This window comes from Garra rufa, chromosome 22, assembly GCF_049309525.1.
Source record: "Garra rufa chromosome 22, GarRuf1.0, whole genome shotgun sequence".
NCBI classification, from domain to species: domain Eukaryota; kingdom Metazoa; phylum Chordata; class Actinopteri; order Cypriniformes; family Cyprinidae; genus Garra; species Garra rufa.
In genome coordinates this window covers 7,743,418-7,804,365 of record NC_133382.1, presented here as the reverse complement: position 1 = coordinate 7,804,365, position 60,948 = coordinate 7,743,418, and the positions used below count along the sequence as shown (strand labels likewise).

The 60,948-nt window shown below is 34.6% G+C and overlaps 3 protein-coding genes across 3 annotated transcripts; 1 reads left to right on the top strand and 2 right to left on the bottom strand.

Moving 5' to 3' along the window:
• Window positions 1-3,844: 3,844 nt before the first annotated feature.
• ptges3l (prostaglandin E synthase 3 like) lies at window positions 3,845-7,634 on the bottom strand. The gene is made up of 7 exons (XM_073828779.1): window positions 7,444-7,634; window positions 7,147-7,260; window positions 6,655-6,721; window positions 4,801-4,899; window positions 4,383-4,472; window positions 4,199-4,258; window positions 3,845-4,104 (listed from the first exon to the last, which is right to left on the bottom strand). The coding sequence occupies exons 1-7, from the start codon at window positions 7,470-7,472 to the stop codon at window positions 4,096-4,098; spliced, it is 468 nt and encodes a 155-aa protein (XP_073684880.1). The 5' UTR covers window positions 7,473-7,634; the 3' UTR covers window positions 3,845-4,095.
• A 2,902-nt stretch (window positions 7,635-10,536) lies between these two features.
• kat7b (K(lysine) acetyltransferase 7b) lies at window positions 10,537-22,462 on the top strand. The gene is made up of 14 exons (XM_073828331.1): window positions 10,537-10,709; window positions 11,111-11,258; window positions 13,511-13,756; window positions 13,945-14,027; window positions 14,609-14,692; window positions 14,996-15,094; window positions 16,677-16,787; window positions 17,000-17,191; window positions 17,309-17,398; window positions 17,551-17,691; window positions 18,222-18,315; window positions 20,501-20,647; window positions 20,749-20,855; window positions 21,621-22,462. Exons 1-14 carry the CDS (start codon window positions 10,695-10,697, stop codon window positions 21,720-21,722), a joined length of 1,659 nt encoding a protein of 552 aa, XP_073684432.1. The 5' UTR covers window positions 10,537-10,694; the 3' UTR covers window positions 21,723-22,462.
• LOC141297869 (uncharacterized) lies at window positions 22,243-25,774 on the bottom strand. Its single transcript, XM_073828332.1, has 6 exons — window positions 25,549-25,774; window positions 25,296-25,392; window positions 25,012-25,044; window positions 23,676-23,726; window positions 22,477-22,548; window positions 22,243-22,376 (listed from the first exon to the last, which is right to left on the bottom strand). Exons 1-6 carry the CDS (start codon window positions 25,660-25,662, stop codon window positions 22,336-22,338), a joined length of 408 nt encoding a protein of 135 aa, XP_073684433.1. The 5' UTR covers window positions 25,663-25,774; the 3' UTR covers window positions 22,243-22,335.
• Window positions 25,775-60,948: the final 35,174 nt, after the last annotated feature.

The following is a 60,948-nucleotide window of genomic DNA, read 5'->3' as shown; positions in this document are numbered from 1 at the left end:
ATGTGTTGATTTTTTTTAATTTTGCCTAAATATCATCTTTGTTTTTCATTTAGTTCTGCCCTTCAGAAGCTACAGAAGATACTTACATGTTTCCCAGAAGACAAAATCAGTTCAGTTTAACCCTGATCTTCAAATTCAAAAAAGTTTTCACCCCCTGGCTCTTAATGCATTGTGTTTCCTTCTGGAGAATTTGAACCTTCTGTAATAGTTGCGTATGAGTCCCTCAGTTGTCCTCAGTGTGAAAAGATGGGTTTCAAAATCATATTACACAAAAAATGCTGAAAAACCAAAGAATCCGTAGGACCTGAAGGACTATTCTGAAGAACAGCAGGCAGTTTAACTGTTCAGGACAAACAAGAGACTCATGAACAACTATCACTAAATAAAAAAACACAGCTGTAGATCATTCTGGTCCAGTATTACACAGTATTTATTAAGAATCAAGCATATGCAAACTTTTGATCGGGACAATTTTAAAATTCTGCTATTATTTTCTCTTGTGGACTATGGGTAAGCATCATCTATGTGAAATATTTTATTCAGGTCAGTACGATATAAAAAATAACATGCATTTTCTATAATCCCTCGTATTTTACTAAAATAATTAACATTTTGCAGATTCTGCAAGGTGTGTGTAAACTTTTGACTTCAATTGTATTTAGATTCTAAGTGTACGATAGGCTACGTAGGTTATCTTAGGATATTTTTATGACTTTAATTATGGAATATTGTTTCTAGGGTAGACTTTTTTGTTATCTGTTACAAATCTAAATGAATGCATGCCTATCTTTATATGCAATTCGATTTTAACTACTGACTCGTTTAACTGCATATGACAGTGCATAATGAAATCATAAATGTTGACAGTGTGGAGAACGTTATTGTTTCACTTATACATTTCAAAATTAACACCTCTGTTATTTTTTCCCAGTCCCAGTTCACACATTAGTGTTATGTAAAAATGATTTGCAAATAAAATATTATTAAAGGGGTCATCGGATGCAAAACTCACTTTTACATGTTGTTTGAACATGAATGTGTGTTGGCAGTTTGTGTACACAACCACCCTACAATGACAAAAATCAACCCAGTGGTATTTTTTAATCTTTAAGAGTAATATCCCCTTTTTAAAATCAGCTCATTCTCAGCTTCTGATATTGAAGTGTTCTGTTGTTGGATGTAACAGTGAACATAGCAGTCGTCATTTACTCCCAACATCTGAGCCGCTGAAGACGCAGAGGATTAATGTTACTTTCGTTTTTGAAAGAAAAGCGTCGATCCCGATCTACATATGCGTCTATGTTCGTGCGAATTGATCCTGATGCAGCTTCACCCGCAGCAGAAGTGAGTAAGGGTTTTTTATGCATCTTTGCAAATTTCTTTTTTTAATAATGTGCTAGTTAGCAAGTTTTCGCAGGAAAACGTGGCTAAAGTAAACATTACGTCTCGTCATCCCACAGCAGAGAGGGGCGGGGCGAGCAGAGCTCATTAGCATTTAAAAGAACATGCAACAGAATAGCTCGCTCTAAAAAGGGCTGATTTTGACAAGGTAAAAAAGTGTTTTCACTACCATTGAAAAATTTAACCAAAGGATGTTAAAGACTTCTCATTAAGACCCTAAAGAATCATATCAACTTGTGGAAGATGGCCATCTGATGACCCCATCAAAGTACATTTAACAAGAAAATACTACTTCACCTTTTAAAAATATCATGTTTAATTTAATGTGTAACCCTAAGTTTCTTTAATAGTAATTTCTGAGTAATAAAGTAAATCCTACACCGTTTTTTCAGTGTGTGAAAAAATGTATGCATTGCATTGCATTAAAAAGTGTGTTTTAAATATGTACTTAATTTATTTAAACACATAAGTGTTTCTTTGCATTGTTTGGTTTGCTTATAATGCAAAAGTGCTTAAAGAACAAACTTTTTGTCTGATAAACATCCATATTGATTAATTTTCCCTTCTAAGCACTGCTTTTAAATATTAACTTGCTTCCTACTTTTCTCTAACCTCTTTTATACATGTTTAAATTTTGGTCTTCTGTAAGGGTTTGTGACGGGTGTAGTAGGCCAAAGTTCAGAACATTTTGTTTATGCGGATTGTGGCCTGGAGAATCTGTCCGGCCCGTTACATCACAGACTGCACAAACATCCTTATCAATGTTTTTCACTCCTCACTGAAGGTTACATGTTGGATGTGTGCCACACAGCACTGTTCTGTCCCAAACAATGCAATGTTGCTATTCAGCCACTGGCTGTAAAAAAGGAATAAGTTAATGCAAAAATTCAGAAAACGAGACAGATGCTTTTTAAGCTTTAAAAAGTGTATGCAAAAGCACAGAATTTGATGAAAAAACTAGAATTAAAAAATAGCCTTTTACTCACTCAAAGCTATTGTTTGACTTCAGATGACTTGGAATATAGTGCACAAGTTTGATACTGGAAATGGAAAAGAATGACTTGCATATGCTTTTAAATATCATCTTTTGTATGCCACAGAAGAAGGAAAGCCAAGTTTGGAATGACATGAAGGTGAGTAAAAAATATAAAAATGCTGGTAGAAATCATGATACACTCGTATCGTAATCATACGATATGTTGCTTCCACCTAAGCAATTATTCCCTCCTTATCGTTTTTTATCACCGTAGTACAGCATATTGAGTGGGTCTCTTCCTCTTTGTACGCACTGATAAACAAGATTTGTCCAATGGACTTCTGCATGTACAATGATACCAAGAGCGAGTTAAAGAGAGGTAAGGTTAATGACTGCTTGACCTGTTTTCCGTTCCAGTGCATGAATTATCTGTAATAAAATGGCAAAGGCTTTTCCAGACACACACAGCCTTACAGGTGCACTTGGTCTAACTTGAAGGGGCCACCTTTGCCAGCTGACGTAGTTAAAGAAAGATGGCACAATCCTGCTGTACAAAAAGAGTTGAGCAAGAATTGTCCATGCGTAACAGTAGTGAACACTTGTGTGCACAGACCTGCTGTGCTTGCAGGAGCACAGGTTGTTCACTGGACAAAAGGTGAGCCTGTGATGCAGTCAGTGCCATTGAAATATAAAACAATGTTGATTAAAAGCAGCAAAGTGCATGTTTTGTGAGTGTATGATAATTTATTAGCATGAAAGCTCCGAAATAATCCCTCAGGCCATCTAAGATGTAAATTAGTTGGTTTCTTCATGGAAACAGAATTGGAGAAATGTAGCATTACATTATTTGCTCACTAATAGATCCTCTGTAGTGAATGGGTGCCATCAGAATGACAGTTCAAACATCTGATAAAAAAAATCACAATAATCCATGACTCCACTACAATGATGTCTTCCGGCTAAATTATAGGTCCTCTATCCACAATACTTTCTCCAGTAAAAAAGTTGTCTCATCTCATGGATTTAGCAAGAAGCGCTGGCTTAAAGTTACTGTAAAATGCCTTTAACGATGGTGTGGATTACTTGTGGATTATTGTTATGTTTTTATCAGCTATTTGGACTCTCATTCTGGCGGCACCCATTCACTTCAGAGGATCTATTGGTGAGCAAGTGCTGCAATGCCAAATTTCTCCAAATCTGTTCTGATGTTGGATAGCCTGAGGTTGAGAAAATGTTCAAAAATAAATAATATTATTATAATAATAATTTTGGGGTTCACTAATTATTTTTACATATTTTACAAGGTAATGATAATAACATTATAATCATTATAATTTGGTAAATATGAAATTGTATAATTTTGTATTTAAAACTATTTTAAAAGTTATTTGGATGAGTGTTGTGTGAACCTTAAATAAACACTAAAAATAAATACCAGTAAAAAAGAATAAGTAAAAAATACCAGTGTATCACAGATTTCAGACTCTTTAATTTAGAAAACATACATACATATACTGCATATGAAAATACATTCCATTTTAAAAACACAAATAGAAAATACACATCTAATTCTAGTTTCTGACAAAGCAAGAATAATTTGTTTCTTCGAGGATGTAAAGAAATTCAAAAGTAAAAAAAAAAATAGTTACATATTGCACACAGATACATACGCTGCCGTTCATTTTTAGAAAACTGTTATGGCTCATCTTGGAGCTCCATCAATCACTCTGTAAAGAAGAAAAGGTTTCATGTGATGAGCTCAAAACCGAAATGGAATGGCTAAAGGCTCCATAACCATGTGATACTGTTTCAGCAACTTACAAGATCATCCAGGTCATCCATGGCAGGAGGCTCTCCTTTGTTCTTCATGTCATTCAGCATCTGCAATTCAAAACAGAAAAATTATACATGTATCATGATGTCAACGTGCTACAATGTCTTGTGTCAGTGCATGAAATGATAACAGGTGTTGCATCACCCACTTCAAACAGATGAAGGCACTTACATCAACATAATCCTCATACTCTGCCATGCCTTCTTCTTCTTCATGTTCCCAGTCTCTCCAGTTATCAAAGTCTACTAACAGCCATGCTGGCTGAAAGAAGAAGGAAACAATGATCAGAGAAATTACATACATTGAATGACAGATAGATAGATAGATAGATAGATAGATAGATAGATAGATAGATAGATAGATAGATAGATAGATAGATAGATAGATAGATAGATAGATAGATAGGTAGGTAGGTAGGTAGGTAGGTAGGTAGGTAGGTAGGTAGGTAGGTAGGTAGGTAGGTAGGTAGGTAGGTAGGTAGGTAGGTAGATAGATAGATAGATAGATAGATAGATAGATAGATAGATAGATAGATAGATAGATAGATAGATAGATAGATAGATAGATAGATAGATAGATAGATAGATACCTTTGCGGTATCCTTCTGGAGTCGAGGCCATGCCACATTATCCTTTACTTTCCTAATCAAAACATTAATTGTTCGGTCAAAGACTTTCTCCCTTGAATCCTAAAAAAAAAACATCCACAAAATTGTTTCAGAAAGCCACAGAAAACTTTGTGACATTTATGTCATAGATGAAAAGTCTAGACATTTACAATTGAGGACAAAAGTTAACATCCCTCTTGTAGAACCTGCAAAATGTTCATTTTTTCTGACCTGAATAAGATATTTCACATAAAAGATGTTTACATATAGTCCACAGAAGAAAATATTTTACAAATTTTTTACATCCCCTTGATTCTTAACATTGTGTTGTTGCCTGAATGATCCACAGCTGTGTTTTGTTGTTGTTGTTGTTTAGTGATAGTTGTTCATGAGTCCCTTGTTTGTCCTGAACAGTTAAACTGCCTGCTGTTCTTCAGAAAAAAATCCTTCAGGTCCCACAAATTCTTTGGTTTTCCAGCATTTTTGTGTATTTGAACCCTTTCCGACAATGATTGTATGATTTTGAGATCCATCTTTTCACACTGAGGACAACTGAGCAATTCATATACAAATATTATAGAAGGTTCAAACACTCACTAATGCTCCAGAAGGAAACACAATGCATTAAGAGCCGGTGTGTGAAAACTTTTGAACAGAATGGAGATGTGTACATTTTTCTTATTTTGCCTAAATATTTAGCCCTTCAGAGGTTACAGAAGATAGTTACATGTTTCCCAGATAACAAAATAAATTAAATTTACCCTGATTTTCAAATTCAAAAAGTTTTCACTCCCTGTTTCTTAATGCATTGTTTTTCCTTCTGGAGCATCAGTGAGAAAAGTTGGATCTCAAAATCATACAGTCATTGTTGGAAAGGGTTCAAATACACAAAAAATTCACATAAACATAATTTGTGTGAAATATTTTATTCAGCTCAGTACTAAATAAACAGTAACATGCATTTTGTAAAATAATTAACATTTTGCAGATTCTGAAAGGGGGGGTGTAAACTTTTGACCTCAACTGTAGCATCATTTAAACATTTCTCTCAAATCATGAATCATGATGTATCACAACAAAATAAGACTTAATGGTCCGGTTTCACAGAGAGGGCTTAGACTAAGCCAGGATTAGGCCATAGATCAATTAGGACATTTAAGCAATTTTTATAAACATGCTTAGAAAACAACATTACTGGTGTGCATCTTAAAACAAAAAAAGGCAGTGATATATTTTTAAGATCAGTCAGTGCAAGTGTATTTCAGTTGAAACAGCTCAGACTTACATTTTAGTCTAGGACTATAGGCTTAAACCCTGTCTGTGAAACCAGGGGAATATTTCTTATGTTGGTTACCTCCAACACTGCAAAAATGCTTTTCTTACTTAGATTTTTTGTCTTGTTTCCAGCCAAAATATCTAATACTTCTTGAATCAGGAAGGATTTAAAAAGGAAGTAAAAGGAAGTAAAAATGATTGTCTTGTTTTTAGTAAAACAAGCAAAATAATCTGCCAGTAGGGTAAAAAAAAAAAACTTATTTCAAGCAGACAGCTAGATTATTTTTCTTACCCCATTATCAGATTACTTTGCTTGTTTTAAGCAAAAACACTTAATTTTCACTTGTTTTTACTTGTCTAGAAAATCCTTCCTGATTCAAGAATTTTTAGATATATTGGCTGGAAACAAGACAAGAAAAATCTAAGTAAGAAAAGCATTTTTTGCAGTGAATAAAACACAATAGTAGGTTTAAATATATGTAACATGGCATCTTAATTACATATGCACATGTACTACAAGCTTCAGGGATCAAATCACAAACAGAATGGTAAAATACTTACAGCTTTATATACTCTGTCATAAAATTCAATCTCATTGTAGATATTGTTGTCATCTACATCTTTGCAGCTGGAAAATAGGGAAATAGTATTATTTATATATTTTTACACATTTCTGTACTTGTATCAAAATACTTTGTTTAGCATGATAGTTTTGATTCCCAGCTTGAGCTTGTTTTTTATCTGAAATATCTTAGGAGATCTTAGAGTTTCAATTATAATATTTCATTTAAGTTTTGTCTCAGATGTTCCAGAATTCCTTAGTATAAATAAAACAATTGCTAATGGCCTAATGTTGATTTGAGCATAGAGATACAAAATGAATGTGAAAAGTATAATCTTATAATTTCATATTGTTTATATTGAGCAAATCTGAAGACAATTTAAGACACTGAGATCTGCTTTGCATTTAATCTCATGTATGAAATTCATTTGAAATTGATCATCATAAATCAGATTTTATAATAATGATTTGAAATGATATCATTTTCTTACCTTAAAATAATTTTTGTGTCCTGGACATCTACTTGAACATCTTTTGGGTTTTGAACCACGAAGTTGATAGTCACATACTTTTTCCGGTCGTACCACAGTGTTCTGGCTGGTTGACTAAAGAAATAAAAGAAAACTATTTAGTAAAAGAATGAAAGAATCAATATGACTCATCGGGTTATAAAGAAATCACATAGTCTACATTAAGTTCAGAATTCATTACAAAAGTGACATGCACCCTTCAAAGAGATAACCATGTGGCTTCTACCATTTCAAACAAGCCCTTATGATCACACCTACCAATTCTCTGGTCTCACAATCTTTGGCATTTTGACTTCCCGTAGAGTTGTTCTTGTAGTTTCCTGTGTAAATGTTTTAAATGATTAATAGATACTGTGGGTTTCTTTACTTTTAGAGAAGACAGAACTGATTGAAGTGAGCTCAGTGTATGTCTGTGGCTGCCTGAGTGACTGGCTCTATTTTTAGGATGGATGGTATCAGCTGCTGGAGAGGAACATACCACTTCACCCCCCGGGTCTTTCCATTTAAAGGAGGTGGTGGAACATTCAGGAAAATCGCTGTGTTTTCTACCCTCACCCAGACCTGATATTCCCTTTCACACCTTATGCCCGAGGAGGAGGGGTGAGAATCTGCCAGACAAACAGACGCAAACATCAACAAAAGGTTTACCTGAGCTCAAAAAAAAAAGAGTAAAAACACATTTCAGTTTAAAAAATACACAGTTTTTCGTCTTATAGATATAGATGTTTAAATATAGTCCACAGGGGATAATAGTGGTCAAATTTATACAATTTTTTTTACATCCCCTTGATTCTTAATACTGTGTTGTTGCCTGAATGATCCACAGCTGTGTTTTGTTGTTGTTGTTTAGTGATAGTTGTTCATGAGTCCCTTGTTTGTCCTGAACAGTTAAACTGCCTGCTGTTCTTCAGAAAAAATCCTTCAGGTCCCACAAATTCTTTGGTTTTCCAGCTTTTTTGTTTATTTGAACCCTTTCCAACAATGACTGTATAATTTTGAGATCCAACTTTTGGACAACTGAAGGACTCATATACCACTTTTAATACCCAAAAATAAGGGACGCATTCGGGGGTGGGGGGGGGGTCATCTCAAAAATGCTGCAGTAAAAAGGTTTCATATGAGTTGTGCATATAATATGGGACGTCCTGAATAAGAACTGATCATTTTTTTTTCTACTTTTTAGAAATGGGGTCTATATACCCCGTTAAAATGTAATAATGTCCCATATCTCAAAAATGCTGCAGTAAAAAGGTTTCATATGAGTTTTGCATATAATATGGGCCGTCCTGAATAAGAACTGATCATTCTTCATTTTCTACTTATTAGACTCTAAAGTCTAATAATGTCCCATTTCTCAGAAAAGAACCGTCAAGTACACCAATAAATAAAACGGATATTAAAGCAGAAATGCAAATAAATAAGTAAGTAAAAATTCACGAGCATTTTGTAGTATTATCTCTCAGTCCTGGGCGTCTAAATGAAAAGCGCTCTGCAAGCGCGTTCTCTCTGTGTTGTTTCTGAAACTACCGTAATCACTGTAATATGCGCGCACACTTAAAATCAATCGCGGCTGGCTTGACCGTGTTATTCTGAACCACGGCTGGCTTTACCGCAGTGATTATTTGCATGAGACGCTGCTTTAAAAGAAATTATAAAAAATACGGGACAAAACCCGTCCCGTATTGATTCAAAACGGGACGCGCAATTTCATTCTCAAATACGGGACGATTCCGTATTTTAAGGGACGGGTGGCAACCCTACTCATATGCAACTATTACTGAAGGTTTAAACGCTCACTGATGCTCAGAAAGAAACACAATACATTAAGAGCTGGGGGTGAAAACTTTTGAACAGAATAGAGATGTGCACTTTTCTTATTTTGCCTAAATATCTTTTTTTTTTTTTTTCATTTAGTACTGTCCTTCAGAGGCTACAAAAGATAAGCCTAATTACATGTTTCCCAGGAACAGATGCAAAGCTCAACAACAAGGTTTACCTGAGCTTAAAAAAAGTCAAAACACATTTCAGTTTAATAAATACACATTTTTTTGTCTTATAGATATGAAGCTGAAAACCTTAAATCATCACATGAAGTTATTTCTTTGCATTTAAATGTATTTTTCACAAAGGTTTAAGTTTTTTTTCCCTCCACATTGAGATTATATGTGACCCTGGACCACAAAACCAGTCATAAGGGTTCATTTTTTGAATGTATTGTTGTGCATTTTTAATGTATGGTTTGTTAGAACAGGACGATATTTGGCTAAGACACTACTATTTGAAAATCTGAAATCTGAGGGTGCAAAAAAATCTAAATACTGAGATAATCGCCTATAAAGTTGTCCAAATGAAGTTCTTAACAATGCATTTTACTAATCAAAAATGTATATATTTACAGTAGAAAATTTCCAAAATATCTTTATGGAACATGATCTTTACTTAATATCCTAATGATTTTTGGCATAAAAGAAAAATTTATAATTTTATCTTATATGTATTTTTGGTTACTGCTACAAATATACCTGTGCTACTTTTGTGGTTTTGTGGTCCAGGGTCACATATAATTTCTGGCGTTTACCATAGAGCTGATGTTACTGAAACCAGTTTCGTGTCATTAATATTGCAAATATTTAATGTGCCTGCAGCGCCATCTGTAGAATTTGTGTAGGCCTACGTTATGTCAGTATTTTTAATTGTACAACCAAATTCAAACTAACATTAAAAGATACGTCTGTTATAATGTTTAAACGTTTAAATACTTTTAAATAGAACTGATTTCTGATTTCATGAGAACAGAAAAGGACATGTATGTAAACATACACAATAATCTTCTAAAATACGTTAATTTAAAACAAATACCAGTCACTTTAACTTGTGCAAATAATATCGAGCTAGTATAACAAATTAATCACATACAACATTAGGCTACGTTTGCAATATTTAAAACAAATTCTCATTACATCGTTATTCAAAACGTTTTTGTACACACAACTTGGAAACAATAATATAGCCTATCTTTGCTTTAAAAGAACTGTATGATTTTTTAAATAATAACTTATTTGTAAATTATATTACTCTGCTATGGCAAGAAAATGTTAAAATGCATTTCATTTCACATTATCTTAAGCATTTTAGAAAGAAATAAACACAAAACGTAGGTTTCGCCCTAAAATACTTGTATTTGTGTATATGAAATGGCAAAATAAGGATGTTGTTAACCAGTAAGTCAAAAATTGTATTACTATAAGTATTGCTCAGAATAAACCAAAAAGCCCATGTCCTCGCCTTCCTCGGCGCTCTAGCGCTAGCCATGTTTTTCGTCGTCACGTCACTTCCGCTTTGGTTCGGTGTGGCGCGAGTCGCGAGAGAGTGAACAATCGGCGAGAAGAGAACAGAAACGCACAAACTTATGAACACACAGCTGCTGTATTATATCAGATAGCAGAAAACATACATATCCGTTTGACACATTTGCGAAAAGGACAGCTTTTTGATTCATCGAAGAGAACATGCCGCGAAGAAAGGTGAGAGAAATGGCTCAGTCGCCTCAGCGCGGGCTAACTGCTAGCTCAGTGTTTGTGTACATTTGTGAACAAATATAGTTACGTTTCTATGAAAGATTTAAATAGTTATTTATCAACAGGATTAGCAGTTAACATTTTAACACTTTAGAATCGAAAACCACCGTTGTGGCTCTGAAATTTTATGGTTTAAGCTTATGGTGAAGCTAGTTAGCGGTTTGGCTTTAGGTGGGGATGTATGAAAACACAAGCACATAATGTCCAAAAGTGAAATGTTTCAGTTAGCTTTAAGGCTATATGTATGTTTTTGACTGTATTTATGTTGTTTGCATCTTTAATTATTACATTTAGTCTGACTTGTTTACATGTGCATGGTGATACAAATGTTTACACACTGTTTGCAGAGAACAGCAGGCAGTAGTTCAGACGGGACTGCTGATTCTGATGACTCTGGAGATCATGAGAAGACCGACAGCTCACATAGTGAAGCAAATCAGCGTAATAAGACCCGTCTGACCCGAGCATCACTGCGCCTGAGTCAGAGCTCTCAAGGTAGAAACACACAGCTGATATATTGGCACCTCATGCAGTTGGTCAGTAGGTAGATTTGGGAATTGATGATTTTCTTCAAGTGCCAGTTGTCCAAAACACTTCAGAAACTGTTCACTGTAAAGGGTTCGTTTACCCAAAAATGAAAATTACCCTATTATTTACTCACCCTCCAATCATCCTGGGTGTATATGTCTTCCGTCTGTCAGACAAATCCAATCAGAGTTATACTTATAATTATCCTGGCGCTTCCAAGCTTTATAATTTCGTGAGCAGTGTTTCTCTTCATCAGCCCAAAACAAGTCCATAAGGCCTCCTGTAGTGAATCAATGCATTTTTTGTCAGAAAAATGTCCATGTTTAAAACTTACTTATCACTTTAATCTAGTTTGTGCAAACTAGTCGTACACAGAAGCCCTTCCAGGGAGATGCTGTAGGACAAAGGCGTTTCATATGCACAAACTAGTGTTTGTTTAGCAAAGCAAAGGGAGCAAAGTTTCTATACTTTATCAAAGGGTAACCAGTTTCCTCCAGGCTAATATCGAAATCCTCAGACATTTGTCAAATATGGGTATTCTTATAAAAATGCATTGATAGAGGAGGCCTATACTCACCCCCAGAGCCAAGTGAGGCACATTTTATTATGAATGGATGCACTTTATTGGACTTATTTTGGACTGATGAAGAGATACACCCACCTATGCAATTCTAAAGCTTGGGAATGCCAGGATAATTTTAAGGCTCAATCCGAATTCTACCCCTTACCCCTACACTTAGCCCTACCCCTCTGTTTGGCGCGTTCACGTGAAGGGATAGGGGTGTCTCATTTCTCTTTTGGTTGGAGGGGTAAGGAGAAGGGCCAGATAGCCCTCCAGACGAAGATTTTTCGGGACCTCACTTCAAACGAAGGGCTAAGAGAAATTTCCAACATGGCTGCTCACTCGAGCAAGCAGACCCATAAATGCAAGTAATTTTTGCCTTTAATAAGGATTTTTATGACAATGTTTCATATGTTTATTACCTTCAATCTTGTGTTTGTGTTTATGGTGTTTTGTAAATAAACGTTTGCAAAAAAATCGCTAAAGTTTGCAAGCAGATAGCACTGATTGCACGATATTACAAAATATATTTTTATGTCATATACACTTGACTGCATGTTAGAAACATGAAAGACCAGTGGCACGGCAATTTGCAACCGTGGTGTAGTGGAGGGTGTACGCAGGTATACGGTGTATACACACTTCCGCTTTTTAAATCCCCTCTGATGCGCATTATTCAGATAGTGTCCTGCATTCGCCAAAATCATGGCAGTCCACCACATCCAGTCACGTGAATAAATGTAAATATTTGCTAAAAACACCCAATAAAGGCAGTGATGATGCAGTCATGACCGTGGCGCCGGCTTGCTTTGAAATGTATTTGATGATTGCGCCTAATGCAGTGGTGTAGTGGAGGGTATACGCAGGTATACGGCGTATACCCACTTCTTTATCAGGCGGCTTTGTTTGTTTTGCTTACGGCCATATGTGTACATGTGAATGAATGGTGCGTACACCGTACATTTGTACTTTTTGCAACATGACAACATTTTTGACATCTTAGAATGAGTGATAAACATCGGCGCATGTCCTCTGACGTAACATTAGGAACTAGCGTCAACGTATGATGACGTTTAACAGTGTTGTAGTGGTGTCCCATTTCTTAGGGGAAATATTTTAGCCCTTCCCTTTTCCACTTTGTTTCAAGGGACAAGGGGTAGGCGAAGGGGTAGGAAATAGAATTGGGATTGGGCCTAAATATAACTCTGGATTCATCTGAAAGAACAAAGTCATATACACCTAGGATGCCTCGAGGTAAGCAAATAATGGGCTATTTTTAATTTTTGGGTGAACTAACCCTTTAATACGCTTTGGATAAACGTGTGTTAAAAGTAATACATGTGAAAGAAAACCTAGTAGAGAATAGAAATTTATGGTGGCAGAAAATCCTAGTTTATTTCCTGTAATAAATTCACAAAATTAGGGGCTGTGATAATAAACATGAGTGTGTCCTTTTATGCAGACAGAAAAAATCTATTTAAAAAAAAAACAAAAAAAAAAACAAGAAAACGTCTAATCAGAAAATAAATTTTAATCTTATTTCCTGTAATTAATTTACAGTTGGAAGCTATAAAAGTAAACGTGAATATATCCTGTACAGAAATAAATGTAATTTATTTATACATGTTTATAAATTTTATTTCTGTTCCTCGCCTAGATGCTCCACCAGATGTGAAACAAGCAGCAGAGAGAGATGAGTCTCCCCCTAGGACACCCACAGGAAACGCCCCCTCATCCGAATCCGACATCGACATATCCAGCCCCAACGCATCCCATGACGAGAGCGTGACTAAAGACCAAAAAGACTCTGGCAGCGATCCCTCTCATCGTCCAAAACGCCGCCGCTTTCACGAGAGCTACAACTTCAATATGAAGTGCCCCACACCTGGGTGCAATTCGCTAGGTAATTGCTCTTCAGATTAATTTCCTATTGCATCTGCTTAATAATAAAATTCAGTGCTAATGGTTTACAAGAGCTTAATTGGGAAAAAAACAATGTTCACAGTTTAAAACGTTTCAAATTGGAATGGATCATTTGTAGTCAGGTTTAAGGCTAAAATATGTATACTTATCTGTTTTTCTTTTGTACAGGACATTTAACAGGGAAACATGAGAGACATTTCTCCATATCAGGATGCCCTCTCTACCATAACCTCTCAGCAGATGAGTGCAAGGTGCTTGTTTGCTTCATTTGCTAGTAGTTTTGTTTTGTATTTGTGGCCCTGGACCACAAAACCAGTCTAAAACCAGTCCAAAAATACATTTTATGGGTCAAAATTATCTATTTTTTTCTTTTATGCCAAAACTCAAAAGGATATTAAGTAAAGATCGTGTTCCTAGAAGATAGGAAATTTCCTACTGTAAATATATCAAAATGTAATTTTTGATTAGTGATATGCATTGCTAAGAACTTAATTTGGACAACTTTAAAGGTGATTTTCTGAATATTTAGATTTTTTTGCACCCTCAGATTTCAGATTTTCAAATAATTGTATCTCAGCCAAATATTGCCCTGTCCTAACAAACCATACACCAATGGAAAGCCTATTCAATCAAAAATGACACTTATGACTGGTTTTGAGGTCCAGGAACACATATTTCTTGCATGATATGAGCTTCGACAGTTAAAAACATAATTTCGGTAAATCACTAAATTGCAATGATTGTTTAGCATGGGTGTGTGTGGTTTATCCTTTTCTGTATTGTTTAGCACTTTGTCTGTTGTTTATCTTCTTGTGCTTGTCATTCCACTCAGGTGAAAGCCATCGAGCGTGAGAAACAAGAGGAAGAGCGCAGTCAGGGGCAGAACGAGGAGAACAGACACGCTACTCGACATCAGGTGCTCGCCAAACAGATGTTCGCTCAACACTAAACAAACATCACACGAGTGTGTTAATGCCTCTTAAGTGCATGCATGCTTTTGTGCAAAAAGACACACTTGCGTGAAGGCCTAACGTCAGCAGTGTGTTGTGCCTTCTATTTTTAAGAGTTATATTTGTTTGTAAGCCATAAATTCTATGGTAACCAGCCACAATGGGGTTATGACTATTGAGCTATCCATGAAGAGCTTTATCTGGAAGCGACACATTGTACCTTGTAGTAAAAGTAGGATGTAATATTAATTTGCAATGCTCTTTCACAGGCACCAACTCCAAGACAAGTTCGTTATAAAGAGAAGGTCATGGAGATGAGGAAAAGAAGGGATTCTGGACTGACAAAAGACCAAAAAGAAAAATACATGGTAATGGTGTCTTCTAAGTGATATGTCAAAATGTGTTTTTATATTAGCTACATCAGCGGTTCCCAATTCCAGTCCTCGCGCCCCACCGCTCTGCACATTTTGCATGTCTCTCTTAGTTAACACACCTGATTCAGATAACCAGCTCATTAGAAGTGAGGTCCGTGCAGGCACTGCGATCCGATTGACATGGTCCCTGCAAAGTGTTCATTGCTCCCTGCTCCCTAAGCGGGGGAAATCTGTTTACTGTACTTCAAAACATTCATTCACATATTTGCGCTACGCCACCGCATGTAGCGTCTTCACACACAGATGAAACTTACTAGAGAAGTGTGACATAAGTGCATCTGTAAAAAAATGCATTTTAAATTTACGTCTTGCACGCTTTAATGACCTTCAAATGGAACACATACGCTCGCTTCGAACTAATGAATAATGGCGGAATATCCTGTGATGTCCACTTCGAAGGGCAGTAACATTGGAATAGAACAAACGTCGGAAGCGATGCGTGAAATACACAAAATGTGCAGAGCGGTGGGTCGCGAGGACTGGAATTGGGAACCGCTGAGCTACATTATCAATCAAAAGTTTTTAAATGTTTTTCAAATAAGTCTTCTGCTCACCAAGCCTGCATTTATTTGATCCAAATTACAGCAAAAAAGTAAAATTTTTAAATATTTTTACTATTTAAAATAACTAACTTCTATTCAAGTATATTTTAAAATGTAATTTATTCCTGTGATTTCAAAGCTGAATTTTAGTATCATAACTCCAGTTACAATATCCGTCAGAAATCATTCTAATAGTGTGATTGGCTGCTCAAAACATTTATTATTAGTATTACGTAGAAAACAGCTGAGTAGAATTTTTTTTTTTTCAGAAAGTTCAATAAAACAGCATTTACCTTAAATAGAAATCTTTTGTAACATTACATTATAAATCATCACTTTTGATCAATTTAAAGCATCCTTGATAAATAAAAGTATTAATTTCTGTCATTTCTTAACCAAAAAAATCTTTTGAATGGTGTAGTGTATAATGTTAATAAGTTTTTTATTTCAGACAAATGCTGATCTTTGGATCTTTCTATTCAGCAAAGAATCCTAGAAAAAAATGCACTTTTAAATATTGATGATGCATTTTTCTTGAACAGCAAATCCACATATTACAATGATTTCTGAAGGATCGCGTGAAAGAAGACTGGAGTAATGATGCTGAAAATTTAGCTTTGATCACAGGGAAAAAATTACATTTTAAAATATATTCAAATAGAAAACAGTTCTTTTAAATAGTAAAATGTATTCCAACATTTTTACTGTGTGTGCTGTACTTTGGATCAATAAATACAGGCTTGGTGAGCAGAAGAGACTTTTAAAAACTCTTACTGTTCAAAAACTTTTCACTGGTAGTGTATGTCCTGTAGTGATGTGTTTTTGTAGACCAATTTAGCTCTTGTTAAAAATGGTTATATGTCTTCTAATGAAAGTATACAATGCTAATATATTTTACTATTATATGCATGGGTGTTATTAATGATGTTCATTTTTGTGATCAGTATACATCTGTTCTTTTTTTGATGTATCAGGAGCACAGACAGACACATGGAACCACTCGTGAACCACTGCTGGAGAACATCACCAGTGATTATGATTTGGAGCTCTTTAGGAAAGCTCAGGCCCGGGCAGCAGAGGATCTGGTATGGACAGCCATACCCCACAGTTTGCCCACTTCTGACACATGCTGCACCTTTTACAATATTAAAGTGTGGTTATGTAATATATAAGAAAACTGTGATTAAATGACTTAAACTGAGATTTTGGTTTTTCTGCTAAATCCTAGATCTTATGTGTTATTTTAACTAAATTAGCTTTGTTGAAATTTGATGTCTAAGGTTTTTGTTGTTTGCAGGAGAAACTACGTCTGCAGGGTCAGATCACCGAGGGCAGTAACATGATCAAGACCATCCTGTTTGGCCGTTATGAGCTAGACACTTGGTACCATTCTCCCTACCCTGAGGAATATGCCCGTTTGGGGCGATTGTACATCTGTGAGTTCTGCCTCAAGTATATGAAGAGTCAGACCATCCTGCGCAGACACATGGTATGAAATCCAACTTTTTTAAATAATCCCTTCTTTATGTTTGCATGTCAAACAATAGTGCTGGATAAATGTATGTGGAGGTGAATTAAATTTGTCATGTTGTCATGATCTCTACAGGCCAAATGTGTATGGAAACACCCTCCTGGTGATGAAGTCTACAGAAAAGGTGCCATCTCTGTGTTTGAGGTTGATGGGAAAAAGAACAAGGTGGGCATTGGATGTTAACATACTCATTTTTGTGGCTGTATGAACACACAGAGTTCTGGATGTGTTTGTTGCTTTGTGGCATGGACTATTTGCCCTCTTATGTGAAATTGTAGGCTGATTGATAAACATGAATTTCATCTCTGCCCCAACAGATCTATTGCCAGAACCTTTGTTTGCTGGCCAAGTTGTTTCTGGACCATAAAACACTGTACTATGATGTGGAGCCATTCCTGTTTTATGTCATGACTGAAGCTGATAACACAGGCTGTCACCTCGTGGGATATTTCTCAAAGGTAATAGGTGCTCGAGGTTGAGGTTATCTTGTGAATTATACAATCTGGTCTGAAATGCACAAAAATATAAGCACTTACTGTCAACACATTTGCATTTCAAGCCAGCTTCTTTGTTTTCAGTCATAAACGTCACAAGCTTCAGTTTGTTTCCGCAGCATGTTATTTTGATGAGTGTAAAACTGAAGAAGTAATGACTGATTGAATTTAAAACATCAGTTTTGATCTTTGCTGTTTTCTGTACTGAATATGTGAATGAGTAATCAGCTGGCATGGAGTGCCAATCTAAGGGTCTAATTATGTGAATTAAAAAACAAAAATCTGAACCAAGCTTAAGTGTTTTGTGGAGGTACTATCCAGACTGAAGAGCACTTCACCTTATTGAGTACTGAAAGTCTCATGAACCAGCAACACATCCGAATATAATGCTACTTTTATGAACGATTTTTAAAAATGTTAGCCTATAGTGTCAAGACAGAAGAGCTGTCATATAACATGCACACTTTCTGAATTGCTTCTCTTTTTTTGTGCAGGAGAAGAACTCGTTCCTGAATTACAACGTGTCTTGTATCCTGACGATGCCACAGTACATGAGGCAGGGCTATGGCAAGATGCTAATTGATTTTAGTGAGTACCTGTGTTTTTCTATGCGAGTTTGTGATTCAGTGATTTGAAGATCTAGATGGTAACTTAAAGGCATATCTAATTCATTGAAATCATGAAACTTGATACATAGTAACAACAGTTTATTCAAAATTCAAAGGGATATTCACCGAAAAATGAAAATTCTGTCATTGACCACTATGTTGTTGCAAACCCCTTCAGTCATTTTCTGAACACAAATTTAGATATTTTTGATGAAATCCGAGAGCTTTCTTACATATCATAGCTGCATAGCTCTTCCATCAAAAGTATATTCATTTACAATTTGGGTGAACTATTCCTGTAACTTTCACATAGGGACCTATTAATCTTTTTTTTTTTTTTTTTTTTTTTTCCTTTCATTGGTTAATTATATTTCAGTAATCAAAAAGCATGTCTAATTAGTCCAAATAAAAAAACTTTACTCATTTACTTTATTGTATTACAAAATTGTTACAATAATATGGCCCTATGCAGTTTTTTTTGAAGTCTGTTTTATGATTTATATTTTTCTGTTTTAATTCAAAACAGTGCTAATCAAATTAAAGCATAAAACATTTTAAACTGTAATCAAATTTTTGTTGGTAAAAAGTGCTGCACAACATAGGTTTACTATAAAGATTAAAAATTCTGCAACGTTATTAAATTGTAAATTGTTTTTATAACTGCATTCTGCAACAACATCTGTGTTTTCAGCAACACAGAAATCATAGGCCTCATATATATATTAGGGCTGTCAAATGATTAAAATTTTTAATCAGATTAATCAGACTTTTCAGTGGATTAATCACTATTTGCAACTACACCTGAATCCTAACAGTTTTTTTTCTGAAATGCATACCAAAAAATAAATAACAGAACACAGATACATAATTTTCATACTTTCATATTATGTCAGGGCCGGCATCGGGCCTGTTTTAGGCTACTCCTTATTTTTTATATTTTAGACATCCATCAATTATGTTGAAGAAGAAAAAAATGCCGCGCTGGTGGAAACAACACGAGACTTTCGGTTTTACTTTCGAGACAGCGCAGCTGGAAGAGATCCGAGTTCATTTGCACGCAGTATGGCTGAAACTTGCCACAAAATGCCGGCAAAAATAAATAATGAATGTGTCGGGGAAGAGTAAGGACATATCTGAATTATTTATTAATAAAATGTATTCAGAGTCAATGTCGCAAAGATCCTGACAGCAATCTCCTTTTTGGAAGCGCCTTGAGAGAGAAATTTATCTTTACGGATTACATAATAAACAAGTTTTTGTTTTCGATTTGTTTTATTTCGTTAAGTAATAATTTAAAGCTCTCTATAGATATGTTTATCATGTCTGTGAGGCATGCATTTCGCTTTATTTTTGTTAAGCACGCCTGGTCAAGAACGAGACGACAGAAAGCGCATCATTTTTGTTCCGTCAATTGCTTTGATATCACTGTGTCAGTCACCGCTCTTTCGAGAATGAACCCAGCATAACTATGCAGATGTAATTCCCAAAACATAAAAAAAAACAAAAGTTTCATACAAATTCTGAATGGATTATGGCATGGAAAGTGCAAAGCGCGCTCCCTTTATTATCACTAAAAGCGTCACAAATCTTAGTTCATAGAGATCTCACAAAGTTCCATTATAATCAATAAAGCTTTCTAAACTACACAATGAATCTTTTATTCACATCGCGTCTACACTTAGTCATGAGATGAACAATGCTGGATTGTTTGCCAGATCTTCAATTGCTTTGCTTTCGTTTGAGGGTATATAGCACCGTCTACCCCAGTAGAACCGGGCTTAAGCTTGGCTATAACCACTCCAGTTGCAGAGGGGCTGTCGCCCAGGCTTGTACTTATTAACTGTACCATCATCATTCTTTTTATATTTGAATCCGTTCATAGGCTCACCTTGCTCCATCTCGCCTCTAGCTCCCCAACCGCTTTCCTCACAAATAATTCGTCACACTGCGCATGCGTGAAATGCGTTAAAAAAATTGACCTAATTAACAACCACAAAATAATTAACGCCGTTAACGCGTTATTTTTGACAGCCCTAATATATATATATATATATAATCTCATCAGTACTTGACATAGCAACTGTTCCCATTAATATTGAACCGTTTGTAGTTATATTGCTATTCCTCAACACTTGCATCACAGTCTTTGTTTGGCATGGTTCTAGGTTACCTGCTGTCAAAGGTTGAAGAGAAGGTGGGTTCTCCAGAGCGCCCTCTCTCAGATTTGGGCCTTATCAGTTATCGCAGCTATTGGAAGGAAGTGCTGCTGCGGTACATGTGCAACTTCAAGGGCAAAGAGATCTCCATTAAGGGTAAGAGCAATTGCCCCTACCACGTAAGTGAACATTTGTTCACTGTGACATCCCTGTAAAATCACTGGATTAACCTTGTTTTTTTGTTTCATCCTGTTCAGAAATCAGTCAAGAGACGGCAGTAAATCCTGTGGACATTGTCAGTACTCTGCAGTCGCTTCAGATGCTCAAGTACTGGAAAGGGAAGCATCTGGTCTTGAAGCGACAGGTATGAGGAAATTTTTACAATTTATTTTTGACTGCAGCCTATGATTTTTTTTTTTTTTCTTCTAATGTTTTATAATAGGGCTGTTATTTCCATAGACTGAGCTATGTTGATTAACTTATTTATCTCTTATTTCATTTCAATTTTTAAATTGTAAAAAATATTTATTTAATAGTAATTACATTGTTGTACTTGCACGAATACCATTGCATTTAAAAAGACAAAAGACAATAATTTGGTCTGAATATTCCTTTTGAAAAATTATTAATTAAATATTTTCTTTTTAAAAGAACTATTTTTGGCTAAATTATTGCTTGCATATATGTGCCTGCTTTATGGAATAATAATAATAGAGGCTCAATGGCATTGTCCTAGCTTTTAAGTATTAAGTGCTGGAGAAAAAAAACATTTCTCAGGCACCATCAAGCAGTCAGAAAACCTGACAATGCAATTTGACCAGTGAAACTAGATTATGGCTGCCTTGTCATGAAACATTAAATCGTAAATGTAAATGAACTGTAAATGGTTTACCATAATGGTGTGTAATTTTACTGTAAAACTGTTTTCATCACCATAGAAAAGACATTCCATGAAGGCTATGTGGGATATCACGTGATAATATTTTATAGAAAGTTTTTTCTAGTTATTTATTTTTTTTAGTATTAATGTACATTTGGGTCTTTTGTTGCTATGTAGCTGTTTATTGCATTGTTGTTGCATTGATTGTTGCTTTATATTAATATTCTCTTTTGTTTCTGAATGGCACAGGACCTGATTGACGAGTGGAAGGCCAAAGAGACCAAAAGGGGCAACAACAACAAGACTATAGACCCCAGTTCTCTGAAATGGACCCCTCCCAAAGGAACCTAACGGACTCACATTGTTACATTTCGTACTGACGTTCTATCTTTTTTATGACTCCATCGACAGTGTCTTGCAATGGCTTCAGCTGTTAGTGTCATTTTTGTCTCTTTTTATGTGCCCTTTGTAACTCTGGAATCTCTCAGTTTTGTTTTATACAGTGCTATTTATTTTTTTTGAAATCATGTTTCATTCATATTTTTCTCCGGCCGAAGTATTGTATGCCCCAGAGTATATTTTAAAAGTAGAACTATTTAGATGTTTTTTTAAAGCAAAAAATAGCCTATCATTCATCAATAGAATATAGTAAAAATGGGGCCTTACAAAAAAAAAAGTTTGGATTTACATTAATTACACATTCTTTGTTCTCTTCAAAGTTTGTTTTGATTTCGTTATATTGAAAGAAAGTGAAAATGCTTTCATTTAAATCAAAACTGAGAAAATAAGCTCATTTGATATACACTTTTATTACATCACATTTGATACCTGAAGCAAGACATTTTACTTGCTTAAAATACTCCCAAATGATGTTTTCATGAAATGTTGGTGCCAGTTAAGAGTGGAGATTAATTGTGTATTGATTCAAAGAGGCTAGTCAAGTCTGTAGAGCTGGATAATGTGATCAGTAGTACTGCAGTCTGTCCCATTCGTCTCGCACATCTGCTGTGTGAACAGAACATCATTTCACTTTATAAACCGCTGGTTCATTTCATCATTTTTGCAAAAATACAGTTATGATACAATTCTTCTCTCAGTGTTGTACCTGGTTGTTTGTTCAAATCTCCAGATTTGTCTGTTGCTGTGCTGATCTCTGGTACAGTTTTTCTGAAATCACCTGAAAATATGAAAATCATTTTTTCACCATACATATATACATATATACATATATATATATATATATATATATATATATATATATATATATATATATATATATATATATTAGTGGTGGGCCGTTATCGGCGTTAACGTGCTGCGTTAACGCGAAACTCTTATCGTGCGATAAAAAAAATATCGCCGTTAATCTATTCTCATATTTGGGTTGGGAGCTGGGTCTAAACTACGCAAGCTATGATGACTTTCACCTTGATAGTTTAACGCTAATGTATACCGAATATGGTCACGCGTTTAAGTCTCCTCCACCAAAACACAGACAGGATCGCGTCGTCCTCCATTCATGAAAACCGAATCTACTATAGCGCGAAATGCCACGTAAATTCGTCGTTTTTTGGATTCATAAATCAGATGTTGGTCAGTCACTTAATTCAAATCGCGATATGGACTAGTGTATGTGAAAACTGAAATGCAAAAAGACCGTTTTAATATGAATCCGATATGTTCCGTTTGCCTAGCTGTATGTATGCATGGCGGAGACGAGCTTTTACTACACGCATACTGAAACACACGTGACGCTCCCGGTAATTTTTGGCATTTTCATCTCACATGAACAGATAAACTCAATCTCCAAAACTGCTGTGAGTGTCACTTTTACCGTTTTATTTGAGAAAACTAGCATCATATCATACTGTATGACACAGAAACGTCACGGCAACCTGTCAAAATAAAAGTACGGTGTAACATGTAATGGGCTGGGTAGGTGTTGACGTTAAAAAAAACACAATCTAATAGGTAGAAAAAATAATTTCATTGTTAGTTAGTTAGTAAACACAAGTACATCTAATTGAACATAATTTATTTTCATCAACAAATTATCATAGAACAGCTTTATGAGCTTTATGATCCATTCTCAAAGACTTACTTTTAGTCATTATTTGGGTAGCACACATATTCTGAATGCCTTCAGCAGAACTCAAATTAGCCATTTTAATCTAGATTAATCTAGATTAATTCCAAGATTTAATCTAGATTAATCTAGATTAAAAAAATTAATCTATGCCCACCCCTAATATATATATATAAAATATTTACTGCTGTTGTAAGTAGAGCAGTGTAAAGCCATACCTCCTAAAGATCTCTTGCCCATGAGTCCAACAAATATGTCTCCCTTATGCCCTTGGAAGAAACAGAGCTTGTCTTTAATGCATGTCTTCAAATGCAGTGGCAAAAATCATGCATCTTTTGGGATGTACAGTATTTCTGCTGGTCTTAAAAAAAGTCTTATTTCGCCCTTCCACAAATTAAGGCTTTAGAAAGGGCTTAAATAGGAGCCGGAAGTCTTAAATTCATAGTCATGACATTAAATGTTAGATAAACTGCAAAAATATAAGATCTTGTATATTTTGGTCTTGTTTACAGTACCTGAACGTCCTTAAATCAAGACACATTTACCTGAGATGCAAAATGAAGATGAGTCATTTTCTGAGAATTGCTTGAGTTTATGCTTAAAACATAATGTCATATGTATAAAAACATATGTCATATGCCATTTTGTATGAATATTGATTTAAGAATCTTAAGACATTTGCACTGGAAAACAAGACAAAATAGTTATTAAAAAATACAATGCAAGTTATATTTTCAAATAGAGTGTTGCTAATACAAAATGTGTGTTCCCTTATGTTTGCAATTTATTCCTTAAATTTTCTTTAAAGGTCTCAAGTCTTAAATTTACCTTCATAAAACCTGCAGAAACCCTGGATGTCAATACGCATGTTATAAATATGACATATATGTATGACCCTGGACCACAAAACCAGTCTTAAGTAGCACGGGTATATTTGTAGCAATAGCCAAAAATGCATCGCATGGGTCAAAATTATCGATTTTTCTTTTATGCCAAAAGTCATTAGGATATTAAGTAAAGGCCATGTTCCATGAAGATATTTTGTCAATTTTATGTTTGGACAACTTTAAAGGCAATTTTCTCATGAAAAAATAAGCTTTCCATTGATGTATGGTATGTTAGGACAATATTTGGCCAAGATACAACTATTTGGAATCTGAGGATGCAAAAAAATCTAAATATTGAGGAAAATCTCTCTTTTTTTTCCCTTTCTTTCACAAATGAAAGAAAGGAAAATCTCTTTTAAATGTGTCCAAATGAAGTTCTTAGCAATGCATATTACAAATAAAAAAATAAGTTTTGATATATTTACAGTAGGACATTTACAGAATATCTTTACTTGATCTTGAGCATGATCTTTACTTAATATGATTTTTGGCATAAAAGAAAAATTAATAATTTTGACCCATACAATATATTGTTGGCTATTGCTACAAATATACTACTTACGACTGGTTTTGTGATATATATATATATATATATATATATATATATATATATATATATATATATATATATATAATTTAATTCAGATACTTAAGTGAATTTACTCACTTCTTCGTTCCATTTTCACAGGCTGGATGACCTCTAGAACAAGCAAGGGAAATAAAATCATATATATATGATACAAGAATTTTAAATATTTTGACAATGATTCTGCTTAATTTTAAAATCTTACTTTTTTTTTTAGGTTTAATTTAATTTTTAAAGACTCCACTGTTCATAATAGTCAAGTGTTTGTGACTTCAATACAACAAAAATAACAAACTAAACAGAATTTAAATTCTGAATTGGTGTGATGTACTCAAGAGCCAACAAAACCAAATCTTAAGTCTCACCGGAGCGTTTTCCCATTAGTCCATAGAACTGATGAGATTTCGATCGCTTTAGTAGACTGGCCACTTGACTGGCTAGTGTCTCCTCCACTGGTTCATCCTGTTCAAACAACCAAAGCATTTTAATAGACAGATGCAAAAACATTGTATATCATGGTTTTATAATGAAAAAACAAAAACAAACGTTAGATGAATAAAAACACAATTTGTTAATAATAAACAATCTTTGAAAAGAATAAAACAAAACATTTCTTACCTCCCAGTTATCTGAAATCCAGTGGTCTCTGTTTAGAGTGAAAGACAGTCCTTGAACACTACAGGCAAGAGCAATTATGGTGAGCATTGACGCTGAGAGTTTCCAAATCTCCATAAGGAACAAAAATGTGTCAATAAAACTATTAAAAATATTTCAAATGAACTTAAAATACGAAAGTAAAATCTTTTTACGAGATGCAGGGCAGTCTGTCCAGCCAGCAGGAGGGTCTTCTGAAATGGCAGGTCTTTCCTCTTCTTCCACATAGTGGTGGCTGCATTTATAGTCATACGGCTGCCAACCCCCCTCCCAGCTCTCAGATCCCAAAAGATCCTCATCACCACCATCTCTCTGCCATAATCAATTCATAATGCATTTATTGCAAAATAACCACCACTTGACTTGATTGATCAATTGACTCCATTTGTTTCCTTGGTTTTGATTAACCGACCCATCACGTCAATAAAAAACAATTAATAAAACGTGATTGTTTTTGTTATTTAATCCATTATTAAGCCCTTTTACAGATGTAATATAAGAATATAAACAAATGATAAATTCAGTGATTACTTCAATTATCAGACTTACACTAATATGTACAGCCATATGTTTGGAATGGCATTAGCAAATATTTGACCTTGTTTTCTTTGTTTGTAAAACATATATATCTATAGAGGATATTACCTGTTCAGAATTAAATTTCTGACATTTCAGTCTTTGTTTTTCAGAGCCGAACAGATTGACTAGGCGTCTGATACTGTCACAGGGCTTGGCAAACAATCCCTTGTGTTGCGCAAGTAGCAGTGACTAAATCGCTGCTACTTGCGCAACAGAAGGGATCGTTTGTCAGTCCATATGTATCATCATTTGGCTCTTGGTTTTGTTGTGTTCTGGAAATCACACTGGAATACAACTTACTGTCTGGCCTACAAAATGTCTTAATTAGCTTTATTGTTACCAAATATTGAATTCAGTCTTTTTATCTATCTGTTTCCTTTGAGTTGGCACATTTTTCTTTGTGTATAAGATAATATATATCTTTTGGAAGTGGAAGTAGCTACTCAGCTTTTGAATGAAGATATTCAAATATTATTGATAATTAATGACATTTTTTTTTTATTTCAAAAAAAAAAGTGAGGGCTACAAACAAGACCTGTACTTATCGAAGGAAAACAAGTTGATGATAATATAGGCTAGCATAATGAGAGATGTTGTTTTTGACAGGGAAAGCCAAATTAGGTAAATGATTTTCAGAATATAAGATATCGTCTGGCCATTGTCGGCAATGAAACTCAGTTTTTTTTTAGCTAGCAATATCTTATTAAATAGATTTGTGCTGAGGGTTGAAATGTGAGGTTTTCTTCTCTGAGGTCTGAGAAAGACATTCAACATCACCGGCGTGACCTGAAGATGGAGGTACAATTTTGTTTTATTGTTTTTAAACAAAATAATAAAACTGACTGAAAAAACAGAAGTGTAGCCTATTAATAAGCCAGCCCTTACTGGAAATAAATGTGGCATTATGAAATGACTGACGTCGAAACCTGAAAGCCTAATAATTCGCCATTCCTTCGAAATTTTCTTGCAGGTTTTATAATGTAGTATTTTTTGGTAACACTTTACAAGTTTCATTAGTTAACATTAGTTAACTACATTAGTTAACATGAACTAATATAGCTACAATAGGCTACTTCTACAGCATTTATTAATACTTTCAGCATTACTACATTACAATTACAAGTTTGTTAACATTTAACAGTTAATGAACTGTGAACTAACAGTTAATTACAATTTATTAACATTAACAAAGATTAACATATTCAAAACAAATCATTGTTCGTCCCTGTCAAGGTCTGTGGTAAATAGCCTAAATTATACTTGATACTTCGTCTCTACAACATAAATTGCACACATTCATAATGAAAATGCTATTTTTGAAGAAGTTATGTCTATTTTTAAAATTGTATGTTTTAAAAACTGTGTGTGCAGTACAACAAAATAGCCTTTCGGCGGATTATTTTTACAAAGACTTTGGTTTTTGTACATTCTCTAAAAAGGTACATCTTTGTATCTTTGAAGCAACTGTCTGCACTTTTATCCAAGACTTTGGAGCCCCCTATACGCTTAAATGAGTGTAATTCGCTGTGGTAAAACTACCACAGTCCTACTAACAAGAGCTCTACGCGTGCATTTATTGCTGCCGTAAAGCGATCATCCACCATTTTCGCGAAATTCCCTACCCGCTCACCAGACAGACTTCCAGGTTTGTTTCTCTGTTATAGTATAATTAATATGAATGTCTCAGTCTGTGAGGAAATGCAGTTGTACTTATGTTAGCTTATATTGTTCTGAAATGAAACTCAAAACAAAACAAAACAAAAAACGTAGAGACTTCCAGAACAGGCTTTTGGAAATAACAGAAGCAATTCTCCTTATTTACAAAAAGTTTAATTAGTTAACACTGGTTAACTACATGAGTTAACATGAACTAAGAATATACAATAAGCTACTTCTGCAGCATTTATTAATAATTGCAGCATTACTGATGCATTAAAATGACAAGTTTGTTAACATTTAACAGTTAATGAACTGTGAACTAACATGAACAATGACAACTGTATTTGTTAATAACATTAGCCTAACAAAGAGTAATTAATAGTTAAATAAATCATTGTTTGTCCATGTCGGTTAATACATTAATGTAAACAAGGGTCTGTGGTAAATATACTTGATACCTTATTAGAACTGAATAAACCATTAGGAATGATTTTAAAATTGATATTTCAAGGTAAAAATGCTTGCTTACAGTTGCATATTGTTTAAAGGTGTACATATCAGGACTTTTTCAAAAGTACTGGCCCAGTGACAGTTGTGCACCTTTCTTTCTGAGAGTGTATGAGTATAAACTGGTTTTAAAATGAAAAAATGAGTATTTGATTACGTCAACGTCTGAGAATCCTCTAGGGAAGCATTAATTGTGTTTCTTTGAAGCAATTACATTTACTTATTCAAAAGTACTTCAAAAGCTTGATGCGCTGTTTGCGTTTGGCCGACAATTAAATCAGAAAGTTTTTTTTTTAATTCCAAATGACTAACGTATCAGGCTTCACACAAACACCTCTCATTGAAACCTGGATGACACACAGGATTTGTGCTCTTTGATCTCACCACAGGTGCTTAACAAAGCAAGAAACCAATTTTCGATAATTTCACCTGAACGCCACTCATGCGCTTCCAAGCCCACAGAGGTCTAACATTGAGTGCTGAATCAAAAAGATTCAGAGGCTCTTCATTTGCATATGAAAACTGCTTCATTCAATGGGCTCTGACAATGCTGACACCATATTACCATGTTATACTCAACTGTTTGCCCATATTAGGCATTAGGAAAAATTTAGGCCTAAATTTTAGGTTTTTATGTATTTGAATTACACACGCACTTCCTATCTATTACGATTGCAGTGCTAACAAAAACATAAACATAAAGCATACACAAAGGAAACAGATAACAGGGCTCAATATTAACGCTTGTCCGGGACAAGTGGATTTTGTGAAAGGGCAAGTGAAAGAAAATTTTACTTGCCCCGACCGGACAAGTAACCTGATTAAAACACCAATTACAAACAATAACTAGCGCAGCAAACGAAACTTTGCTGAGAATAATTCTGATTGTATTGCTTACGATGACTGAAAACGGACAGTATCAAGTATCAAGCTTGCGCAGCCTATCTGACTCACGGAAAATCAAAACTATAGGCGCAACATTGACTAAGCAAAGCAACAGCAAAATAGTCGTGAATCTCCGAGAAACACAGCGGTATTTCATTACTGAATGATTCAGCATTGTTTAATGAATCGGGTGAGTCAGTGAACGAACTGGTTGAATCTGTGCTCGCTCATTAAGACAGTGACTTACTGCCACCTATTGGTGGTTTGGTTTTATATTTAAAGGTATTGCATTTTTCCAACATTTTAGATTTATATGTTTAAAAAAAGTAAAACATTAATCTTATAACATTATTTATGTATTTGCAATTTTACTGTGTAAGTGCATTTTTGTGCAACAGTCTAAGTAAATACAATTAAATGTCATTTTCGTTGCAGGCTCGGTTTTTCCTGTGCAGTGGAAAGACGGAGTTTGTTGATACTGATTTATTTTGTGTAACCATACAGAGTCTAATTATTCTAATTTAATGTATTGATCAAATTTAAGAATTTGATGTGAATGTTGACACATACAGTTAGTAAGGTTAGGAAAATAAAGTCAAAAAGTGTCCTAGAAATCAATTTAAGGCAAATATCACAAATATTCAGATTAAAGGAAGACCTTATAGAGTAGTGATGAGACTATTGCTTCAGAATAGATTAATTTACAGCAAAAAAAGGCATTTTTTTGCCCCGGACAAGTAAATATTTCACTCGGACAAGTGAATGTCTAATTTACTTGTCCGAAGGACAAGCACATGTCAAAGCTTAATGTCAAGCCCTGGATAAGTATTTTCATTGTTTACAACATATATTTACCATATATTAAAAATAAGCATTGCATTAGGGTTATTACTTTGTCAAACCTCTGTAATCCAAATGGATGGGAGTTAATGCAAAACATATTTATGTGCATTCGTATAGCCGTGTTAAAGCAAATCCAGGTATGCTAAGTCTTAAAGTAATGCTAATTACGCACACACACGAAGCTCAGCTCTTCCCGTTCTCGTGAGGAGTGTCGTGATCTTGATGGGAAATCATGACCGGGAAATCTGTATGTCTTGATTGCATCCAGCTTGACCTCGTGACATTTCCTAAAGCTCTGTCAGATTCCATTGTGCATCATCTGATTGCTGATATTGTTGCTTTTAATAGATGTGATGAGGCATTTCTTGCTTTTGTATCAGTATTTCAACTTGTCCTGATATTTCTGAAGCCTTTTTCAAACCAGGCAGTTGAATTTTATATTTGCCTGGTTTTCATTCTAAGGAGTGGAACAACGTGTGCTGGAACAGGTTTTGTCAGCCTTTAAAACGGTTCATGTTCAATTTCTGTGTGAGAAAATGAAAGCTATGGAAAGCTATAAATGTAGCAAGCACAGTTTGATCTTGATATCTTTTGGTAACTCAGTTTGAGTGCAAAAGTGGATCAGATATCTTTGAAATATGATGTTTGTTCATTACCCATTCATTGGGTTTTCAGGGAAGTAATTAGCCACAGTCAGTTAAACAATCCAATTAGGAGGAAAAAATCACATGAAATGTCTTTAACCATATACAGCCTTTGTATCATATTTGATTCACAAATTATAAGACTGTAAATGATCAAGATGATCAAAACTTTGCTGAAAAAGCCGCTGTACACAATCTACTACATACATCAGGCGATATACAGTTGAAGTCAAAAGTTTACATACGCCTTGCAGAATCTACAAAATGTTAATTATTTTAGCAAAACAAGAAGGATCATACAAAACGCATGTTCATTTTTATTTAGTACTGACCTGAATGAGATATTTCACATAAAAGACGTTTACATATAGTCCACAAGAGAAAATGATAGTTGAATTTATAAAAGTGAATGATCCACAGCTGTCCTGAACAGTTAAACTGCCTGCTTTTTTCAGAAAAAAAATCCACAAATTCTAGGGTTTTTGTGCATTTTTGTGTATTTGAACCCTTTCCATCAATGACTGTATGATTTTGAGATCCATCTTTTCACACTGAGGACAACTGAGGGACTCATATGCAACTATTACAGAAGGTTCAAGCCCTCACTGATGTTCCAGAAGGAAAAATTATGCATTAAGAGCCAGGGGTGTAAACTTTTGAACAGACTAAAGATGTGTAGATTGAATAAGGATTGTGTACATTTTTGTTATTTTGCCTAAATATCATATATATATATATATATATATGTTTTTTTTTTTTGTTTTTTTTTTTTCTTTTCCATTTTGTACTGCCCTTTAGAAGCTATAGAAGATACTTACATATTTCCTAGGAGGCAAAATAAGTGAAATTTACCCTGATCTTCAAATTCCAAAAGTTTTCACCCCCGGCTCTTAATGCATTAATGTTTCCTTCTAGAGCATCAGTGAGTGTTTGAACCTTCTGTAATAGTTGCATATGATGGATCTTATAATCATACAGTCATTGTGGGGTTCAAAATACACAAAAAGTCTAAAAAAAAACACAGGATTTATAGGAACTAAAGGATTTTTCTGAAGTACTTTCGACTTCAACTGTATGTCTTCTTGCTTAGAAATTTTTACAGATCTTTTTAGCAATATTTCAAGGTGAATAATTACTAAATTTAATTAACAGAGGTTTACTTGATTAATAAAATAAATCATGTTAAAATTTGAGTATCAAATATCATGTTTTATTGAGCAACATTTATTTGTTCATTTCTCAATCATTATTATATTTAAAGAATAAAGCCTACAGAGCTTTGATTAAGCATTTAAATAGCATCTCGCTAAGACATACAGCAAAATTAGGAGATATAGAGTGATAACTGATATTTTTAGCCATTTTTCTGTAGGTAATCTTATATAGTGTTTTAAAAATCTCATCGATTTACATTACAAGCTGCCAGAATCGTACTTTTTCATCATATATATATATATATTTTAATCAGCATCTGCATCAAAATGTATATTTTTGCTCAGTTTTCCTTTCTCTCAAAAGTTAATGCATGAAATATAGTTTTTAAAAATGCATTTTTTTAGATAGCTTTAATTTAAAAAAAAAAAAGACAAATTCTGTTAAACCAATTAGAATGGTTTGTGCTATCATTTTTAATAAGTACTTTACAAGGAGAGAGAGAGAGAAAGAGGGGTGGGGGAGAGAGAGAGACTATTAGCTATATATGCACAAGATAAACTGCATGTGACGGCATATATATATATATAAAAAAAATTAGATGTTTACAGACTGTTTCTATGTAGAACCTTGTGGACAAGCCCTGGGCTCTCCAAATGCCTCTTTTGTTAAAGGAGTCTCTGTTAAATGATTGTGCTCTAATCCTGTGATGACAAATTCTCCGTCAGGTTGGCCAAATGCCAGTTTGTACATGTGTATTTGAACAATCATCGAGTCCGACAGACTCCATTTAACGTCCTTGTTGATTGGAAGTGTAATTACTGTTAGTTTAATTGTAGTAACGCATTTATAGGTTTACTAGCTCTTGGAGTGTAGCAGCACATAAATCAGCATGGCTGATCTTCTTGATATTTGACAGGCTCTTAAAAATGATCACTTTTATCCCATAAAGCCAATTCAATCCATATGAATACTTAATTTTAATCCCGCAGTCATTAAAATGAGAAGGATTCACATGGCTGAGATACAAAATTATGCGTCTGATTAACTGTTGCTCCTGAAATAGAAAAATACCTTCGAGTCAAATTAATTTAATAGTAAATTATTTCAATTTAACACTAAAACAGTTGCTTCAGGATAGTCTCTGAAAACACAAACAACCCCAACAAAACTCCCACTCATTTTTAGAACAGACAACATGTACAATAAACACATCATTTGCATACAGTCGTTATTACATCTGCTAAACCGGTTGGTAAATCACTTTATTTTATTTTTTCGTTCCTGAAAAGCCAAGTTATTCAGCTTGGGTGTTTGTTTTGTGGTGGTAGGTTCAGTTTTATTTGTTCGATTTGACCAGGTAGCATTGTTCACCCGATTTTCTGTGGCTTTCATGGAAATCAGACACCAGTCAGATGCAGCTGTTGTGTATGAAGGCAGGATTGTAAACCTTTGCTTGGGGACAATTCCTGTCTGACAAGTTTACTTGGTCCTTGACCTTCCAAGATTCCTGAGGTCTCCTCCCATGGAGTCATCACATAACCAGGCTGAATGGCCTGAGTAGCTTCAACCAATACCTTTTATCTCAGGTGTGATCTTACAAGGGTGAGGCCAGTATCTCTTTAGAGATGAAACTTTGTTTTAGTCACGCAATTTGTTATTGTCTTGACTTGCACTTCAATAATAGCAACAGATTTTAACACTTTCGGACACAAACTATTGATGTCTCAATTGATGGCCGTCTTTGGCATGGGATATTCTTGAATAATGTCATACATGGATTATATATAGTCATATATTTAATATTTAACAGCATTGCTATTCCGGAGTTCCACAGGGTTCAGTACTAGGACCTTTTTTATTTTCTGTTTGCGCCAGATTGTATTGTTTCACCTTTAACTTAATTATTAAATGTCTGAGTTTGCAAAACATGTGAGACCCTCGACCACAAAACCAGTCTCAAAAAAACAGGTCAAATTGATCAACTTTTCTTTTATGCCAAAATCATTAGGATATTAAGTAAAGATTATGTTCCATGAAGATATTTTGTAAATTTCCTACTTAGTAATATGCATTGGTAAGAACTTCATTTAGACAACTTTAAAGGCGATTTTCTCAATCTTTTGATTTTTTTTTTCCCACCCGAAGATTACAGGTTTTCAAAAAGTTGTATCTCGGCCACTTTATTCAGCTTTTAGATGATGTATAAATCTCAATTTCAAAAATTGACCCTTATGGCTGGTTTTGTGTTCCAGGGTTACATATATGGTTATGAATATATGTAAGGTGAAAATTCTGTCAGGTATTAATAGTCCCATGCTTTTCTTACTTAGATTTTTTTGTCTTGTTTCCAACCAAAATATCTATAAAGTCTTAAATCAAGAAGGATTTTCCAGACAAGTAAAAATTATTTTTTTGTTTTCAGAAAAAACAAGTCAAAATAAGTTTGTTTTTGCTTAAAACAAGCAAAATAATCTGCCAATGGGGTAAGCAAAAAATAAATAAAAATAAATGATAATAATAATAATAATTTGTTTTATTTCAAACGGAAAACATGATTATTTTTCTTACCCCATTGGCAGATTATTTTGCTTGTTTCAAGCAAAAATGCACTTAATTTGAACTTTTTTGCAAAAACAAGACAATTTTTAGTTGTCTAGAAAATCCTTCTTGATTTAATTTTTTTTATATATTTTGGCTGGAAACAAGAGAACAGATCTAAGTAAGAAAAGCGTTTTGCAGTGTTCTGGTACTTTTGGTTATGATACTTTTGTTTGAAAAATATTGGGTCACCACTTGATCTATAAACTGTAAACAACACCAGTTTTGAATCACTGTATGAAATTTGAACTAACCAAAATCATAACTGCGGTAGACTTTCATATGGCAGTGCATTTCAGGTCACCACATGCAAATAAACCCCTCCATGCTGAAATTCTTAGTTTTATGCAAAACCCCCTTGCATGCGTCATTGAAAAACTATAAAAAATGAAAACTCTGAAAACATCATACATTTTTACCCCTTAAACCCTTTGAAAATTGAGTTGCTCTTAGACAGATTCTTATTTTGCCATTAGAGGGCAGTCTTGTTTCATTTGTGAAACGTTAAAAGTCTCCTGACAGGGCAGTTCCCATCTACTTTCTAGACAAGTCATGTTTTGTTTACCAACATTAACATGACTTTACTCTCATATTTAATATTTCTTTCTATCTGCAGCTACGCAGTAATACCCCATCATTATCTTGCATAAATGTTAAGGAAACACTTAAAATGGATTTTGCGTTTTAAAAGAAACACGGATTGCGTGTGATTACCTGCGGCTAAAGTATGAATGCTCATGTAATTCCCAGTCAAACTTCTTCTGTGACAAGAGTGGCACCATCCCAACATTTTGATATATTGGACGTTCATGTTTGGACCATCTCCATGATACCTGTACCTGTTAAAGGCTGTGTGGAAGTATCCAACAATCCTTTCATAAGAAGATGACTTGATTGTACAGTTGTGGCTTATTTACGATTGTCGTAGTTGTTTGTGATTTTACTGGCTTCAGCATATTTTTGTCCTTTGGCATTCACAGGCCTTTGACGCAAACACTATGGGCATAAATGTAGCACATCCACACTTGTATGTAAAAAACATATGTATGTATTCTTTTTATTTTTAAAAGACCCATGTAATTTCACACCAAGAACTGCTTTTAGTGTTTCACCCCCATGGATGAAAATGACATGATGTTTTGTCAGATATTAGTGCCAAAATCCTCTCAGCACCATGTTATATAACATTCTGGGTTGCTAGCATGGCGCAGACAGAACTCTTGAAATAAAGTCTTAGTAAGTCACAATAGCGGGCGTAACATCCAGACTTGCACAGAGCTATAAATTGTCAGCAAGAGAGAGTGTTCTATTGCATATTTGATCCCAAAGGCCTGATTCTCATGTTCCTTGAGTCATTTTTCTGTGATTTTTGAGGCCCATGGCACATTATGTGGCCGAAGAGAGCAGAAGGAGACTTTGAGGCAGTAACTTTGGTTTTTTATGTCTTTTCACCAAGACAACCCAGAAAACCTCCAGATCCTATGAGACAGCTGTCATTTTTTATTTGAATTATTGTCGTCACATGAGAATACAACTTTTTGATTTTGCAAAGTACAAAAATACATTGTGCCTGAGAAACATTTGACTTATAGTACATGAAGCAGATCCAAGACAAGCAAGCCCTGTCTTTTGATAACAAATGGTATGTTTTAGTATATATTTAGTATAGAGTATAGTATGTACTGTATATAATTCTTAGTGTAGTATACTACAAAAAGAGGATATGTATATTGCAGGAACTATATACAGAGGTTTTCAGAGGTTCTTGGAAAGATTTAGATTTTGCTTTGCTAACATTTAAGACATATTATTAAATGAAATATAATGTAACATAAAAATATGTAAAACTAAAAGTACATTTATATTATATTTGTATACAATTCCCACAAATTCTTTCGTTTTTCAGCATTTTAATGTATTTCAACCCTTTCCAGCAACGACTGTATGTTTTGAGATCCATCTTTTCACACTGAGGACAACTGAGGGACTCATATGCAACTATTACAGAAGGTTCCAACTCTCACTGATGCTCCAGAAAGAAAAACGATGCATTAAGAGCCGGGGTGTGAAAACTTTTGAGCAGAATGAAAAATTGCCTAAATATTTTTTTTTATTTAGCAATGCCCTTCAGAAGCTACAGAAGATACTTAAATATTTCCCATAAGACCAAATAAGTGATCTTTAAACTCCAAAGGTTTTCACCCACTGGCTCTTAATGCATTGCGTTTCCTTCTGAAGCATTAGTGAGTGTTTGAACTTTCTGTAATAGTTGCAAATGAGTCCCTCAGTTGTCCTCAGTGTGAAATGATGGATCTCAAAATCATACAGTCATTTTTGGAAAGGGGTTCAAATAAACACACACACACAAAAAAAGCTGTGGATCATTCAGGTAACAACACAGTATTAAGATCTTTTAAACAGGGTTATTTTTATAAATTAAAGTAATTTTTTTTTTCTTTTGTGGACTATGTAAATGGATTTTATGTGAAATATCTTATTTAGGTCAGTGCTAAATAACACGCATTTGGTATGATTCCTCTTACTTTGTTCAAATAATTAACATTTTGCAGAATCTGCAAGGTGTATGTAAACTTTTGCCCTCAACTACACACACATATATATATATATATATATATATATATATGTGTGTGTGTGTGTGTGTGTGTGTGTGTGTGTGTGTGTGTGTGTGTGACCCTGGACCACAAAACCAGTCATAAGGTTAAATTTGACAAAACTGAGATTTATACATCTTATGAAAGCTCAATAAATAAGCTTTCTATTGATGTATGGTTTGTTAGGATAGGACAATATTTGGCTGAGATACATTTATTTGAAATCAGAAATCTGAGGATGCAAAAAAATAAAAAAGACTGAGAAAATCACCTTTAAAGTTGTCCAAATTAGGTTCTTAACAATGCATATTACAAATCAAAAATTACATTTTGATATGTTTACAGTAGGAATTTTACAAAAAATCTTCATGGAACATGAACTTTACTTAATTTCTTAATGATTTTTGGCATAAAAGAAAAATCTAAAATTTTGACCCATGCAATGTATTTTTGGCTATTGCTACAAATATACCCCAGCGACTTAAGACTGGTTTTGTGGTCCAGGGTCACATATATAATTTAATAAATGTTTAAATAAATACATTATAAATGAAGTATTAATAAATGTAAACCATAAAATTCTTAAATTATATTCAGTACAAAATGAGTTAAAAAAAATGTTGTTTTTTTGTCAATGGAAAACACTGAGAATGTTAAGTCATGAGACAGACCTGGTGAACATATTAACCTGTTTAGTTTATTTTTACATTAGTATTTATATGCCCACCACCATTTTATTAGGTGGCAACCAGCATTTTGTGCAGCGAACGGTTGCTAATCAAGCAAACATCAGTCTTAAACACAGTGACATTTTCTCACAGACCTTGTGTGTTGATGTGGGTCCCTTATAAACCATAACCCACATCCACTGATATACACACTCGTACAATCTGTAATCAACAGCGAGCTCTTTTGCCAACAACATAACGGTCATCCCAAGCAGTTATTTACCATTACCAACAGTCACTGACTTAAGTTTGTCAGGAAAGCTCAACTTAGCTGTGCATTGTGTTCGCCCGTTAAACAGCTGATCACATGGCTGCACACAGAAACCAAACCTGCAAGCTTGTTATCATGGTTATGTCCTAACATTTTTCCTTTCAGCAGTTTAAAATTACAAAGGGATACATAATGAACACAGTAAAACGTTTTTTTAGTCCAATCTTGTGGCATTGCTCTTCAGAACACCCTGCAGTGTTCTGTTTTGCATGGTCAAATTTGCTTACTTTGTCTTCCAGCCAATATCTAGCTCCTCTGGTGAACCACAGAGGTGCAAAAGCCAAGAGCATAATGGGTAGACTAGGATGCGTCGTACAACCGGACAAATGTCTGCGAGGAAAATGGCAGACTGTTTATAATATGGCATTGTGTCAGTCATGTCAGAATAGATTAGATTTTGACATATCCCTCATGTCTATTTGACCTCCTCTGTAATTATCAGATCTAGTTTGCTTTAATGCGTTCCTACAGTTACTACCGCACAGCAGTAGTTCAAATGAGCCTGCATGGATGCCACTAAATTATACTTTAGGATACATTTCGTCTTCTGACTAACTATATTATGTTTACAGTGCATTAGTTTGTGAGCTAGCTATCAACCACAGTTGACTCTGGTTGTATAAAATGTGTGCTAAACTGTATATTTGAACAGTCCCAGGCAACTATACTGTCCTTGTGAAAAAGACTTTTAAAAAGAGGTTTGAAAATGACAATAGTATACTTTAAAATAATATACTTACTTGTGAACTTGTGAAAGTTTTCAGACACTTGATTGCATATTTGCAATTAAAAAAAATTATTTGAGTTTAAGTTTTTATGGAATGGAATTAGTTGAACTTCGTAGTACTTTTGACCCATGTAAGTAGTTTACATGTGCTTTAGTGTGTTAGTCAGCACATCAAAATTAAAAGATTATGTAAACATAAGGATTTAAAATGTCAAGTAAAACGTTTAATTTGAAATTCTTACAGAGCACTTTTTCAAGTGTATTTGAGTGTACTCCCTTTAATTACACTTAAGTGGCTTTTTATGTCATTAATATTATATGTGACCCTGGACCACAAATCCAGTCTTAAGTAGCACGGGTAGCAGTAGCTAAAAATACATTGTATAGGTCAGAAGTATAGATCATGTTCCATGAAAATATTTTGTAAATTACGAACCGTAAATATATCAACAAACTTAAGTTTTGATTAGTAAAATGCATTGCTAAGAACTTCATTTGGACAACTTTAAAGGTGACTTTCTCAGTATTTAGATTTTATTACACCCTCTGATTCCAGATTTTCAAATAGGTGTATCTCGGCCAAATATTGTCCTATCCTCACAAACCATACATCAATGGAAAGCTATTTATGTGTACAAATCTCAATTTCAAAAGGGTTATTTTTTAAATGATTATCTGCAAGAACTGTTTTTAATATGTTCTTAAGATTTCAGGTACACGTTTAATACAATTAAACACACTTTCTCACCAGATTTGTCACTTTGTTAGCAGTTAGTGTCGCTATAGCTTTACTAAGTAATGTTAAATTGTGACTGACGACAGTTAGCTATACTGACTTGCATATTAATAATAACTAGTGTCAACATAATATGGTTGCAGTGTTTGTCATGCTTCTAGGTGGATGTTGCTATGGACTATTTAGCCTATTATAATAAGCCTGGATGTATGTCACGGATTAATATTTGATTTATATGCTGTCCTTTTACTTATATATGTCAGTTGCACAATGAAATTGCAGTTTCTATAAATACCTGAAACTTTTTTTTTTTGCCAGCAAATGGTCAGTGACAGGGTTTGTAATGTGCAGCCCCATTATGTGCTAAATTTTATGACCTGTCGGGTAGTTTTTAAAACCTTGATTAGTGTGCTTATGTAATTAGCATTAAAGAATAAATAAATGTCAGGTTTAATTATACAAAATGATAATATAATCTTATAAATATTTAAAAAAATATATAATTTTCTTTTACAACAGTGTTGAATAGTTGAGCTTGATGGATGGAACAATATTTGTAGTATTTTGATATTTTAAAAAAATATCCTTCAGAAATCATTCTATTATGCTGATTTGCTGCTCAAGAAATGTTTCTTATTATAATCAATGTTGAAAACATTTTTTCTGATTAATATTTTCTTTAATTAGAAAGTATTTCTTTTCAACAGCACTGACTTTTGAACGGTAGTGTATCAAGGTTTCCACAAAATATTAAACAGAAAAACCGTTTTCAACATTGATTATAATCAGAAATGTTTCTTGAGCAGCAAATCAGCAAGTGATTTCTGAAGGATAATGTGAAACTGAAGACTGGAGTATTGATGCTAAAAATTCATCTTTGCATCAGATTTTTAAATTATATTTGTAAATATTTTCAAATAGAAAATAGTTCTTTTGAATTGAATAATATTTCTAAATATAACTATTTTTACTGTGTTTTTAATCATGTGTGACCCTGGACCACAAAACCAGTCATAAGGGTCAGTTTTTTGAAATTGCACCATATGAAAGCTGAATAAATATGCTTTGCTTTGTTTTATGGTTTGTTCGGATAGGGCAATATTTGTCAGAGATACCACTATTTAAAAATCTGGACTCTGAGTGTGCAAAAAAATCTAAATATTGAGAAAATTGCCTTTAAAGTTGCATATTACTAATCAAAAATTAAGTTTTGATATATTTACGGTTGGAAATTTACAAAATATCTTCATGGAACATTTACTTAACTTAATAACTTAATATTGTATTGATTTTAGGCACAAAAGAAAAATGTATAATTTTGACCCATACAATGTATTTTGGCTATTGGTACTGCTTTTGTGGTCCAGGGTCACAAATAAATGCAGCCTTGGTGAGCATAAGAAACTTGTTTTAAAAATGATAAAAAAAGTAGTGTAGTGTAGAATGACATTGTTGACTCATCTTCCCAACGTTACGTAGAAAGAGTCTAAATTATGGTCTTACACAGACTTTTATGTGTTTAAAACAAGCTACTTTTCATGCTGTGGTAATGGTTGGATAATAGATTATCTAACATATCTAATAGTTCTGGCTAATAAAAACAGCCAGGACACAAAGTGTACCGTAGTCTAGAACACTACCTGATAGCTAGCTATTGCTCACAAGCACGCACTTCGAATTCACACAGAGTTTGATGCCGTTGACTTTACGAGGCTTGTTTAATACATACGGTACATTTCTTCCCCTCCTCCGCTGCCTGCTGTATTTGCAGGCGGCTTTAGCGCCAGACACCCTGAGGCAGCGGTAGCGCCAGTGAGTCTTCCCACCTCTGTTTTTGTGGTGGGAGATGACATGTCGAAGCTTTGAAGAGCAGCGGAGGGAGGGAGGGAAGGACTGAACACATCACTCTGCGAGAGCACAGAAATGTCATGTGGCCAGCAGTCCGCCCAGATTCCCTCACTGTCTAAGTGGGCCGGAGAAATGTAGACAGGAAGTACAGCTCTCTCTCTCCTTCTCTCTCTCTCTCACACACACACATACATACACGCACAATTAAAAACTCCTAAAGGCTGCAGTGCCATATTTCCGTCATACCTACCCCGTCTGAGTGGTGCTGTTCGTCAGCAATGCTGTGCCATGCTACAGTCAGCTCAAAGCTGTGCCAAAACCCACACCTAACGTTCAGAACTGCTGCAACACATCACAGCTCCTTTAAGAGAGAAAGAGAGAGAGAGAAAAAGAGAGAGAAAAGAAACACTTGGAATGTTGAGTCTCTTTAAATACACCAAACAAAAAAGAGACACAGCACAAACAGACCCAGACGATCCACCCACCCGCAGCACCTACACCAAAATAAATAAAGACACCAGGACAAACACAAATTCTTCTTAAGTATAGCACAATGCTTTCTCTGTGTGTGTGTGTATTTGAGCGTGTCTTTTTGTCGCACTTGTGAAGCCATTGTTTCAGTTTGTTTTTTTCTGGCGTTTTCTGGTGTTTTCTGGCATTTTTGTGGTTATAAACTGCACAGATGCTCAGAAAAATTATATAAAGTATGGCCTATGTATAAATGCATGTGTGTATATACAGTGCTGTGAGTATTTAAGACTGCTGCTGCACAAATAGCATATAAAATAACTATACAGGTGGAGCTGGGGAAGTGGAGGGTTTCAACTCTGCTAACCAGCTATTTAAATGTAAAGCAGCTAGCTGATTGGTTGCATATGCAACATGAACTAATCAGCTTGTGCCAAGTACTCTTAGTAGCTCTGAATATCATCAGTTTGTGTGAATATATGTATATAACTGCTTACTATATAGTGTGTAATGCAACAGATTGGACGCATAATGTAACCTTTCACCTGATAAACTATTAATTCATTTAAAACACTTGAGGTCAAGTTTACACCTTGCAGAATCTGCAAAACGTTAATTACTTAAGCAAAATAAGAGGGATCATACAAAATGCATGTTATTTTTTATTTAGTACTGACCTGAATAAGATATTTTACATAAAAGATGTTTACATATAGTCCACAAAAGAAAACAATAGTTGAATTTATAAAAATGACACTGTTCAAAAGTTCAAACACTCTCTGATGCTCCAGAAGGAAACATGATGCATTAAGAGGCAGGGGATGAACACTTTTTGAATTTGAAGATCAGGGTAAATTGAATCTATTTTGTCTTCCCGGAAACGTGTAAGTATCTACTGTAACTTCTGAAGGGCAGTACTTAATGAGAAATATGTGATATTAAGGCGAAATAAGAAAAATGTACACATCTTCATTCTGTCCAGAAGTTTACACCCCTGGCTTTTAGAGCATAATTTTTCCTCCTGAAGCATCAGTGAGCGTTTTAACCTTCTATAATAGTTGCATATAAGTCCCTCAGTTGCCCTCAGTTTGAAAAGATGGATCTCAAAATCATACATTTGGAAAGGGTTCAAATACACAAAAATTATGTTCTGAGGAATAGTGGGCAGTTATAACTATTATTTTCTATTGTGGACTGTATATTATGTAAACATCTTTTATGTAAATATCTTATTCAGGTCGGTACTAAATAAAAATAACATGCATTTTGTATAATCCCTCTTATTTTGGTAAAAGAATTCACATTTTGCAAAGTGTATGTAAACTTTTGACCTCAACTGTAACACTTAATTTTATGTTACTTCAGGCTAATCAGTATCTGTATGGTATGATAGTACATAAGCTACCTAAAACAGACATTCCTAGTCATTATAATGTAGTTCAAACAACATTTCTATCATGACAACTCTCGGAACATGTTAGCATGGTAATTGATGCAGTAGATACACTACTGAATTGCTGCTGCTGTTGGTTGTTGCTGTTGTTGCAAACTATTGCTGCTGCTGCAAAGCAAGTACAGGAACTTGGTACTGCAAATACATATGCGGATATGCTGCTGTGAGTATTTACGACACACTGCTGCTGCACAAATAGCACGTATAATAACCCGTAGCAGATCTATAAAGGTGGAGCTGGGGAGGTGGAGGGTTTCAGAGTAACTCTGAAAGCGTGCGGTGAAATTCTCTAGTGAATACTAACCAGCCATTTAAATGTATGCAGCAAGCTCATTGGCTGCATATACAACATGAACCAATCAGCTTGTGCCAAGTAGTTTCATTACAGAACTTGGCATTTATCATAATGTGGTTTTGCCACAATTCTAATTAGTCACTAAGGGAGTGCCCTTTGAGCCAATGAAATTGCTTGAGGTCCTTGAGGGCAATGGCTCACTGGAATACTTAGGTTCTGATTGGCTAAATAGAATTATGCAGTCAAATATTTTAATGTAATGGCACTACTATGACTATTGTCTCATGGCACCTGAACATTATCATATGTCGGCTATTGTCCTTGGTGTGAATGGCGCGTTATACTGACACCTACTGGTGTGGATGCAGCATTATGCGAAAGTTTTCCGTTATCAGTACCATTTTATAATGCTTTATTCAAATGGTTCTCAAACAAGGGTTCGTTCTTCATACCTTGTTTATTACATCTGAGATGGTATCTTGACACATACCATATTTTGTAATCCTGCTAACTGATATCAGGCTAATTTGGTTCTTTAAACAAATTAAGTTTATTTGATTAAAATACCTGGATTAAGTTGTCTGAGATTACTCTGTTTTTTCATGTTCATTGGAAAGGGCAGATATATTAATACTCAAAACCATGGTGCAATAATAATGATTCTTAATTCTAAATTTAGTTAAACGTTTAGTATATTTGTTTTGTGTTTTTGTCATTTGTATTATTTATTTTTTATATTTCAAAATATTTGTGTTATGGTTTTTTTTTTTTTTACAAAAGAGTGAGCAAAAAGACTAAAAACGAGCAAAAAGTTCTAACAAATAAAATATGTAACCATTTGTAAATAATTCCCAGTTATTTTTTTCACCATTTCTAATATTTGCACAGGCTTTCTTGAAGCAGATTTGTTATACGTGACAGCATTAAAGTTTCTTAATCCCTAAGATCCATTTTAAGAACTAACAGACTGCGTTTAGATTAATTGTGCATCATAAAAGCATTTTGAGATTTGAGAACTGGCTGCATCTCCTGCTATGCATCAGAGCCACACGCATCAAAGCTCACCGGTCACTTTAATGCATGGCTCAGACAAACTGTACGTAATGTGTGTATGACTGCAATTAAAATTATGAGACAATTAGTCCTTTACGACTAAATCGCTCAGTGAGTAAAACCGGTTGAGTCTATTATTATAGATTGCGCAACATTTCAAATATTTAATTTTATTTTAAATTATATTTCCTGGTTTAATAAGGTACAGGTGTAAGAAAGTAGCAGTTGTTTACGTGAAATAAGAATATGCGTATGCATAAGAAATATGCATGTTTGGTTGTGGCGAGTTGGATGTGGGTACACCTGTACACTGAGACACTAGACAGAGAAGCGCACCTCCCTCGGCCGTGCCACCAGTGCACCTCCTGCAGGGTTTATGTCCGCTTGGATCTCCTGTCTGAAGTACCGACCTTCATTTAGAAACAGAGATTAGAGAGGAAGCCCTCTGCATCCCTCCTATAGAGATCAAACAGCGCCAAACCCACGTCTCCCAGGCAGCGCTGCAGTCTAGGCTACAAGAAGTTAGTGCGGAGTTTAAACCACACAGTCCTAGACAAATAAGCCACCAGACGTTTATAGACAGAGCAGCAAAAACGCAGAAGGCAGTGCTAGCATGTTCTGCATTCACTTCTGCTGTAGTTTCTGCTTTAGCTTGATTGATACGATAAGTTGCTTGTGATGTTCCTCATTTGTAAGTTGCTTTGGTTAAACAGGTGAAACCGTACACATTATGCAAAGATAGGTTTTAAAACGTAATATGCTAAACTGTTGTCACATGACCATGTTTTTCATTAATGCAAAGTGAGTATGTATCTTAAAACAGAAAACCTTTATTATTTTGGCTCCCCCCCCCCCCCAGTTCATTATGGTTTTCACAATGCACATTGTTTTAAACACGCTTAACAATCATGATGTTAATGTTTTTAATATCTTAATATCTTCATGTTGCGTTTTATCTATTAGACCTAAATGATAATATAGCATTCAGTTGAGGTCAAACGTTAACATACACCTTGCAGAATCTGCAAAATGATAATTATTTTACAAAAGTAAGAGAGATGCATGTTATTTTTTATTTAGTACTGTCCTGAATAATATATTACACATTAAAGACGTTTACATGTAGTCCACTAGAGAAAATAATAGTTGAATTTATATCCCTGTTCAAAAGTGTACATACGCTTGATTCTTAATACTGTGTTCTTACTTGAATGATCTACAGCTTTTTTTTTTTTTTTTTTTTTTTTAGGGATAGTTGTTTACTAGTCCCTTGTTTGTCCTAAACTGCCCCTGTTCTTCAGAAAAATCCTTCAGGTCCCACAAATTCTTTGGTTTTTCAGCACTTTTGTGTATTTAAACCCCTACCAACAATGACTGTATGATTTTGAGATTCATTTTTTCACACTGAGGACAACTGAGGGACTAATATGCAACTATTACAGCAGGTTCAAACGCTCACTGATGCTCCAGAAGGAAAAACTATGCATTAAAGTATTAGTTCTCTTCCAGAACAAAAATGTACAGATAATGTACTCACCCCATTGTCATCCAAGATGTTCATGTCTTTCTTTCTTCAGTCGTAAAGAAATTATGTTTCTTGAGGAAAACATTTCAGGAATTATCTCCATATAATGGGCATCAATGGTGCCCTCCAGTTTGAACTTCCAAAATGCAGTTTAAATGCAGCTTCAAAGGGCTTTAAAGGAAGAAGGGTCTTATCTAACAAAGCAATCAGTCATTTTTTAAACAAACTGACAAGTTATATACTTTTTATCCTCAAACGCTTGTCTTGTCTATGTCTTCAATGGTGCCCCCGAGTTTGAACTTCCGAAATTCAGTTTAAATGCAGCTTCAAATGGCTCTAAATGATCCCAGCCGAGAAAGAAGGGTCTTATTTAGCAAAACGATTAGTCATTTTCAAAACAAATGGACAGTTTTTTTTATACTTTTTAACCCCAAATGCTCGTCTTGTCTCGTCTCTGCAATGCAAATGCGTAGTCTGTGTAATCTGGGTCAGTACAGTTAGTGTATGTCGAAAAACGTTTTCTTTTTCAACTTCAAAATCTTACATCGCAGTTTTACTTTTTTTGTAATGGGTTTTTGATCTTCTTTGCATGGCCATTTTGTAAACACTGGGTCAGTACTATTGCAGTGATGTAGGGTGATTTTGAAGTTGGGGAAGAAAACAAGATGCAAGTTTTTTCAACATACCCTAACTGTTTTGAACCTGAGAAAAGTTCAAGCAGACATAGACAAGACAAGTGTTTGAGGTTAAAAAGTATATAACTTGTCAGTTTGTTTTAAAAATGACCGATTGTTTTGTTAGATAAGACCCTTCTTCCTTTAGAGCCCTTTGAAGTTGCATATAAACTGCATTTTGGAAGTTCAAACTGGAGGGCACCATTGAAGCCCATTATATGGAGAGAAATCCTGAAATGTTTTCCTCAAGAAACAATTTTGTCATTGACTGAAGAAAGAAAGACATGAACCTCTTGGATGACAAGGGGTGAATAAATTATCTGTAATTTTTTGCTCTGGAAGTGAACTGCTCCTTTAAGAGCTGGGGTGTGAAAACTTTTGAACAGAATGAAAATGTGTAAATTTTTCTTACTTTGCCTAAATATCATATTTTTTTTCATTTTGTACTGCCCTTCAGAAGCTACAGATGATATTTAGATTTCCCAGAAGACAAAATAAGGTAAATTTACCTGTATTTTCACCCCCCGGCTCTTAATGCATTGTTTCCTTCTAAAGAATCATTGAGCATTTGAACCTTCTGTTTAAAGGAGTAGTTCACTTTCAGAACAATAATGTACTCACCCTCTTGTCATCCAAGATGTTCATGTCTTTCTTTCTTCAGTCGTAAAGAAATTATGCTTTTTGAGGAAAACATTTCAGGATTTCTCTCCATATAATGGACTTCTATGGTGCCCCCGAGTTTGAACTTCCAAAATGCAGTTTAAATGCAGCTTCAAAGGGCTCTAAATGATCCCAGCCAAGGAAGAAGCGAAATGGTCAGTCATTTTCTAAAAACATTTTCAATTTATATACTTTTTAATCTCTACACAGAGTACACACATAGCTAGACAAAATGAGCATTTGAGGTTAAAAAGTATATAAATTGTAATTTTATAAAAGAAAATAATCGTTTTGCTAGACAAGACCCTTCTTTCCTCGGCTCTGATCATTTAGAGCCGTTTGAAGCTGCATTTTGGAAGTTCAAACTCGGGGGCACCATAGAAGTTCATTATATGGAGAGAAATACTGAAATGTTTTCTTAAAAAAACGACTGAAGTGAGTACATTATCTTAAATTTTTGTTCTGAAAGTGAACTACTCCTTTGAGGAATGTTTTTCTAACCAAGAAAATGTGACTGGGACATGAATTTACATTTGATTTAAAAAACTTTGAGGACTTTGCCACCTCATTTCCCAACACCACCACACACCACTGACACAAATTCATATGAATTTGCCACCTCGTAAAATATTCCAAACACTCAATGTCTGTGTTAACAAACACCAGAGAAAGCTTACAGTATTATAAAATGCGTGTGGAAATGTGTCACAGTTGGTTTCTGATTGACTTCATATACCTGTTTGATTAGCTGTGGTTTAGTGCAGCTTTCATTTTGATTTGGCAGTGAGTGATTAAGGAGCTCTGTTGGATGACCTCCAAACTGTGTTGATTAGATTTTGATTGCCATCACCATCAAACATTTTGATAAGCTGCCAAGGAGAGCAGGCCGGGAGACTTGTGATCTCAGCTCACCGTTGAATGGCTGCATTACAATTTTGCGTGATGGCTCCGTCAGTTTCTTATCTGACTGAATCACTCTTTGACTGGCCACGGAATCCCAGACTGGTCCGTCTGCACCTGCAATTACTGTGAGTCTGAAGGTTCTTTAATCAGGATCCGGAGTGACCTCAACTCTAAACACCGTCATAAACAAGCCTTGTATTTAAATGGCTTCTTCATAACAGTTTACTTTTCTTACAACATATTGTTTTAAACCTATGCCTGCGCAAAAAGCTCAGACAGTTCACACAGATGTAAAATCATTAACTGCTATGAAACCTTCAACAGTTTGGCCATGTTGAAACAAGTATGTGTTACACAAGCAACCCGAATGGTTCTTATAAAATATTTTTTACTTTATACTTTCTTACATTAGCATTCTTTCTTCTTTTTTATTTTCTTTTTAGATGTATTTATTTATCATTCATTCAAGTTGTTATTGGTATTTATTGGTTTGTTTGCTTATTATAAATGATTACCTTTATTTATTTATTCAGAGTTGAGATCAGTATTTATATGTATTTATTTATTTATGTGTACATTTTTGTTTTTGTTTGTTTATTTTTTTATTGTTGTGATCATTATTTTTATTATAAATTGCCCTTTTCTTTCTTTCGTTCTTTCTTTCTTTCTTTCTTTCTTACTTTTTTATTTTCTCCTTTCAAATTTATAAGTACTTGTTTTTTGTTATTATTATTAAAGTTATTATCAGTGTTTATTTGGTTGTGTATTTATTACACAATATACACTTTTCTTTCTTTTTTTCTTATTTATTAATTTATTTAGTCGTTTTAGCATTTATTTTTTGTTCTTTATTATAAATTACTATCTGTTCTGTTCTTTCTTTCAATTTATAAGTGTTTGTTTTTGTTTATCAGCTATCAGTATTTGTTTTTTTGTTGTTGTATCTATTTATTTATTTAGCTGGTTAGTTATTTTAAACCATTAGCATTTGATCTTTCGTTTTGTTTTTGACGTTTTTTATTATCAAAGTTATTATCAGTGTTTGTTTGGTTGTGTATTTATTATACAGTATACACTTTTCTTTTTTTCTTATTTATTTAGTATTTTTATTTTATTTATTTATATATTTATTTTATTTTATTTTACTTTATTATAAATTACTATATGTTCTGTCTGTCTTTCTTTCTTTCAATTTGTAAGTTTTTGTTTTTGATTACTAGTATTTTATTTTTTGCTGTATTTATTTATGTATTTAGCTGATTAGTTATTTTAAACCATTAGCAGTCTTTCTTTTTTATTATTTATTATCAACAGTTTTTATTAGTTATTATCAGTGTTTATTTGGTTGTCCATTTATTACACATTATATTACACATTTCTTTCTTTTTTCTTATTTAGTTATTTTTTTCGTCATTTTAGTATTTAATTGTTCTTTATTATAAATTACTGTTATCTGTTCTTTTTCAGTTTATAAGTGTTTGTGTTTTGTTTGTTTATTTATTTAGTTATTGTGATTAGTATTTTTTTGATGTGTTATCAATTATTGCCTCTATTTCTCTCTATCTTTTTTTCTTAGTTATCAGTATTTGTTTTTTGGTTGTATTTATTTATTTAGCTGGTTAGTTATTTTAAACAATTAACGTTCTGTCTTTTTTGTTTTCTAACATTATTTATTATCAAAGTTATTATCAGTTTTTATTTGGTTGTCTATATATTATACAGTATACACTTCTTTCCCTTATTTATTCATACATTTATTTATTTATGTATTTATTTAATTAGTTTTAGTCGTTTTAGCATTTAATCGTTTGTTCTTTATATATATAAATTATAAACTATAAATTACTATCTGTTATGTCATTATTGTGATCAATGTTTTTTTTTATGTATTACAAATTACTGCCTCTTTCTTTTTTCTTTTTTGCAGAATTTATTTATTTATTTAGCTAGTTATTTTAAACCAATAGTATTCTGTCTTTTTTGTTTTCTAACAATATTTATTATCAGGGTAACAGGGTTATTATCAGTGTTTATTTGGTTGTCTATTTATTACACATACGCTTTTCTTTCTTTTTTCTTATTTAATTAGTAATTTCAGCATTTATTTGTTTGTTGTTTCTTTCTTTTAATTTATAAGTGTTTGTTTTCTGTTTATTTATTTATTGTTGTGATCAGTATTGTCTGATGTATTATAAATTACTGCCTCTTTCTTTCTTTCTTAGTTATCAGTATTTTTTTGGGGTTGTATTTATTTATTTGGCTGGTTAGTTATTTCAAACCATTAGCATTCTGTCTTTCTTTTTGTTTTCTAACATTTATTTATTATCACAGTTATTATCAGTGTTTATTTGGTTGTCTGTTTATTATACATTGTAAGTTTTTCTTTTTTCTTATTTATTTATTTAGTCGTTTCAGCATTTAATTGTTTGCTCTTTATTATGAATGACACCTTTCTTTCTTTCTTTCTTTCTTTCTTTCTTTCTTTCTTTCTTTCTTTCTTTCTTTCTTTCTTTCTTTCTTTCTTTCTTTCTTTTCTTTCCCTCTTTTGACTTAGGCTATTAAGCAACCAAGCAAACAATAACCTAACATAATGATGAAGAGTTTTACATTTCTGGCAAACAGCACTGACAAATGCCCAATTATACTTTTACGTCGTCATTGTATACGCCACATTTAATCCTGGAGTGTGTATTGTCGTAGTATTGCTGAAGTGCCGTGTTATGTCATTAAAGTGAAAGGGCCGTAGTAAATAAACATATTACACACATCATTAGAGTGAAAGGCTGTCATTATACGACTGAAAGTCAGGTGGGGTGTCAAAATCTAACTCACCCACTCTGCCAGATCAGCAGTATGTAATTTCATTAGATAATTATAGCACTCAACAGCTTAACTATGACATACTACAGTACATCAGTTACACTGAACGAGGCTCTCAAGCAGGCTATTTTACATCTCCTCTAACGTGACGCCGCGCTGCGTTCGGGTACGGTTTGGATCGGTCGGCCAAATTTGCCCATGAATGGAGCACCTGGACAAATGACTCAGCTTGAACGGCAAAATGTGGCCACGGCAAACGAAGAAAGCAAATAAGCAGAAACGACAGTTATAGATTCCTCAAGGGACGTCAGGCTTTAACGACGTGTTAAAACCTTCAAGAAAATCACGAGCTGTCAGAAATGCTTTTGAGCGCATGAAAATAAGCCCTCGCGAGAGGGGGGTTTAAAAAAACCTCTGAAAACAAAATAACACCTCCACACCTCCCTCTTCCTGGTCTTTCTAGTTGCGTCTACATTTTCCATGGCTGATGGCCCAGCTGCTGAGAGAGCTGTTCCTTGAAGCCGCAGTGTATTTAGAAACAAGGTTGAGGGAGAGCGCTCAGGCTCCGTGCGGCAAACACAGGCCTCTCAGTTCTGGGCTGAGGCTTGGCAACGGACCTGACCAGAGAGGCCAGGCAGCCAACACTCCCCACAGCATGTGAGAGCAGGCCAAAGAATGAGCCGTGTGTGTGTGCGTGTGTGTGTGAGGGAATCTACCTCGGGGCAAAGAGCTTCATCTAAGGTGTGCCGAACAGCAGAACCTGTCTGTCCTTGATTTACGTTTGCGTGCATTACTTGTCCGGCCGATCTGCATTCGGAAAGAGTGACTGCCACAACTGATTAAGTCTTTGACCTTTACACTTTACTGTAAAAGAATCATAATTGTCCGAAAGCGCGATGTGACGTGCACGTGAACGCATGCCTGGCATTTTTGTCCAGTTGCGAGGCGTTCCTGCCCATGTTTTGTCTCATATTTGCTGCCTGCGTCAGGCTGTTGTGGCTTCTCAGTTTTTGTTGTTTCATCTTGATGCGCAGGGGTCTGGTTGTTGTAAAGCTGGAGGAGGGCCCAGATGTGCGCAGATTTGACCCATCCGCACAGGAAGAGGAGAGGGGAGCGCGTTAAATTGGTTCCATACGGTTCGCTGACAGTGAGGTCATTACGCTGCGTTACACGTGCGACAGTGTGTCGTAGTCGGGGTGGTGGGGGGATGAATATTCATCTTCAGAGACAGTGTGGTGGCTTCAATACTAGAGTTTTTTTGTGCTTGCCAGGGAATTGCTATGCTTGCTTGCTGGGCCATTTAAAACTCATCCACTATTCGGGTTCTTCATTATGACTGTTTCAGAGTTAGTGATGCATAAGAGTGCCTGACTATTTTAAAATGCAAGAAATGTACAAAGCCAGTCTTAAGTAGCACGGTATATTTGTAGCAATATCCAAAAATACATTGTATGGGTCAAAATGATCAATTTTTCTTTTATGCCAAAAATCATTAGAAGATCATGTTTTTTGAAGATATTTGGTAAATTTCCTACCGTAAATTGGTTAAAACTTAATTTTTGATTAGTAATATGCATTGCTGAGAATTTCATTTGGACATCTTTATAGGCAATTTTCCCAATATTTCGATTTTTTTGCACCCTCAAATTTCAGATTTTCAAATAGTTGTGAAATCAGTGGAAAGCTTATTTATTCAGCTTTCAGATGATGTATTAATCTCAATTTTTTTTTTTAAATGTACCCTTATGACTGGTTTTGTGGACCAGGGTCACATATGACCATCAAGCAAAAAATACTAATTAAAAAAAAAAAAAAAATATTATAATTTTAGGTTTTAAGATGTAAGTTTTTATTATTTGCAAAGTTTTACTTATTTATTGATTTACTATTATAATGAATGATAAGTTCATAAATGTTTTGTTTTATGCCACCACACAACAATAAAAATATTAAAATATATAATATATAAAAATATTGGGACTTCTATATTACTAAAGGAATAGTTCACCCGAAAATGAAAACTCTGTTATTAATTACTCACCCTCATGTTGTTCCAAACCTGTAAATCTGAGAGTTTTCTGATCCTGCATACACAGCAACGCAACTGACACATTCAAGGCCCAGTAAGGACATCGATTAAATAGTCCATGTGACATCAGGGGTTCAACCATAATTTTATGCTAGAAGAACCATCTGAGTATCACGACAAATGCTGCTTGATAGACACGGAATGAAGAAGAAATTGTTGAATAAAGATATTATTTTACTTTTTTAACATGACATTTCTACCTTTCTTGCCCTTGAACATATCAGTTTCGTTGCTGTCTATCATTCAAAAGTGCTCAGAAGATGAACGTAGGTCTTATGGGTTCGGAATAACATATGGGTGAGTAATTGAAGACAGAATTTTCATTTTTGTTTGAGCTATTCCTTTAAGTAAGAAACAGTAAGTACACTGTAAAAAAAATAATTTGTTACCCCGCTGACTTAATTTTTTTAGTTTAGTCTAATAATAATTTAAATGAGGAGTTCACTTCCAGAGCAAAAATGTACAGATAATGTACTCACCCCATAGTCATCCAAAATGTTCATTTCTTTCTTTCTTCTGTTGTAAAGAAATTATGTTTTTTTAAGAAAAACATTTCAGGAAGTATCCCATATAGTGGACTTATATGTGCACGCGAGTTTGAACTTCCAAAATGAAGTTTCAGTGCAGCTTCAAAGGGCTCTAAACGATCCCAGCCAAGGAAGAAGGGTCTTATCTAGTAAAACGATTGGCCATTTTCTAAAAAAAAAAAACTCACAAATTTATATACTTTTAAACCTCAAATGCTCATGTTGTCTAGCTCTGCCATGCACATGCGTACTCTGTGCAGTCCTGTTAAAAAAAAACTCCCATCTCATTTTCTCCTCCAACTTCAAAATTGTCCTACATCGCTGTTTTACTGTTTTTGGTTAAAGGGCGTTATTCCTTGGCTGGGATCATTTAGAGCTGCATTGAAACTGCATTTTGCAGTTCAACTCGTTCAAGTTCAAACTCGCAGGCACCATAGAAGTCCACTATATAGAGATAATTCCTAAAATGTTTTCTTCAAAAAAATTTCTTTAAAGGGGTCATCTGATGCCCATTTTCCACAAGTTCATATGATTCTTTAGGGTCTTAATTAAAAGTCTCTAACATACCTTGGTTAAAAATTCTCAATAGTAGTGTAAAAAAAAACACCCTTTTACCTTGTCAAAATCAGCTCTGCAAAATATCAGCTCATTTTATGCATGGGCCCTTTAAATGCAAATGATTTGTGCTCACCCCGCCCCTCTCTGTTGAGGGATTACGAGCTGTAATGTTTACTTTAGCCGCATTTAGCCGCGTTTATCGGTGAAACTTGCACAAGATTAAGAAACAAGCACATTATTAAGAAAGGCCATTTGCAAAGATGCATAAAAAACCCTTATACTCACTTCTGCTGCGGGTGAAGCTGCATCACGAATGATTCACACGAACATAGATGCATATGTAGATTGGGATCGGTGCTTTCCTTTTAAAAACGAAAGTAACATTGTCCTCTGCCTCTTAAGCGGCTCAGATGTCGGGAGTAAATGAAGACTGCTATGTTCATTATTACATCCAACAACAGAACACCTCAATCGCTCAATTAGAGTCTTCCTCTGCACCTGAGTCACCCAATGGCGATCATATTCGGACTGTTTCAGCTCGGTGAGGGCAGGTCTAAGGTAAGACGCTCATTTCAATCAACTGTGTTCCGTCACAATGACAAGAAGCTGAGAATGACCTGATTTTAAAAAGGGGATATTACTTTTAAAGATTAAAAAAAGATTATTATCATTGTAGGGTGGTTGTGTACACAAACTACCAACACAAATTAATGTTCAAATGACATGTAAAAGTTAGTTTTGCATCCGATGACTCCTTTAAGAACTGAAGAAAGAAAGACACAAACATCTTGAATGACAATGGAGTACAGATAACATTATCTGGAAATATTTGTTCTGGAAGTGAACTGCTCCTTAAGTGATATTTTAGTTGACTAAACTAACAATTTTAAGTCAGCGGGGTAACAAATTATTTTAAGTTGAAACAATTGTGTATTTGAGGACAAAAATACATATTCAACCCATTTGATCATCTTCCTGGTAAAAACATCATGTCAGCTTGCTTGGAAAAGGAAACAGACTAATAAAAGACATAAGGAGTGTTTCTGTTTAGTGCCATTATTATGAATGATGATGAATATATGGGTATTTGGAGATGTAACCTATTGCATTATGCAGGAAAATACTACAGTCACAGCGTGTTTCTCTTTAGACACATGGCAATGACATTAGTGATTAGTGTTCTCTACCTTCACCACAACGTCAGTCAGCTGTCAATAAAAGAGTAAAAAAATCAGCTGTCGAGTAGGAATATCCTCCCCGGGGTCTGTATGTCTGGGCCGCAAAATGCAAAACCGCAGAGAAGAAATAAATACAAATAAACGGGCTTGATTTGTCTTCTGTGCCTTTGTCTGTCCGGCACACTCAAGCCATCCGCGTGCCAAGCTGAGCATCTACATTTGGGTTTGGCTGTTCTTGTCTGCAAAAACCACAGGAAAAGGAAATGTAAAGCCCTCTGAAACCTTGAAAAACATTGGCCTGAGTAAAAATGGCTGTAAAAATGGAAACACAGAGTTTATACTAACATTTCAAAATGTTAGCATTCATGCAGACTGTCTTTTTTTTTTGTATGTGTGTCCTCTTTTTTGCATTTGTTTAGCTTAACTCACTGTTTTGATTCAGAAAATTTTGCCACACAAAAAAGTTATTTATAGAAGTTAAAATGTTAAAAAGATTTCCGGGGCAAGATGTTATTTGGTTACACAAAGGCTTCCGAAAAATGTATTCTAGTTTAATTATATGTTTTAGTTTTTGTTTTAAATAGTCCCCATCCATGTATCCACTACATGGAAAAGAGCAGCATGAATATTTTTCAAAACATCATCTTTTGTGTTTCACTGACGAAAGTAAGTCATACCTGTCTGGAGTGACATACTATGAGTAAATGATGACAAAATCTTCTTTTTAGAGTGACCAAATTATGATTTATCCCTTACATGTCTTAATCAGGCGTCATTCTTGTGTGTTCCACACACATTTCCTCTCACTCTTCACACGTCATGTATAGCCTCGCTCTGTGTTCCCAGCTATATTGAGTGTATCTAACAGTCTTGGTGAATGAGTGTAGAGTCTTTGGGATGTTCCAGCGAGGTGGGCCATCTGGTCACTGCCGCCGGGCCCTTGATGTGCTGTGAGAGAAGCCGCTGCGGTCGGCCATGGCGACTGGAGGTTTGCAGCACAGCACTTCCAGCCCTTGCGCTGACCTCAGAAAAGGAAATCTGGGTTGGAGAAACAGAGGGGTTGCTCCTGAGCTATTTCCAGAGCGCTCTGCCTATCCAGTGCCACCCACGAGATTCCATATGACAGAGGAAGCGTCTGAGTGTGTGTGTGTGTGTGTGTGTGTCGAGTCCTTTAGTTTGTACTACTTTTATGACAATTTATATGTATGTACACTTGGAAATGTACTTAAGCAGGATAAGATTTAGAAACTGATAAACCTATAAAACTTACCTAGGTGGTTTATAAAAAAGCCTGTCCAATTTTTTAGTAGTGTTGGTATTTTTTTCCATTTATTTTTCCCATAGGGATTTTAAAGTTTTTGTTAAAGCGTTATAAGCCATAATTCAAGCCAACCAGCTATGAGGTGAATCAGAACATTGCAAACTTTTATTTGAAGCAAAAAAAACGCACAGGGTACAGGATTGCACTTAATAGCTTTACTGAAAGAAAAAAACTACAATCCCATGAGGCTTCATGAATAACAATCAAATAAAAAATGATGGTGAAATATAAACCTACACATTTAAAGTTGTTTATTATATTTTAAACACTTTAAGTATATTGCTTTATATATATATATACAATATATACAGTTGCAATCAAAATTATTCAACCCCCTTGACCTGCAAGCCATTTTGCTGCAGAGAACAACATTTTGTGAAAACAATTCAACAAAGGCATGAGTAAACTATTAAAGAAAGTTTATTAATACACATTTGAGTAATTCTGAGAACTTACGTTGATGAATAATGACAAAAAATCGAATTGGCTCTAAACATTCATGTTCAAAATTATTCAACCCCTGAAAGTAAATTTGGTGTAGAATCTTTTGTTCTTTAAAACCACCAATAAACACTGCCTGGAAGTGCTTAGATGCTTCTGTCACCTTTCTGCTGCAATCTTGGGCCATTCCTCCCCTGAAAAAGCTTTCAGATCACTGATAATCTTTGGTTTTTACAAATTCAACCATGTATTTTCAATGAGAATTAAATCTGGAAACTGAACAGGCCACTCAAAAACATTCTATGACAGATTCCTAAACCAAGCTTAAGTAGATTGGAAAGTATACTTTAGGATGATTGTCCTGCAGGAAAGTCCATTGATTATTAGCTTTAGACTTTGCACAAAAGGCATCACAATGTTTGCCAAAATGGTCTTATACTTTTGTAAATCAGTGATATCCTTTGTATGGTCATGTTTTCCACTTCCTGCTACAGTAAAACAACCCCATAACAGGACTGGCCCACCTCCATGTTTGACAATGGAGATGGTGTTCTTCTGCTTATAAGCTTTGTCATTTTTGCACCAGACATACTGCTGATCCATACGCCCAAAAAGTTCCAGTTTGGACACATCACTCCATAAAACAATCTTCCAGAACTCCACAGGTCTATCCAAATGAATTTAGGCATGTTCAAGGCAGCCTTTTTGTTCTTCTTGGTCAAGAGTGGTATTCAGCAAGATTCCTCAACATGAAGACTACACTTGTCTAGTGTTCCTCTTGTACACAGCATTGAAATATTTTTCGTCCTTTCGTTGGGTCATCTTGCAAGTCTTTGGCTGTACATTGCAAGTTTTTCTCAGTTGATCTGATCAAACATTTTATGATATTGTGCTTTTTTGTTCAACAGCCTCAAAGGTTTTCTGGTTCAACACACATTAATCTAAGGAATACGGCTGCCAGCTGTGTCTCTAGGGACTTGTAATGTCTTAGACATCTTCGTGTAGTTTTAGACTTTCTAATATAGCAAACTATTTCTTCTCTATTGATTTTGTGTGAGCTTTGTTGACTTTACCATATTTGCTACTCCCTATCAGCACATGCATGGGCTAAGAGTAAACTATGTGTAACACCCCAAGCTAATTCCATTTTGGTTGTTTTTTCTGAACAGTTAAACTGCCTGCTGTTCTTCAGAAAAGTTCTTCAGGTCCCACAGATTCTTTGGTTTTTCAGCATTTTTGTGTATTTGAACCCTTTTCAACAATGACTGTATGATTTTGAGATCCATCTTTTCACACTGAGCACAAATGAGGCACATTTTTCTTATTTTGCCCAAATATAATAATTATTATTTTTTTCATTTAGAAATAACAAATACATTGTTTTTCCTTCAGCAGCATCAGTGAGCACTTGAACCTTCTGTAATGATTGCAGAAGGTTTAGTTTTCCCTAAAAATTTTTTCCTGGAACCTGACTGTTGAAGTTTTGGAAGTTGTCAGTAGGTGGCGACAGCTGTTTTTATGAATGAGCCATTGAATCATTTATCAAGTGATTCTTTCAAAGACATCAGATTTGTTCAGTAACAAAAGCTGTGAGTAATTTATTCGTCTAGTCGACTGATTTAAAACGCTGATTGATTTAGCATTAAAACAAGTATGAGTGAATCATTCGCTCAACCAGTTTGTACAAAAACGCTGATTCATTCAGGAAGGAAGTGTCTGTACTGTGTGTTGCTTGAAGGGTTTATTCATGGTCAAAACTGGCAAAGCAACTGGGAATATCATGTCTAAAATGCAATTAGCTTCTTGTTCTCTGGACTGTGTATAAAAGCAAATGTCACTCTCAATCACACAGTACGAATGTTATTTTGAAATAGAAGTCTTGCCAATGTGATATTAAGTATAAGGCTTGGAAAAAACTTTTTCTATGATGTAAGAACATCCCAGTTGCACTATTAATATGATTTGTGAGCACACTGTCATAGAGTTATTAAAATATGAGTTAGCGTACAATATTTTATTCATATTCTCTTCTTTTACTATTGCTTAAGTTCTGCTGAGCGTGAGTTGTCATGCTCTCCATGCTGAATATACTGAGACTCTGTCCTCTGTCGTTTCACTCAGTTCCTTGCACATACCGTAACAACAAAACCACAAAGTGAGTCTCAGCAAGTAACCATAAATCATAAATCACAGTCCTTTTTGACGCCACGTTTTAGTCTGCATACCTTAACCTAAATTTGTAGGTTTGTATTTTCTTTTCCACGACTGTATAAGCAGTCGCTAGTCGCTACTGTTGATGGATATGCAGAAGGGGAGATCACGGAGAGAAATATGAGGCTTGTGTTACAGTACATGAGCTCACGATTCAGAGAGGCACAATGTTTGGTTCAGATGAGCTCATGGGCATCTCTGTTTCAACAGACATCAATCGTATTCTGTGGTTTTGTGGTGACTTCTAAGAACTACCTTTTTATAATCAGTGGGAGTCTGACTGTGAAGCTGTAGTTACTTTAGAGACTGAAAAAGCTGAGTATGGCTTTTTGACATAAACGTGGACTAAAGCGGCATATGAACAGCAACTTCAATAGCAATCGTTCATTTTTAAATCAGTTTTTAAATCCCAAGCTTGATATTTAGCCTGTGCTGTTTTTTAGTTGTTACGTAAAATGAAACAGTCTCTAATATGAATATTTTTTTCATATTATCATTCTAAAGGTATTAGGGCCAATAGATTTTGATTCTTTGCAAACATTTGGTGAGTGGGTAAATGGCAGCAATGCTATCCACTGTAATTCTGAGAGGTACAGTTGAGGTCAAAAGTTAACATACACCTTGTAGAATCTGCAAAAAGTTAATTATTTGACCAAAATAAGAGGGATCATACAAAATGCATGTTATTTTTTATTTATTACTGACCTGAATAAGATATTTCACATAAAAGACGTTTACATATAGTCCACAATAGAAAATAATAGTAAAAAAAAATAAAAATGACCCTGTTCAAAAGTTTACATACACTTGATTTTTAATACTATGTTGTTACCTGAATGATTCACAGTTGTGTGTTTTGTTTAGTGTTCATGAGTCCCTTGTTTGTCCTGAACAGTTAAATTGCCCACAAATTCTTTGGTTTTCAGCATTTTTGTGTATTTGAACCCTTTCCAACAATGACTGTATGATTTTGAGATCTATCTTTTCACCCCGAGGACAACTTGAGTGACTCAATTATACAGAAGGTTCAAATGCTCACTGATGCTTTAAAAGAAAAAACGATGGATTAATAAAACTTTCGAACAGAATGAAGATTTGAACTTTTTCTCTTTTTTGTTTGGCCTAAATGTCATATTTTTCCGTTTAGTACTATAAAAGCTACAGAGAAAGCTACAAGAGAAAGCTACAAAAAATAAGTTAAGTTTATCCTGATTTTCAAATTCAAATCCCAGCACTTAATGCATCGTGTTTCCCTCTGAAGCATCAGCGAGTGCTTGAACCTTCTGTATTAGTTGCAAATGAGTCCCTCAGTTGTCCTCAGTGTGAAAAGATGGATCTCACTTCATACAGTCATTGTTGGAAAGGGTGCAATTACACAAAAATGCTAAAAAAAAAG

Bases quoted from the DNA above. Each gene is read 5' to 3' on its own strand.
- ptges3l (XM_073828779.1), bottom strand. From the start codon at position 7,472: ATGCCAAAGATTGTGAGACCAGAGAATTG. The intron at 7,261-7,443 runs GTAGGTGTGATC...TTATTTCTTTAG, and splicing joins ATTGTGAGACCAGAGAATTG to TCAACCAGCCAGAACACTGT. The intron at 4,900-6,654 runs GTAAGTATTTTA...TTTTTTTTTTAG, and splicing joins ATGACAGAGTATATAAAGCT to GATTCAAGGGAGAAAGTCTT.
- kat7b (XM_073828331.1), top strand. The intron at 16,788-16,999 runs GTATGGACAGCC...TGTTGTTTGCAG, and splicing joins CCCGGGCAGCAGAGGATCTG to GAGAAACTACGTCTGCAGGG. The intron at 17,399-17,550 runs GTGGGCATTGGA...CTGCCCCAACAG, and splicing joins TTGATGGGAAAAAGAACAAG to ATCTATTGCCAGAACCTTTG.
- LOC141297869 (XM_073828332.1), bottom strand. From the start codon at position 25,662: ATGGAGATTTGGAAACTCTCAGCGTCAATGCTCACCATAATTGCTCTT. The intron at 23,727-25,011 runs GTGAGTAAATTC...GTTTCTTCCAAG, and splicing joins TGTGAAAATGGAACGAAGAA to GGCATAAGGGAGACATATTT. The intron at 22,549-23,675 runs GTATGGCTTTAC...TCATATTTTCAG, and splicing joins GGGCAAGAGATCTTTAGGAG to GTGATTTCAGAAAAACTGTA.